General features: G+C 45.2%; 1 protein-coding gene across 1 annotated transcript; it reads right to left on the bottom strand.

The window, feature by feature from the left end:
* Nucleotides 1–43,123: 43,123 nt before the first annotated feature.
* Nucleotides 43,124–70,896, bottom strand: bcl11ba (BCL11 transcription factor B a). Its single transcript, XM_061743351.1, has 2 exons — nt 70,386–70,896; nt 43,124–47,518 (listed from the first exon to the last, which is right to left on the bottom strand). Exons 1-2 carry the CDS (start codon nt 70,894–70,896, stop codon nt 45,504–45,506), a joined length of 2,526 nt encoding a protein of 841 aa, XP_061599335.1. The 3' UTR covers nt 43,124–45,503.
* Between the last annotated feature and the right edge of the window lie 1,193 nt (nt 70,897–72,089).

Below are 72,089 nucleotides of genomic sequence, written 5' to 3'. Positions count from 1 at the left end.
TAACGGATTTTACGTATCAAAGATCAAAATAATTAGGACGGTTAGCTACGCCATTTCCAGACCATTGCTGACGTCTTTCCCTGTTGGCATCGGTTTAACCTTTAACTTTAGCAGACACTTTAATCTAAAGTGACTTGCTGACGATCAGTTCATCAATGATGGTGATCAGCTCATGGAGCAGTTAGTTACTTAGGAGCCCTCCGACCCTCTGCAGATCCCCCCCCCTCCCAGGAGTTAAAGGAAGGAGCAGGAACTTTTAGGGTTTCTCTCCTCAGGAACGATGATTCCAGTGTAAAACGTCTCACAACGAGGGGGTTAATCCTGTCAGCCCCCCCTCTGGTATCTGAGCCCTCCTGGTGGGGGGGGGCATCTCCATGACGACGCTGACATCCACACGACTTGTTCCCCTTTCACCCGACTTTGTGAGAACCTGCAGTGTGTTGGATAAGATGTTCTTATATCCGGTGGAGAGAAGCCCCGTCATCGGGGGTTTGGGGACCGATACCCCCCACTGTATCTGCCCCCCCCATGCCCGGGGGCCGCCCCTGGTAATCCGGGCTGCCGCACCGCCGGAATCCTGCTAAAGTCAGAATCCTGCTAACCTGATCCTAAAGTGACAGAAACCCCTGGATCGGTTGGGAAAGGTTAAGCCTCATAGCGGCTCCGCGGCTCCGGATAACAGTCCGTCAGCCAGGAGAACCTAAGCCGAGAACGTTAGCAACATCGGCTTCCTCCTCATATCCCAGCAGACTCCAGTTCACCGTCTCTCCTTAGGCGTCTTTACGTCTTGGTGGAAACCTGGACCAGGACCTGGACCAGGACCAGGACCAGGACCAGGACCTGAACCTGGACCAGCACCTGGACCTGGGGGCCGGGGATACCCACCGGCCCCCATCCCTTAATCCCCTGATCTTCTCTCTCTTTCTCCAGGGGGAAACGGTGATGAATTTCTCCCTAAACTTGTCCCTAATTCATTCTGGAACTGCAGTTAATTTGATTTGATATTATTTTAATAAAACTGTAATTTATTCGATTGTTTCAGGCTCAGAATCATTTTCCAATTATTACAGTTACTCAACCAAGTCCAGCTCCGTGTTGGAGTGAATACATTAATGAACACATGAATGAACACATGAACCGCTACGACTCCATCACACTGGCCAGGACATGAACGCATGAACGTGAACGCATGAACATGAATGCATGAACATGAATGCATGAACATGAATGTGAACGCATGAACATGAACGCATGAACGTGAACTCATGAACGTGAACGCATGAACGTGAACGCATGAACACATGAACCGGTACGACTCCATCACACTGGCCAGAACATGAATGTATGAACATGAATGCATGAAAATGAATGCATGAACATGAACGCATGAACATGAACGCATGAACGTGAATGCATGAACATGAACGCATGAACGTGAACGCATGAACATGAACGCATGAACATGAATGCATGAACATGAACGCATGAACGTGAACGCATGAACGTGAATGCATGAATGTACGCGAATGTATGAAAATGAACGCATGAACGTGAACATGAACATGAACGCATGAACGTGAATGCATGAACGTGAACGCATGAACGTGAACGCATGAAAATGAACGCATGAACTTACGTGAATGCATGAAAATGAACGCATGAACATGAACGCATGAACGTGAACTCATGAACGTGAACGCATGAACGTGAACGCATGAACACATGAACCGGTACGACTCCATCACACTGGCAAGAACATGAATGCATGAACATGAACATGAATGTTCATGAACATGAACGCATGAACATGAACGCATGAACATGAATGCATGAACATGAATGCACGAACGTGAACGCATGAACATGAACGCATGAACATGAACGCATGAACATGAATGCATGAACATGAATGCATGAACGTGAATGCATGAACATGAACGCATGAACATGAACGCATGAACATGAACGCATGAACATGAATGCATGAACATGAATGCATGAACGTGAATGCATGAACATGAACGCATGAACATGAATGCATGAACATGAATGCATGAACATGAATGCATGAACGTGAATGCATGAACATGAACGCATGAACATGAATGCATGAACATGAATGCATGAACGTGAACGCATGAACATGAATGCATGAACATGAATGCATGAACATGAATGCATGAACATGAACGCATGAACATGAATGCATGAACATGAACATGAATGTTCATGAACATGAACGCATGAACATGAACGCATGAACATGAATGCATGAACATGAATGCACGAACGTGAACGCATGAACATGAACGCATGAACATGAACGCATGAACATGAATGCATGAACATGAATGCATGAACATGAATGCATGAACGTGAATGCATGAACATGAACGCATGAACATGAATGCATGAACATGAATGCATGAACGTGAATGCATGAACATGAACGCATGAACATGAATGCATGAACATGAATGCATGAATGTGAACGCATGAACATGAACGCATGAACATGAATGCATGAACGTGAACGCATGAACATGAACACATTAACATGAACACATTAATGTGAATGCATGAATGTGAACGCATGAACATGAACGCATGAATGTGAACACATGAATGTGAATGCAGGAACGTGAATGCATGAACATGAACGCATGAACGTGAATGCATGAACATGAATGCATGCACATGAACGCATGAACATGAATGCATGAACATGAACGCATGAACATGAATGCATGAACGTGAATGCATGAACATGAATGCATGAACGTGAACGCATGGACATGAACGCATGAACATGAACGCATGAACATGAATGCATGAACGTGAATGCATGAACATGAATGCACGAACGTGAACGCATGAACATGAACGCATGAACATGAATGCATGAACATGAACGCATGAACATGAACGCATGAACATGAACGCATGAACATGAATGCATGAACATGAACGCATGAACATGAATGCATGAACATGAACGCATGAACATGAACATGAACGCATGAACATGAATGCATGAACATGAACGCAAGAACATGAACGCATGAACATGAACGCATGAACATGAATGCATGAACATGAATGCATGAATGTGAACGCATGAACATGAGCGCATGAACATGAACGCATGAACATGAACGCATGAACATGAATGCATGAAATGAATGCATGAACGTGAACGCAAGAACATGAACGCATGAACATGAAGGCATGAACATGAATGCATGAACATGAATGCATGAACGTGAACGCATGAACATGAACACATGAACATGAACGCATGAACATGAATGCATGAACGTGACCGCATGAACATGAACACATTAACATGAACGCATGAATGTGAATGCATGAATGTGAACGCATGAACATGAACGCATGAACATGAATGCATGAACATGAACGCATGAACATGAATGCATGAACGTGAACACATGAACGTGAACGCATGAACATGAATGCATGAATATGAATGCATGAACATGAACGCATGAACATGAATGCATGAACGTACGTGAACGCAGGAAAATGAACGCATGAATGTGAACACATGAACGTGAACGCATGAACGTGAATGCATGAACATGAACGCATGAACGTGAATGCATGAACATGAACGCATGCACATGAACGCATGAACATGAATGCATGAACATGAACGCATGAACGTGAACGCATGAACATGAACGCATGAACATGAACGCATGAACATGAATGCATGAACATGAATGCATGAATGTGAATGCATGAACATGAATGCATGAACGTGAACGCATGAACATGAACGCATGAACATTAATGCATGAACATGAACGCATGAACATGAATGCATGAACATGAATGCATGAACGTGAACGCATTAACATGAACGCATGAACATTAATGCATGAACATGAACGCATGAACATGAACTCATGAACATGAATGCATGAACATGAATGCATGAACGTGAACGCATGAACATGAACGCATGGACATGAATGCATGAACATGAATGCATGAACATGAACACATGAACACATGAACATTAACACATGAACGTGAATGCATGAATGTGAACGCATGAACATGAATGCATGAACATGAACGCATGAACGTGAACGCAAGAACATGAACACATGGACATGAACGCATGAACGTGAACGCATGAACATGAACGCATGAACATGAATGCATGAACATGAACGCATGAACGTGAACGCATGAACATGAACGCATGAACGCATGAACGTGAACGCATGAACGTGAACACATGAACGTGAACACATGAACATGAACGCATGAACATGAATGCATGAACATGAACGCATGAACGTGAAGTGCCTGTTCCTGGACCGTACATCCTCCATCCATGTTTCCTCCTCAGCTGAAGATCAGATCACGTTTTGTGGTTCACTTACTTTTTCCTTTACTTTTTCCCCTCTTAGTTGTTTCTTCCATACGTTACAGTGAAGTTCACTTTTCCATCGGCCTACTTTCCCTCTCTTATACTTCCCCCCTCTTCTCCTCTTCTCCTCTTTTCCTCCCCAGCCGTGGTATTATCATGATTTATAGAAGAGTCCATTTTGTTTTCAGTTCCAAAGACGCTCAAATCAAAGTATCTTTGCAGTGCTTTATCTTGCTTTATTGGAAGCCGCGGCGCGCTCCCCTCTTGGTCAGTTAAATGTATTTTAGTGTATATTTAGATAAAAAATAGTCCTGGAGAAGCAGATTTCATTGTTTTCTGTGTCAGTGATGAATCTCTCTTTTTTTTGATCGTTGCTCAGGGAGAGGAAGGAGTGCAGACTGGAGTCGCTGCAATTTCCTCCAGAGGAACCCAGAGCGGAGAAGAGAGGCTACTTGTGGTTAAAGTGAGTAATCTGATTACCTATTAGTGACGATCCGGGCTCTGCAGAGAAAACCCGCCGCTGTGTTTGATATTATTTTACATGTCAGAAGGAATTCTGGTCATTCTTTTTTAATATTCCTCCCTGGGAATCTGCAGAGAAACCAGGAATATTTCTTTCTGAGGTTTGGAGGACGAAGCTGCACCTGGGAGGGAATTTAAGGGTTGGAGAGCTGAAATTAAAGTATTAAAGTCCACAAACACAAACACAACCCAACACAGGGAAGAACTTAACCATTCTGGTTTCCATTATCGATTCTCAGTAGCATATTAGTTAGCATATAGATTAGTATATCAGTTAGTTTTAGTTTATAGTTTTAGTTTTAGTTTATTGGTCCTTTCAATTTCCACAACACAAATATACATATAATATATATATATATATATATATATATATATATATATATATATATATATATATATATATATATATATATATACCTACTTTTGTCAGTTTCTCGTGTTCCTTCTTTAAATGGGAATTCAAAATGAGTCCAAACGTCTGATCTGAAAGATTTTCCGCTCACCACCGTCCACAAAACGCCAATCATAAGAAAATATTGCGCACAGCGCCCCCACTGGCCAGGAGGGGAATCATTCAGAGGCTTTGATTAATCCGTATTGAATTAGGGCGGGGAGAATTGCGATGTATCAATTTTTAAATATTTTTACCCCCCCCCCTCCTTCAGAACATGTCTGTTGACCGCCTGCACCGTGAGCTTTAAAACCTTCCCTCTCATGTCGGCAGGGATTGAAAGTGTCCAGCGTATTATTCAAATGACGCGCCGCCCATCACCCCCCACACCCCCCATCACCCCCCCAGCATTATTTTTGAAGACAACTGCAGGGAGGATAAGGATCCCCCGTTAGCCGCCGCCACGTCCTGCTCAGCCCTGATTTGAATAAAGAGCTTTGAAATTAAGAGGAAGGAACTGTAAGAGCGGCTGCCGCCTCCGAGCCGTGACTGAGGGTACCAGGACCAGCCGGGGGGGCAGATTCAGGGCTGGTACCGGCCCGTTTGATCCGGTCCAGCCCAGGGCCGGCACCGGCCCGTTTGGCCACTCTGAAACTCTCCACCTCCTCTGAAGTGAAGAGGAGCCGGACGGCGGCCTGAAGTGTGGAAATGGATTCTGAGTTGATTGATGTGAAAGTCTTTAGTGTCGGATTCTGGTTGATGGAGAGAAGAGAGGGAGAGAAGAAAGAGAGGGAACAGAGAGAAGGAGAGAAGGAAAGAAGAGAGAGAGGGAAGAGAGAGAAGGGAGAGAAGAGAGGGACAGAGGGAGGTGGAGGTGAAGATAGAGGAGGGAGAGCAAAGGCAGAGAGGAGAGGTGCTTCCAAACAGGAGGATTAGGGGGGGGGGGGGGGGGGGTAATATGGGGGGATAATATGGGGGGGTAATAGAGGGGGGTTACGGGGGGGGTAATAATGAGAAAACCCTCCGACAGCCGTCACCAGGACGAGGCCGAGACTCTCAAGCTGACGGGAGTCAGACGATAGAGATAGAGACGCCGCCGACAGGAAGTTCCCCCAAACACCTGAGAGGAGAGTCCAGTGTTGTGCATGAACGCGTTCAAATAAACACGTTCATTTCTGTGAGAACGTTGAACTGAACGCAACATATTTACACATAAAGAACTTGAACGTGAACTTGTTCATTCTGCAGATCATGAACTGGAATTTGAACCGTTCAGATTATGTGAGTTGCAGCTTCACTGTTTAGGTCCAATCATTAAGGAATAATCCTTCTTATTTCACCAGCGGGCGGCGCACACATTTAAAATTACGAATGTAGGCTGATTTATGGTTCCGCGTTACACCAACGCGGAACCTACGGCGTAGGGTACGCAGCGTGCGGACCGTATGGTTCGCGTCGCCGCGTACCTTACGCCGTAGTCTTCGCCGTCGATTTAACGCGGAACCATAAATCAGCCTTGACGGGTGAAGAGAGACGTTGCAGACGCAGCGTGAGCGCCGTCAGATGATGATCCTTATCATTATCTGTGGGAATTTTACACATCGTCTCCCAAAGAGTCTGACGGTAGAAATCTAACCTTTCTGTGCAAATTATGTCCACCTGCGCTGAGAAAACAAGTCCGAGCGTCTGCCTCGTCAACTTCAAATTTGAAACGTCATGTGGAGTTAAAGCATCCGTCCAGTGTGAGGAAATATCTGCAAGTCCTTAACAATCAAAAAAGTTCCCAGAAAGACCAAGAGGTCTGATTTCCCAGTAACAGGTAGACAAATTGATAATGCACTACAATGTTGGAGATTTACAGCCTCTGAATAAAGTTGAAACGCCACAAGGAAGTATCTGCTAACATTACGGTGGTGTGTTGTATATGAATGCATCAGTGTCTGCACTTGCTTCACACTCTGGTGGCTAACCTCACTCCTGTAGTCTGGTCCACATGGTGGCTAACCTCACTCCTGTAGTCTGGTCCACATGGTGGCTAACCTCACTCCTGTAGTCTGGTCCACATGGTGGCTAACCTCACTCCTGTAGTCCGTCTGGTCCACATGGTGGCTAACCTCACTCCTGTAGTCTGGTCCACATGGTGGCTAACCTCACTCCTGTAGTCTGGTCCACATGGTGGATAACCTCACTCCTGTAGTCTGGTCCACATGGTGGCTAACCTCACTCCTGTAGTCTGGTCCACATGGTGGCTAACCTCACTCCTGTAGTCTGGTCCACATGGTGGCTAACCTCACTCCTGTAGTCTGGTCCACATGGTGGCTAACCTCACTCCTGTAGTCCGTCTGGTCCACATGGTGGCTAACCTCACTCCTGTAGTCTGGTCCACATGGTGGCTAACCTCACTCCTGTAGTCTGGTCCACATGGTGGCTACAGATAAATCCATCTATCCATCCATCCATCCATCCATCCATCATCCATCCATCATCCATCATCCATCCATAATCCATCCATCCTTCCATCCATCCTTCCATCCATCCATCCATCCTTCCATCCAACCATCCATCATCATCCATCCATCCATCCATCCATCCATCCATCCATCCATCCATCATCCATCCATCATCCATCATCCATCCATAATCCATCCATCCTTCCATCCATCCTTCCATCCATCCATCCATCCTTCCATCCAACCATCCATCATCATCCATCCATCATCCATCCATCATCCATCCATCCTTCCATCCAACCATCCATCCATCCATCCATCCATCCATCCATCATTCATCCATCCATCCATCCATCCATCCATCATCCATCCAACCATCCATCCATCCATCCATCCATCATCCATCCATCCTTCCATCCTTCCATCCAACCATCCATCCATCATCCATCCATCATCCATCCATCATCCATCCATCCTTCCATCCATCCTTCCATCCATCCCTCCTTCCATCCAACCATCCATCCATCCATCCATCCATCCATCCATCCATCCATCCATCCATCATCCATCCATCCATCCATCCTTCCATCCAACCATCCATCCATCCATCCATCCATCCATCCATCCATCATCCATCCTTCCATCCATCCATCCCTCCATCTCTCCTCCACCTGATTCTCTCGTTTTATCTCTCCTCTCTGCTGTAAATTATCCTGTTTATCTATTTTTTTTTAGTTTTTTCCCGAAGATTCTCCTGCTGGATGTTTTAGTTTTTTCCCGATGATTCTCCTGCTGGATGTTTTAGTTTTTTCCCAATGATTCTCCTGCTGGAGTTTCTGCTGTTTCTGAGAGGGAGAGATTTCAGATTGAGATGGAGATTTATGCGTCGTCTTTAAAATTCCTCGCACTTGTAAACGGCTTTATTTGCTTTGGAAATCCCTCCTTTCCCCGTGTGAAGTGCAGTCTCTGCCGCTTCTAAATCGGAGCAGCTTCGTTTAATTGACTCTGAACAAAGAGGCCGCGCTAAACAAGGTAATAATGTCAAGCTGGACGTGTAAACTTTGCATAAGGAAATCAAGAGAAGGCTACAGATAAATCACAGAGAAGAGGAATTACTGCTCAACTGTTAGTGGAATCTGTTAGACGGTTTATTTGATGGAACCAGGAACTTTAGAGGAATCTTAAGGTTTTTCTGTTCAGCTGGAACGTGAGGACGGACCATCATCTAAATCCCTGCCAGCCGATTCCTGCCTGAGATGATTTTTACCACAGACCTGCTTTGTTTAGTTTCTTCAATAAGTCAATAATCTTTCCTCCTCTCCGGTTCCCAGATTTAGTAAATCTGTCTCGTTACAAATTAACATTTTCCCCCACAGAAACAGGGATTTCCAAGTCGGGGCTCCTGCGGTGCTGAATCAGCCGTTAGTTACTCAGAAACTTCAGAGGAGCCAGAAATAAAGACACGATAGTGTTAGGAATGGTTGTAGTGAGGACCCAGATGCAGGAGAGCAGGAGTTCCAAAAAACTGAGATTTATTCTCTTAAATTTAACCAAGAACGGGTACAAAACAGAACGTGAACATGAATGCAAGTCCGGACCAGCAGGGAAAGACAAGACCAGAAATACTCCCGGTAGAAGAACTAAAAGAAGAAGAAACGCCCCTGGAAGGAGTTAAACATCCAAACGTTGAGTTCTTTTTAGATGAACTTAAAACATCCCACAGATGTGGAAGTGACATCCAGGAATGAGACGTGATGCTAATGTGATGGAGAACTCCTCCATAGTATGTTTTAAAAACTAAATAAAAAGTTATATAACATCTATAAAGGTACTTTCAAAAGAAAATCAGTCTATAAATGATTTATGTGAAACCATGTTAGAGTGTTTTGCTCTTTAAGATACAATCTTACTACGCTTAAACACTTTTGTTGAAATGTCAACCCCTGTGATTATTTTATTTTGATTATTTTAATGTATTTAATTTATTTTCTTTTTATTTAATTTTAGAAGTTTATCTTGGAAAAAATGTATAGTTACATATCCGCTTGTGTGTTGTGAACTTATGTTTCAGTTGCAAACTAATGTTTCCTCAAAGGAATTTTGTAATTTTGAAATGTTGAATAAAATTAAAAAAAAATAAAATAAAAAATAATTTGATGGGGAACTCCCAGCATGCATTGCCCTCCCTGTGGCCCCCCGACCAGAGTGGAGAACTCCCAGCATGCCTTGCTCTGCCCCCCCACCAGAGTGTAGAACTCCCAGCATGCCTTGCTCTGCCCCCCACCAGAGCGAGGGCAGCCGGGCAGGAAATAAACAGATTTGAGAAAGCAATCAGCGCCTCCTCGGCCTCCCGGAGCTGATCTGCATCTGATCCCACATCATGTTTTATTTATCAGGAATCACAACCAATCAGGGGAGAAATTAATCAATGAAGGCGCGAGGCGGGAGTGGGACCCCCCAGGCCAACGACCCCCCAGGCCAACGACCCCCCAGGCAGGAGTGTTAACCACCATCTGGGGGCCGTTGATCCTCCAACCCCGACGAGGACGAGGAACCAGGAACCGACACACACCGACTAATGAATGCCTTTACATGGGAAGTTTAATTCCTCTTTAATTCAGAATTAAAGTTAAATCTGATTTAAAAAGAGTAAAAAATGACCAAGTAAACACCTAAATCCAAATGAAAATGGCCATTCAGAATTAAACTTAATTCCGAAGTAAGTGGCTGGTTTATTAGTATTAGTATTTATTAGAAGTATTAGGGCCAGGCAGGAGAAAAATAAAAATAATATTTTAGACGAGGAAGATTTTTTTTCATTATGCACTTCGCGAAAAAAGTTGAAATTTCGACTTTATTCTTGAAATTGTATTTCAACATTAATCTTGACATTTTGACTTTTTTCTCGACATTTTGACTTTTTTCTCGATGTGCATAATGAGAGAAAAATCTTCCCCTCCCAAATACTTTTCTCCTGCCTGGCCCTGATACCTAATTTTCTCTAAACGCATTCCATTGTATTTTTTTCTTTTCTTCTGTGCAAATAAATCCAAATGTGGGTGTGTGTATATGTCTGTATGGCTATGTGTGGCCAACGACCCCCACCCGGTCCGGGCCGGACATGTGGCCAGGAGGCCCCCAGCCTTGAGGCCAACGACCCCCACCCAGCGAGGGGCCAGCCTGCCCGGAGAGACAGAGCCGCCCCAGCCGCCGACGCGGGCAGGCGCACCCGCCCCCACGACAGTGCCCCCCCAGGACCACAGGAGAAATAAATCTAAATCTAAATCTAAATCTAAATCACACATTCACACAGACATGGCAGCCTCCACACACCCCCCCCCCCCCCCCCCCCCCCTCCCACCGACAGGTCCCCCGGCCTGTCACGGCCCTGCATTGAGGTGACTGATGCCCCCCCCCCCAGGGGTCCATACTCCCGGATCAAAGGTGTTTCCTGCTTCCTCTTCAGCGCCAGCCGCTGCTGTTAATTAGAAACGAGATCACAGGAAGAATTAAAACCCAATTAAACTGATATGAACAGATTGTTAGCGATGTTCGCTAATGTATAATTGAGCGCCATGCTAATGCTAATGTCTCCTGCCACCTTTTGTTCTTCGGCTCCTCCGTCTCTCTGGCCGCCCAGAGACGGAAACTTCCTGTTCCTGTCGTCACCAGCAGGACTAGTAACTAGAGGACTAGTAACTGAAACCAGGACTAGTAACTGAAACCAGGACTAGTTACTGAAACCAGGACTAGTAACTGAAACCAGGACTAGTAACTGAAACCAGGACTAGTAACTGAAACCAGGACTAGTAACTGAAACCAGGACTAGTAGAACTGAAACCAGGACTAGTAAAACTGAAACCAGGACTAGTAGACCTGAAACCAGGACTAGTAACTGAAACCAGGACTAGTAACTGAAACCAGGACTAGTAACTAAAACCAGGACTAGTAACTGAAACCAGGACTAGTAACTGAAACCAGGACTAGTAACTGAAACCAGGACTAGTAGAAAGCAGATAATTTCACGGCTAATGGTCTTAATTTCAGGAAATAATTCCCAGATTTCCAGTTTCTGCGTTTGATTTCTGGGAGAAAACACAGAAACGTTCCAGGATGAGAGAAAGAAGATGAAAATAAGTTCCAGCTAGTCCTAACTGATCCTAACGGCGCGGTTCCCCGCCGGCCCGTTAGCGGTTAGCGCCGTTAGCGGCGGGACTAGCCGTCGTTCCCTCGGCTTTGATTCCTCAGAGACAGAACAAAGTTATCGCCCCCAAAAAAAGGATGAAAGAACCAAAAAACAACAGATACAAACAAGCAGAAGAATATGATTGCCAACAAAGGAGCGATTAAGCCGCATAAAAAAGTCCTCAGTTGTTAAATAAATAAAGGCAGTGGCGTAATGAAATAATGAAGCGTTAGCGGCCGCGAGGCGGTGATTGATGTCCAGGAACGGCCGTCTCTCTGGCTGACAGTGATTGTGAGGAAACGGTTAGCAGCTGATGTTTTGTTGTGATTGGACACGTCAGTCTTTTCTCTGATTAAAAGAGAGTGGGGGGGTAAAAAGAGGGGGGGGGGGGGTAAAAAGAGGGGGGGCACCCCTGGGTGGGGGGGCCCGTGGGTGGGGGGGGCCACGTCCTCGCCGCCGCTGGGCTTTTATTTCCCTCCGCCGGTGCAGAGCCAGGGGGGATATTATTTTGTCAATCCGCTGGAAACGGGTGACGTGTCGTGGTCCAGCTGAGCGGTGCAAGGCCTTCTGGGTAATGGCTAGTCCTGGAACCAGACCTGGAACCAGGACTAGTCAGTCGTGGTGCTGCCCGTGTTCCCATCTTGGCTCTTTAAGCCCCAGATAAACTTTACGTCCAGTTCAGAAGTCCGCTGTGGTGTAGAGAGTTTTAGTCTGTGGTGTAGAGAGTTTTAGTCTGTGGTGTAGAGAGTTTTAGTCTGTGGTGTAGAGAGTTTTAGTCTGTGGTGTAGAGAGTTTTATTCAGTAGCCGGCGGTGAGCAGACCTACACAGCGTGTCTGGGTTGGTGTGCTGACCCAGAGTGGTTGGAATCATGACTTTTATACAGTAAGTTCAAAGCACAAAAGGCAGGAATAAACAAGCCAAGTGAGACAAAAACAATTTACAGTCAGATGTGATCTGTGGCCAAATGCCGTAATCGGGCATTCGGCATGAATATCATTCAGTTGTAAACTACGCCATATGGCATTCCTGTGGTTCAAGTGTTTGTTGAAACCAGTTCAAAGGTGTCGGCCCTGCAGGGGGAGGAAGCTGGAGTTTCAGGTCAGCCACGGTGTCACAATGCCTCATCACATGACTTTATCTTCTCGTTACACTGCCCCCTGCAGGTTTGGCTTGCTGTTGGAGCTTCCGTTCTCGTCCGTTCTCATCCGCCACCAACCGCAACGTCGCTCCCGTCGTACGTGAGGAGAGCGTAGTACCGGTGGTGACCGATAGGGGGCAGTAAGCAGAGCAACAGTTGGAAAAGTGATTAAATATTTAGTAGTAGCAGTAGTAGCAGTAGTAGCAGCAGTATTAGCAGTAGTAGCAGCAGTATTAGCAGTAGTAGCAGTATTAGCGGTAATAGCAGCAGTATTAGCAGTATTACTAGCAGTATTAGCAGTATTAGCGGTAGTAGCAGTAGTATTAGCAGTAGTAGCAGTAGTATTAGCAGTATTACTAGCAGTATTAGCAGTATTACTAGCAGTATTAGCAGTATTAGCGGTAGTAGCAGTAGTATTAGCAGTAGTAGCAGTAGTATTAGCAGTATTACTAGCAGTATTAGCAGTATTAGCAGTATTAGCAGAATTAGCAATATTAGCGGTAGTAGCAGCAGTATTAGCAGTAGTAGCAGCAGTATTAACGGTAGTAGCAGCAGTATTAGCAGTAGTAGCAGCAGTATTAGCAGTAGTAGCGGCAGTATTAGCAGTATTAGCAGTAGTAGCGGCAGTATTAGCAGTTGTAGTAGCAATATTAGCAGTAGTAGCAGTAGTATTAGCAGTATTACTAGCATTATTAGCAGTATTAGCAGTAGTAGCAGCAGTATTACTAGCATTATTAGCAGTATTAGCAGTAGTAGCAGCAGTATTAGCAGTAGTAGCAGCAGTATTAGCAGTAGTAGCAGCAGTATTAGCAGTAGTAGCAGCTGTATTAGCAGTATTAGCATTAGTAGCGGCAGTATTAGCAGTAGTAGTAGCAGTATTAGCAGTAGTAGCAGTATTAGCAGTAGTAGCAGCAGTACTAGCAGTATTAGCAGTAGTAGCGGCAGTATTAGCAGTAGTAATAGCAGTATTAGCAGTAGTAGCAGTAGTATTAGCAGTATTACTAGCAGTATTAGCAGTATTAGCAGTAGTAGCAGCAGTATTAGCAGTAGTAGCAGCAGTATTCACAGTTGTAGCAGCAGTATTAGCAGTATTACTGGCAGTATTAGCAGTATTAGCAGTATTAGCAGTAGCAGCAGCAGTATTAGCAGTAGTAGCAGCAGTATTAGCAGTAGTAGCAGCAGTATCAGCAGTATTAGCAGTATTAGCGGTAGTAGCAGCAGTATTAGCAGTATTAATAGCAGTATTAGCAGTAGTACTAGCAGTATTAGCAGTAGTAGCAGCAGTATTAGCAGTATTAGCAGTAGTAGCAGCTGTATTAGCAGTATTAGCATTAGTAGCGGCAGTATTAGCAGTAGTAGTAGCAGTATTAGCAGTAGTAGCAGTATTAGCAGTAGTAGCAGCAGTATTAGCAGTAGTAGCAGCAGTATTAGCAGTAGTAGCAGCAGTACTAGCAGTATTAGCAGTAGTAGCGGCAGTATTAGCAGTAGTAATAGCAGTATTAGCAGTAGTAGCAGTAGTATTAGCAGTATTACTAGCAGTATTAGCAGTATTAGCAGTAGTAGCAGCAGTATTAGCAGTAGTAGCAGCAGTATTCACAGTTGTAGCAGCAGTATTAGCAGTAGTAGCAGCAGTATTAGCAGTATTAGCAGTAGTAGCAGCAGTATTAGCAGTATTAGCGGTAGTAGCAGCAGTATTAGCAGTATTAATAGTAGTATTAGCAGTAGTACTAGCAGTATTAGCAGTAGTAGCAGTAGTATTAGCAGTATTACTAGCAGTATTAGCAGTATTAGCAGTAGTAGCAGCAGTATTAGCAGTAGTAGCGGCAGTATTAGCAGTAGAAGTAGCAGTATTAGCAGTAGTAGCAGTAGTAGCAGCAGTATTAGCAGTAGTAGCAACAGTATTAGCAGTATTAGCAGTAGTAGCGGCAGTATTAGCAGTAGTAGTAGCAGTATTAGCAGTAGTAGCAGTAGTAGCAGCAGTATTAGCAGTAGTAGTGGCAGTATTAGCAGTAGTAGCGGCATTATTAGCAGTAGTAGTAGCAGTATTAGCAGTATTAGCAGTAGTAGCAGCAGTATTAGCAGTATTAGCAGTAGTAGTAGAGGTATTAGCAGTAGTAGCAGCAGTATTAGCAGTAGTAGCAGTATTAGCAGTATTAGCAGTAGTAGCAACAGTATTAGCAGTATTAGCAGTAGTAGCGGCAGTATTAGCAGTAGTATTAGCAGTATTAGCAGTAGTAGCAGTAGTAGCAGCAGTATTCGCAGTAGTAGCAGCAGTATTAGCAGTATTACTAGCAGTATTAGCAGTATTAGCAGTAGTAGCAGCAGTATTAGCAGTATTAGCAGTATTAGCAGTAGTAGCAGTAGTATTAGCAGTATTACTAGCAGTATTAGCAGTATTAGCAGTAGTAGCAGCAGTATTAGCAGTAGTAGCAGCAGTATTCACAGTTGTAGCAGCAGTATTAGCAGTAGTAGCAGCAGTATTAGCAGTATTAGCAGTAGTAGCAGCAGTATTAGCAGTATTAGCGGTAGTAGCAGCAGTATTAGCAGTATTAATAGCAGTATTAGCAGTAGTACTAGCAGTATTAGCAGTAGTAGCAGTAGTATTAGCAGTATTACTAGCAGTATTAGCAGTATTAGCAGTAGTAGCAGCAGTATTAGCAGTAGTAGCGGCAGTATTAGCAGTAGAAGTAGCAGTATTAGCAGTAGTAGCAGTAGTAGCAGCAGTATTAGCAGTAGTAGCAACAGTATTAGCAGTATTAGCAGTAGTAGCGGCAGTATTAGCAGTAGTAGTAGCAGTATTAGCAGTAGTAGCAGTAGTAGCAGCAGTATTCGCAGTAGTAGCAGCAGTATTAGCAGTAGTAGTGGCAGTATTAGCAGTAGTAGCGGCATTATTAGCAGTAGTAGTAGCAGTATTAGCAGTATTAGCAGTAGTAGCAGCAGTATTAGCAGTATTAGCAGTAGTAGTAGCAGCATTAGCAGTAGTAGCAGCAGTATTAGCAGTAGTAGCAGTATTAGCAGTATTAGCAGTAGTAGCAACAGTATTAGCAGTATTAGCAGTAGTAGCGGCAGTATTAGCAGTAGTATTAGCAGTATTAGCAGTAGTAGCAGTAGTAGCAGCAGTATTCGCAGTAGTAGCAGCAGTATTAGCAGTATTACTAGCAGTATTAGCAGTATTAGCAGTAGTAGCAGCAGTATTAGCAGTATTAGCAGTATTAGCGGTAGTAGCAGCAGTAGCAGATTAGAACAACAAACATTTACATGACAACATTGGACGATGTAGGAGATTATAACGTTGCTTTGGTTCGATCTCGGCAAAGGAAACGGCGGCAGCGACCTGTCGGAACTGCAGGTCGCTGCGCGTTCAGTGTCTTTTTAAGAACGTCGACGCGTCAAATGAACGCATGATACGCGTGGCGGCCGTGATGCGTACGCGGACTGAACTGCACGTTTATCCCAGGTTTAGACCACAGTTGAGTTTACAACCAGTGAGGACGAGCTGGTCCGGGGGCCGTAATGTGCGTCTCAACGAGGGCGCGCTAACGTAAGCTAACGTAAGCTCCTCAGCCGCCGCCGCTACATTCCCCTCCATGTCTCAGGGATTTGCTCAGATCCAGTAAAGCCGCCACCGAGCCCTTCGTCCCGCTTCTTATTCCCTCTTTCATCGTTCTCCACAGCTCGTCCCCCGTCCCCCGTCTGGGGGGTCAGGGGTCATAAGGACGGCTTTGATAGCTAATTAATGATGTTAGAACCCCCATTTTAGGCAAAGCAAGTTTATCTGTACAGCATAATCCAACACAAGCTCATTCAAAGTGCTTTACATCAACATTAAAAGCGGCAAGACACAATTAAAACACAAATAACATATAAAATGAAATAAAATGATAAGAAAAGAAGTAAAATAATTCAAAAAATCACCATTTGTTAGTCAGTAAGGGCAGTAGATCCAGCAGGTTCATCTCATTCTGACAATGGTAATAATTACGTTTCTATAAGAAAGGCCGGGTCAATACAGTATTAGAAAAGTAATCTGTAAAAAAAATAAATAAATAAATAAAAAATATAGAAAAAATATTTAAAAAAAATTAAATTAAATTAAATTAAATAAAAAAATAAAAAAATAAAAAAAAAACAGGACAATTCTATGTCACAATGCCTGTTTCCAGGTCTTATTTTACACAACTGGCAAGAATTACGTTTCTACACGGTCAAAACGTACAAAGGCCGGGTCAAATACAGGATTACAAAAGTAATCTGTGCCGATTCGTGCGGTGAATTAAAACTATTTGACAATTCCACGTCACAACGCTGCATTCAGGGCTGATCCATCACTCTGCGCGGTTTTCAAAAATAATTTAATTTAAGAGTACGCTAAGACCCCGTCCACACGTAGCCGGATATCTGCTAAACCGGAGATATTTTCCTACGTTTGGACCTGTCATCCACATGAAAACGCAAATAAACGAAGGTTTAAAAAAACTCCGGGCAAAGTGAAGATTTTTGAAAACTCTGTTTATGTAGATGCGTGTAGACACACACAACCGGAGATTTGTGTTTTCGAACGTCACATTATGCGCCAAAACAACAACAAATCTGCTCTGACGTGCGCCTTTTGTTTACTATAGAACTACAGATGATCCAGCATCTGTTCTCTATTTATTAAATAAATGCTCTCTGGTCTTGATCACCACTTACTGCTACACCGACACAGAGCCTACGCCGTAGGGTACGCGGCGACGCACAGCCCTACGGCGTACCCTACGGCGTAGGGCTGCGTCGATAACGCGGCAGCTCCGTGATGGGACACGGGGGGGAGAAGGAGACGCGGAGGCGCAGCTTCCCCGGGAGCTGCAGATGATCTACAGGTTTGAATGCTTATGAATGTGGTCGAAAACGCAGATCTTCGGTTATGTGTGGAAGGGGTTTTTTTTTAAAACGATGTAATGTGGATGCACATTTTTTTATAAACGGAGGGGGGAAATATTCGGTTTTAAAAATACCCGGCTACGTGTGGACGGGGTCTAAAATAACAAAGAAAATGAAATAAAATGATGAGAAAAAAGAGGTAAAATAATAAAAAGCACAAGTTGTTAAAAAATAAGGGCAGTAGAGTTTTTTCCACCAGTATCCCGTTAGGGGGGGGGCGTCTTTGTGACGGTTAATTCAGCAGGTTTCTGGAGATTCCTGGTAGATTTAAGTTACCGGTAACCATGACAACGGCACCGGGAAGCCGTTAACGGGGCTCTGCGTCGGCGGCCCGGCAGTCTATCGGCCCCCAAACCCGGATAAGCTCCTCATCAGCGGAGCGGCGGCGGCTCGTGCTGCTAAACTCTCTCGGAGCGCCGAGGATTTCCGTCGCCGCGGCTCATTTTCATACATATTGTTCCCGGGGGTTTGGGGACAGGAGCAGCACGACGCTGATGCAGAATAGGAAAAAGCAAGAGCCGCTTTTCTACAGCTCAGGAACATCCGGCACTCAAATGTCTCCAGGAAAACCAAAATCTTCAACGGCAATGTCAAATGGATTCTGCTACACGGAGCCGAGACGTTGGAGAAACCACCGACACCAACGAGATCCAGACGTTCATCAACTTGTGTTGGTGTTACTGAAGACCTGTGGCAATAAACCAACTAGAAGCAGCTAGGACAGAAATCCTCCAGAGGAAATGGAGATGGAGAGGACCATGGATCTATAATATTAACTGGATGGGACATCGAACATGGCCGCCCATTCATTTCAATGGAAGTTGTTCACCAGCGCATACGCTGAAATGAGTTCCTGACTTCTGGGTTTACTTCCGTGTTAACGGGCCCATAGAGCATGTGCATTTGAGTCACCTCCCATGATGCTCTGGGGCCTCCCATCATGCCCCGGGGCAACCTCAATGGCACCGACACGGCTGTGACGTCACGCCCAGAAAGAGACTTTTCTTTGACTTTTCTGGCCGTTATAAAACATTTTTGACGGATATAAAGTCCATGACTTAAAAATATAGAATACAAAGATTAGTAATTGCCGGTGATTACAGCTGGAGGTTCCTGTGAACAGTTTTAGAGGACGATCTTTTACTATTGCGGTCTATGGGAAAAAAGCTTTCTGGGCCCTATGGGATTTTCTGTTGCAGTACCGCGGCTGGACACTGGGGGAAACCGGCGCTGCTGAGAGCGAGATTCGGGGGCTGGTCCAAACCAAAGACTCTGGTTCATCTTGGAAGTAACTGGAAGTTACTGGTGTCATTTGTTGATGTTTTTTTTCCAGGATTCCAGGAAAGTCAAAATTTTGAGAAAAAAGTCGAAATGTTGAGAAGTAACTCCACTTCTCTGTCACTCCAAACCAAAGACTCTGGTTCATCTTGGAAGTAACTGGAAGTTACTCGTGTCATTTGTTGATGTTTTTTTCCAGGATTCTGATTGGCTAGCATGACGTCGTTGTTGGTTTGGACGTCCGGTGACAACCAGCTGATTCTTCTTCAGGTGTCGTCTCTCCGTCTCCGACAGACACCTGTTGACGTTTTCACATCTTCCTCTTCCTGAGCTCTTGTCCTCTCTTCACACCCTCCTCTTCCTCCTCTTCCTCTTCCTCCTCCTCTGGCCATCGCCGTGGAAACCAGTGACTGCTGTTGGGAGGCGTCAGCCTCCCCGCGGTGAGGGGGCGGGGTCAGAGGGCGGGGTCAGACCGCCGCTCCGTTTCCTTGGTGGCCTGACGGCGAGCAGCCGGCGGCAGATGTCAGGCTTTAGAAACGGCTGCTAAACTCGACCCGGAGGGTCAAGGTTCCCGCCGGCCGAGGCAGCTGCTCGACGCCAGGCTGTCGGGGCGACGACGCCCGGCTGTCGGGGCCACGACGGCGCCGGCGGACGCTCGTACGTGCCGGCGGACGAAGCCAGAGCTCCAGGAGCCGAGGGTTCGGGGTCGCCGTCTCTGACAAGCTTTTACCCGCCGACTTTCTGCTGCTAAACACACAGATCCTCCACCGCTTCAGACTCAGAAGTTTCTGTTTGTCTGTTACGATCACAAGTTGGACACTCAACTCAACTCTGTAACCAGAACAGATCTAAAGGAACACCACACTCCAGGTCAAGTTGCGTATATATGCGCACGCATGAAAAAACGCACGAAAAAACGCACGAAAAAAAGCACGTATGCACGAAAGAACGTACGCACGCACGCAGGGAAAAACGCATGCACGTACGCACGCACCCACCCACGCACACACACACGCATGCACGCACGAAAAAACGCATGCACGTACGCACGCACCCACGCACGCACACATGCATGCACGCACGAAAAAACTCACGCACGTATGCACGCTCGCACGCGCGCACGCAAGCACGCACCGACGCACACACACACGCATGCACGCACGAAAAACTCACGCACGTATGCACGCTCGCACGAAAAAACGCACGCACGTACCCACGAACGCACGCTCGCACGCATGCACGAACGCACGCACGCACGCATGCACGAACGCACGCACGCACGCATGCACGAACGCACGCACGCACGCATGCACGCATGCACGAAAAAAACGCACGCACGAACCCTAACGCAGCAGGCGGAGGAGCTCATCAACTTCCTGTCCAGCTCTCGTCCCAACGTCGTCCTGACAGGACGGAGTCGGGCCGCCTCTTTTCTCTGAGCAGGTTGTTACGGCCGAGGAACGAGGCCGAGGGCAGATGTTCACGCCTGCAGGAGGACGAGAGCCGGTCCGAGAGCTGAGCTACAACACTCCGGTCAGATAAAGACGTGATGATGAATCCCTCACCCTCTCTTGCTGTTCCAGCAGCGGAGCCCGGTCCGCCTCATAAAACCCCATGCTGGGTCTGGATCCTGGACTGGACCCGTCCAGAACTATTCCCAGAACTGTTCCCAGTATCTGGAGGGTTCCCGGTACTCACTACGGTCCGGTGTTCCCCCCTCCGTGGTTCTCTCATCAGTGGGGGAATCATCGGTACATGAGTGATTAGTATCTGTGATTAACCTGGACCCCCTGGATCGTTACAGGGCCGTAAAAACCCCCCCCTCTTGATCCTGGAGGGTCTGAGGGCCCGTTAACACATGGGGGACCCCCGGGAACCCCCCGTAAACCACCCGGGAACCCCTGGAACAGTTCCCTCCACCGGCCTCGACACACCAGCTCTTGGCAGCAGCAGCAGACTTGGCAGCTCCGGCCCTGATGAGTGCCCCCCTCCAAACCCCCACCAAACCTCCCCCTGAATCCCCCCACCCCTGGACGGGCCAAGTGCATTGTGGGATTGGCAGCGTCTGTTCCGTGTTGGCAGCCGAGGCTCGGAGACCCTGAAGTGGTTCTGGAAGAAGAAGAACCAGCGCGGCCTCTGGACGGACCATTAATTAAAATCCACTTGTTCCCTGACAAAGTGATTTCTGCTTCTGTCCCATTTGATTCTGATTCTGATTCTGTTCCCACAGGGTCAACGCCAGAAGGAAATAACATCAGCAGTGTCTTAGAGAAGCCTCTTCCTGCACATTCATCTGGAAACATTTATTAAACCATCTCCAATCTGTTTGAGTTTTTACTCTGAAGTTCTGAATCCAATCCCCTCTCAGTCTCCAGTTTTGGTTACCGGTACGAGGATTCATATCACCTGTAATCCGTGATGTCGGGCTCACCTGCCGCCGTCTTAGCGCCGCCGCCGCCGCGTAAGCTAGTCCTAAAAAAGCAGCCAGATTTCCCAGCAGGCCTCAAACTCCAAAATTACACCTTTATCCCCCCCGACCCCCAAACTTTGACTTCATTCCTCCAAATCTCTTTTTATGAGCTTCGTGGAGGCTTTAGTCGCCCTCCGTTTCCGATGTCTCCGCCGGCGGCATTAGCATCTCATTACTGGGCTTTTCTCTGCCCCCCTAACCCGCCCCCGACGGAGGACCAGCCGCGGAGTAGATTCCTGCGCGGGACTGGTTTTATCAGCCCGCTGCATTTCTGACCATTACCGCCCTCGTCTCTGTTCAGCTCCCGCTAAACTCTGAGAATTCATGCTGCACAATTTATTTATTATTTTTATTTAATAGAATAGAATAGAATAGAATAGAATAGAATAGAAGACTTTATTGATCTCCCAGAGGAGAAATTCAGTCGTGCAGCCAAAACACACACACGCTCAACGGTTTATACAAAAAATGTAAAATAAAAATAACCAATAAATAGTTAAATAATAAAAAGAGCAATATAAAAAGTAGAAAAAGACTATGTACAAGAGAGAAAAAAACAGTAAACACCAAAAAAAAATTGATAATATTTACAAAACATTTACAAATATTTTCAAAGGTTTAGTTATCAGGGACAATGCACATTAATAACACATTTAAACCAATGTAAAATGTGCCAGAATTAGCCAAAAAGGCTATTTTGCATCCGCTGTCCCTGGACTGGTGTAAAATAGTCAACCTAAAAGAAAAAATTATTGGATACAATCAATAAAACATTTCCGAATAAAAAGGCTATATCAGAACAGAGATTAAGAGGTAAAAAACTAAGCTAAAATACATAAACACACAGGTTAACATAAGCTCAACAACAGACAATTGCTACAAATGAAAACAGAAACAACATGAAGCAGCAACAGTAACATCAGCATTACCGTAATAACACATCTCCTTCACACAATAACACACAATAATAGAGATGAAGAGAAACGTCCTGGACAAATCTATGATTTAATGTTAACATGATAATTTTGGAGCTTGATGGATGATTGACAGTTCATAGGAAACCTGACTGAAAGTTAGATGTAAATCTCTCTCTCTATAATAAGCAACTGTAGCCACCGTGGCCGTTTTTTGGTGTTTACTATTTTTCCTTCTTTTTTCTCTCGTACATACTCTTTTTCTACTTTTTATATTGCTCTTTTTTATTATTTAACTATTTATTGGTTATTTCTATTTTACATTTTTTGTATAAAGCGTGTGTGTGTTTTGGCTGCTGCACGATTGAATTTCTCCTCTTGGAGATAAATAAAGTCTTCTATTCTATTCTATTCTATTCTATTCTATTCTAAATCCATCATTGTCGTCATCGTACTCCTTTTCGCCTTTCACGCACGCGTGGATTATGTGATGGAGGTTTTAGCAACGAGAGAATGTGAGCGGCTCAAACACTAATGTATACTTTTATTTTGGAAGAACGATTCCCCTCCATCTTATAAGACTTTCATAGACCAAATCACAGCATTTCTACCGTTAGAAAAGCTAACATTGGAAAAATATAACCAAGGCCATCTTTTTCAAGAATTTTGGTTCCTATTATTCTCTGGTTTAGAGAACTTCATTGTAGCTGATTGCTGTTTTACTGCTGTCAATTACTTTATGTATCATATGTATCTGTAGGTATTCAGGTTTTGATGCCCCTACTGTTACTTACTGATGTTATTTTCCATATTTTTTTATTTTTTCCCCAGTTTATTTATTAGTAGGCGAGATTTGGCATATGTGCACAAAAGAAAATTGTAAGACCTACTGTCATTAAGGATGTTTTGGATTGCCTTTCTTTTGTGAAATAAAAAGATATTGAGAAAAAAAAAAAACACTAATAAATAATGAACGAAACAAATTAATTTAACCAATTAATCTCCTGGCCATTATTTTGAGAGAATGTTTCTGACCGACTGCTGGTTCCAATCCCTCGTTTCTCTCCAAGAGGCTCTCACAGACACTAAAGACAGTTTCTACAAATATCTGACTTGCTTTGTCTTTGTTTAGTAAAGACCTTGTTTGAGGTTTATTTTCCGCCTCATTGATTTCCACCGTCGCTAGACGACATCCCGATACATCCCGCAGGCAGGTGGAAGCAGCGACGGGATGATCAGGGATGGAGACCGCAGTTAGGTGGAAGCAGAAGTTTGAATGACAGTTCTACGTGCATTCTGCCCCATTCACTTACATGGGAAAATCTCCCCATTAGTTTGGAAATGTGGAAATTTGTGCCATCGCTCTGAAAATCCACAGGACTGTAGTTAAATTCAGGACCTACAACTTTCTAAATCGGTTCAGAATTTTTCGAGTACCTGTGTGTGAGTGGTGAGGCCCCAAAGTTCTCCCAATGCGTTCCAGATGGCACCAAAAGCGCACGTTTGTGCACGTTGCGCAAAAACGTGCACGCCAATCGCTAATAAAAGTCATACCACTCGACTCCCACTTAAGGCGCACGTTTCTACGTTTTTACTTTTTGCGTTTTCTCAAAGCTGCGGGACTAGTTATGCGCCGAAGTTTATACCGAAGAATAAATAAAGAAGCCTGAGCAATAATAAGAGTGCCTCGTGCTGCGCACGAGGCACTCCTCCTTTGCTATCCTCCTCCTCCCTCCATTGCTATTGCATAGCTATGGAGGAGGAGTGCCACGTGGCGCAGCCGTGGCACTAACTAGACAATTTCCTTGAAGAAATTTCGAGAGTGCCACGGCGGGCTGCTGCCCATTTGTGTACATTGCTTCATTTTGTAAGCAATAGAGGTGAAGGACTCAAAACTAAGTCCGATGACCCCACACAAGATTCTCTATGTCAAACCATTCAAAAGTTATAGCAGAAAATAGGGACAACCAATCAGAAGAAGGGGCCGGGCTAATTTGCACCAATGAAGGTCAAGGACTCAATACAGAGTCCAATGACACCACCCATGACTCTGTATGCCAAACCATTCAAAAGTTATTGGACTATAACTTATCAACCAATCAGAAGAAGGGGCGGAGCTAAGTAACGGCAGTGCGAAAACAAAGTGAGATTTTTTTGAAGAAAAGTTTGATTACATTAAATTTTGTGCATACGCCGCAGGCAGGTGGAAGCAGCAACGGGATGACCGGGGGTGGGGACCGCAGGCAGGTGGAAGCAGCAACGAGATGACCGGGGGTGGAGAACACAGACCAGCATGCAGCTCCCGAAGCTCCGGCCCAATCATCAAGTCCCAGGTTGGGGTGCAGGGTCGGGGAAAGGTTGAGAAGGGGCAGGGCCAGGGAGAAGAGTCATGACGGACAAATCTCTCCCGCGCCTGCCCGGGCCGTTACCCTGACCGGGCCGTCACCCTGCCCGGGCCGTTACCCTGACCGGGGCGTTACCCTGCCCCTCTCACTCCCACGCTGCAGGATCCGGTGTTGTGCATTCAGAGATGCTCTTCGCCACTGGCAGAGGATGCTGCAACATGGACAAAAGAGAAAAAAGAGAAGAAAAGGGGGGGCCAGCACAAGAAACTACAGGAGCGATGTTCTACTAGTCTACTAGTATTCTACTAGTCCTGGTTTCAGTTCTACTAGTCCTGGTTTCAGTTACTAGTCCTGGTTTCAGTTCTACTAGTCCTGGTTTAAGTTACTAGTCCTGGTTTCAGTTACTAGTCCTGGTTTCAGTTACTAGTCCTGGTTTCAGTTCCACTAGTCCTGGTTTCAGTTCTACTAGTCCTGGTTTCAGTTCCACTAGTCCTGGTTTCAGTTCCACTAGTCCTGGTTTCAGTTCTACTAGTCCTGGTTTCAGTTCCACTAGTCCTGGTTTCAGTTCTACTAGTCCTGGTTTCAGTTACTAGTCCTGGTTTCAGTTACTAGTCCTGGTTTCAGTTACTAGTCCTGGTTTCAGTTACTAGTCCTGGTTTCAGTTCTACTAGTCCTGGTTTCAGTAACTAGTCCTGGTTTCAGTTACTAGTCCTGGTTTCAGTTACTAGTCCTGGTTTCAGTTACTAGTCCTGGTTTCAGTTCTACTAGTCCTGGTTTCAGTTACTAGTCCTGGTTTCAGTTCTACTAGTCCTGGTTTCAGTTACTAGTCCTGGTTTCAGTTACTAGTCCTGGTTTCAGTTCCACTAGTCCTGGTTTCAGTTACTAGTCCTGGTTTCAGTAACTAGTCCTGGTTTCAGTTACTAGTCCTGGTTTCAGTAACTAGTCCTGGTTTCAGTTACTAGTCCTGGTTTCAGTTACTAGTCCTGGTTTCAGCTACTAGTCCTGGTTTCAGTAACTAGTCCTGGTTTCAGTTACTAGTCCTGGTTTCAGCTACTAGTCCTGGTTTCAGTAACTAGTCCTGTTTCAGCTGCAGCTTCACCAGAAGTGTTTTTTCCGTGTTTTCTCCCAGAAATCATATGCAGAGCAGCAAACTGTGGAAATCTGGGGAATTATTTCCTGAAATTAAGCCCATTAGCCATGAAATTATCTGTTTTCATTTGAGCAAGTGTGGAATCCAATTATCGGCGGTGAAACGTCTCTCTCTCCCACTCTCTGATCCGAGGAACGGAGGAACGGAGACGCTGCTGGAACACCGGAGTTTAGAGAGGAAGATGGAGAAGATTAGACCTGGACCTGGTCCTGGTCCTGGTCCTGGTCCTGAATCCTGGACCAGAATCCTGGACCAGCATCCTGGACCAGAATCCTGGACCACTTCCTGTCTCTGGTCCACTTCCTGGCCGTTTTACGAATTTGCATACTGTACTACAAGTATACACTGATTTGGCCAAAGTGTAGTAAGTAGTATGCTGTATGTGAACAGAAGGAAATCTGCAGTGTGCGAAAAATACCCGGATATTTTAGGGGAAGTGGACCGGAGACAGGAAGTGGACGGGAGACGGGAAGTGGACCGGAGACAGGAGGCGTTTCCGAATTCGGACACTACCGGCTTCTACGATAAAGTGAATGCACGAAAAAAAGCGTGCGGAATAAGAAGAAGAAGAAAAGGGAAACCTTTTCTAGATACTATTATATCGCCTTCATTTTCATGTTTTTCCTCGTTTTTCCGGGCGTGTTTTATCTTTTGGGGATTTTCTTTTCCACATCAGAGCAGGTCATGCTGTTCCCCCGCTGGTGCAGGGGGACTTTAGCTTGTTAGCAAAACGCTAGCAACATTGCCCTTAGGGCCGTTTTGGACGATTGTAATTCTGGTCATGCCGATACTTGGCATCGCCTTCATTTTCATGTTTTTCCTGAACTGGAACTGATTCCTTCACCTGCATTTAAGTTAATTTGATCAAATTAAAAGACATGGAAGACTAAAGGGGGTTGGGGGGCTAATTACCCCCTAATTACCCCCTCAGACCGTCGGGGCATCTGGACCAACGAGCCAATTATCCTCCTGATTCAGCCCAGGGAGGAGCAGGGCATGATGGGAGGGAGCAGGGCATCATGGGAGATTATTTGGGGTCAGCAGAGGTGTTGGAGCCCGTCGGGCCCCGGGGGATTCTGGGAGTCCGGTCTAAACTTTCACCAGCTCCGTCTCTTCAGTTCAGGGAGACGCCGAGCTGAAGTGATAAAATCACCAGAAACTGTTGGTTATTCCAGTTTATCAGTCCGAGGTTCAGCTGCATCAGCTCCGTGGAACTTTAACGAATTTATATCTCGTTAAACGAGGCTCCTCCCCCCCGGGGCATCGGGCGCCGTCGGATTATCTGATGCTACGTGATGAGAAGGGTTTCATCCAGACGGGTCTGATCATGGGGGGGACGGGGACCAGACCAGACCGGGATGGTCCCCGTCCCGGCCCTGGAGACCCCGACGATCCTCCGTCACCGGTGCCGGGTTCACCCGTCCTCCAGGTCGTCCCGGGCATCCCGGAGAAAACCAGGGGAAGCTCCGTCTCCCTGAATCAGATAACCGTCCCGGCTGATTAGCATCTAGCAGCTAGCGTATAGCCCCCCCGCGGGGAACGACTGCCTGCTGATCTCAGCACTAAAATAAACCTCTGACGGTCGTCACGGCGATGAGAATCGGACCCGTCTAGCGGGAGATAGCGCTGATAAGCTGATAGCGCTGATAGCGCCGCGGCGCTACGACCGGCCCTTTCCAGGGAAACTCAAGAAAGGACGGAGAGCTGGAGAAGAGATTCTCTCAGCCGATACGCTGTAGGCCTCTGCTGCAGGGAGGACATGATCCGCTGGGCGGTGCCTCTCACCCTTCTTCTCCTCTCCTCTTCCCTTCCTCTCTTCTCCATTTCCATTTTTATTTATTATAAATATCTCATAGCTATTGTTTTTGTCCATCGTTCCTGTAGTTTCTTGTGCCGGCCCCACTTTTTTCTCTTTTGTGCATGTTTGCAGGCCGGAGCCTCGGGAGCTGCGTTCTGGCCTGCAAATGATCCCAAATGTTCTCAAATGTTCCCAAATGTTCCCAAATGTTCTCAAATGATCCCAAATGTTCCCAAATGTTCCCAAATGTTCCCAAATGCTCTCAAATGATCCCAAATGTTCCCAAATGTTCCCAAATGTTCCCAAATGTTCTCAAATGATCCCAAATGTTCCCAAATGTTCCCAAATGTTCCCAAATGTTCCCAAATGCTCTCAAATGATCCCAAATGTTCCCAAATGTTCCCAAATGTTCCCAAATGTTCCCAAATGCTCTCAAATGATCCCAAATGTTCCCAAATGTCCCCAAATGTTCCCAAATGTTCTCAAATGTTCCCAAATGTTCTCAAATGATCCCAAATGTTCCCAAATGTTCCCAAATGCTCTCAAATGTTCCCAAATGTTCCCAAATGTTCCCAAATGTTCTCAAATGCTCTCAAATGTTCCCAAATAATCTCAAATGTTCCCAAATGTTCTCAAATGATCCCAAATGTTCCCAAATGTCCCCAAATGTTCCCAAATGTTCTCAAATGATCCCAAATGTTCGCAAATGTTCCCAAATGTTCGCAAATGTTCCCAAATGTTCCCAAATGTCCCCAAATGTTCCCAAATGTTCTCAAATGTTCCCAAATGTTCCCAAATGTTATCAAATGTTCCCAAATGTTCCCAAATGTTCGCAAATGTTCCCAAATGTTCCCAAATGTTCCCAAATGTTCCCAAATGTTCCCAAATGTTCCCAAATGCTCTCAAATGATCCCAAATGTTCCCAAATGTTCCCAAATGCTCTCAAATGATCCCAAATGTTCCCAAATGTTCCCAAATGTTCCCAAATGCTCTCAAATGATCCCAAATGTTCCCAAATGTTCCCAAATGTTCCCAAATGTTCCCAAATGCTCTCAAATGATCCCAAATGTTCCCAAATGTCCCCAAATGTTCCCAAATGTTCTCAAATGTTCCCAAATGTTCTCAAATGATCCCAAATGTTCCCAAATGTTCCCAAATGCTCTCAAATGTTCCCAAATGTTCCCAAATGTTCCCAAATGTTCTCAAATGCTCTCAAATGTTCCCAAATAATCTCAAATGTTCCCAAATGTTCTCAAATGATCCCAAATGTTCCCAAATGTCCCCAAATGTTCCCAAATGTTCTCAAATGATCCCAAATGTTCGCAAATGTTCCCAAATGTTCGCAAATGTTCCCAAATGTTCTCAAATGTTCCCAAATGTTCCCAAATGTTCCCAAATGTTATCAAATGTTCCCAAATGTTCCCAAATGTTCGCAAATGTTCCCAAATGTTCCCAAATGTTCCCAAATGTTCTCAAATGTTCGCAAATGTTCCCAAATGTTCGCAAATGTTCCCAAATGTTCCCAAATGTTCCCAAATGTTCTCAAATGTTCCCAAATGTTCCCAAATGTTCTCAAATGTTCCCAAATGTTCTCAAATGTTCTCAAATGTTCCCAAATGTTCCCAAATGATCCCAAATGTTCCCAAATGTTCTCAAATGTTCTCAAATGTTCCCAAATGTTCCCAAATGTTCTCAAATGTTCCGTTACCCTGACCGGGCCGTTACCCTGACCGGGCCGTCACCCTGACTAGGCCGTTACCCTGACCCGTTGCCCTGACCGGGCCGTTACCCTGACCGGGCCGTTACCCTGACCGGGCCGTTATCCTGACCGTTACCCTGACCGGGCCGTTACCCTGACCGGGCCGTTACCCTGACCGGGCCGTTACTCTGCCCCTCTCACTTCCACGCTGCAGGAGCCGGTGTTGTGCATTCATTCCTCTGACAGCGGTTCCTAGGACCACGTCCAGGAAACGCTGCACCAGCTCTTTCCCATCAGGCCGAGCGTTGAACCTCCAGCCCTGATCCTGCTAATTACAGCAGCCGCACAAATAAACCACAGATTAACCAACACAGAGAGACTGAACCTCCTAATTCAGGACATTTACGTCTGCATCCCCGACCGTAAATCCCGCCGTGATCCTGGTGCCGTTTATTCTTCTTCCTCTCTGACCTCAATTTGTGGACTCGGTTCTGAGGTGGAGGATTTCTGCCCCTGCTGGTCCAGGAGGTAATTACTACCGCCCCCCCCCCCGTCCTCCGGGAGTTGGGGGTACGACGCCGCCGCCTCCGCCGCTGAGCCTCCGCTAACTCTCCGGTTTGGAGCCCGGCCAGTTATTTCCTGTGAAATCAGCCGACATTAACCTCCTGGACACTGATCCGTTCGGCTGTAAATTAGCAGCTAATTACAAGACGCTCGTCACGCAGCAGAAACACACACCGGCGGATTAACGAGCAGGAGGAGGAGGAGGAGGAGGAGGAAACATTAACATCAGGGTCTCAGTTGCTCTTTATTTCACATAAACGGAGCCAAACAGAGAGATCTAAGTGCTAGCACGAGCTAACGGCTTGGGTTAATCCGGCCGTTCAAAACGCTCGATTTGTCCGAAATAGTGATGTTTTTATCCTCCTGTTTTAGTTCTAGTTTTAGTCTCGTCTTTGGGTACAGCTATCATTGTAGTTTTTATTAGTTTTAGTCTTGTTCATTCTGCTTTTACAGGACAGGACTCAGATAGGGTCGCCACCTGTCCCGTAAAATACGGAATTGTCCTTTATTTGAGAAAGAAATGTTGCGTCCCGTATTGAACTAATATGGGACACAATTTGTGGCAGAGTGGAGGAGCTGCAGCCACTCAGGCTGACGGGACACAGGTGTGGCCCGTCAACCTCTCCACCCTGCCAGCCTTATAAGAGGAGAAGCTGCTGCTGAGACTGGTGGTCTGCTGATGGTGGAAGGAGTCTGCTGTGAAGGAGCTGTTGGTGAGACTGAAGCTGGATCTGCTGACCTGTGTGGTGCTTGTGCACGTGTGGCGTGAATAAAAGGTTTTTTTTTTTTTTTTTTTTTTTTTTTGTGCAGAACCCTTTTAAGATTTAAGATTTTGAGTTTTTGCAGTGTATAATAACTGGTGAAATCGATCATGTTGTTCTGATTTTCATTTGTAGTTATTCTATATGTATTAAGTAATAGAATAATCAATACAAATAGACACAGACTAATTCCATAAATGTATTTAAAAAACAAACATTTACATTTCCCCCTGAAGCCGCGGTGCCGGGTGCCGGACCTTCATACCCGACTGACGGCCCTGCTGCAGATTTCTACAGATCCAACCTGCAGAAATAGATATTTATGAACCAATAAAAGGAGTTTGAGCAGGAAAACAGGACAGATATCGGTGCGTCCGTCCGTCCTGATCGGTGTTTGTTCTGCCACATGAAAGCCGGCGGAGCGTCACTTCTAACCTCCCGGCTGCTTTCTACTTCAAGGTTTCCTGCCGTAATCGTGGCCAGAGTGAAATAAAGGCTGTGGAACAAGGCTGGAGCGCGGCGATAACTGCCCCGATAGCGTGGATCACATCCTCACCTCTCCCTCCCCTCTCCTCACCTCTCCCTCCCCGTCTCCTCACCTCTCCCTCCCCGTCTCCTGGCCTATAATCTCTGTTTTCCCCCGTTAACCTCCTCTGATTTCAAAGACGGGGGAGAGAACTGCCTTCAGTGGTCAGATCTTCCTGATCTTATCAGCGCCGGCTTTTAATGCAAAAAGATTCTCAATCAGCCGCGATGAATCCAATCAAGGCGAAGGAGAGACGCAACAATCTGGGGCAACTTTTCCCAACGACTGCTGGAGGCCAGAAGATTAGAGGATGGAGAGAGAAGGAGAGGAGGAGAGAAGGAGAGAAGGAGAGAAGGAGGGGGAGGAAGAGGAGGAGGGAGTTTCCATGAGAGGGAGGTTCGATGGTGGAGAAGAAATGAAACACACCTCAACTTCTAGCCCCATAATACGGTTTGACGTACATGAACGAAAATTGGTACACACCTGTATCATGTCGCAACTTAAAGAAAAGTCTCTTGGAGCCATGGCCCAAACCCAACAAAAAGTTGGCCATTTTGAACATTTTGAATTAATTGCGTAATTTTGGCGCAATTTATGCCATTTCTTCAACAGTTAATTCAGCCCGAACCGTAACGTGCACCCAGGTGTGTTATACATCAAAATGTGTGTCTCCATCCTGCGACGATGGGCATTACTTTTCTCAGTCAAAAGCGTTACCGTGGCGACGCTAGACGCCTAAATCATCTGATTGGTCCATATTTGATAGTTCCTATTTTCTGCCATAACTTTTGAATGGTTTGACATAAAGAGTCATGGTGGTGTCATCGGACTTAGTTTTTAGTCCTTGACTTTTATTGGTGAAAATTGCATGCGCGAGGGCCCGTTCATCGCTGCTTGCAGCTTTAATTTTACATTTGATTGCACCTTTATTCAAATACTGCGTTCCTGAGATGTGCTGGTTTTAAATTAGCGGTGTTATTTCTGAGCAGAAACTCTGCGTTGAGTCCTCGTTAGGAAGGGCTGCTTTAATTCCAGCAGCGACGCTAAGCACAATCTGACTAGCGGTTGATTTATCCTGAAAGTTTCTCCTCATCCTCGCGCCACCGACGCTCCGCTGACGGCTCTCCTTCCTCTTTCCTCTCCTTCCTCTCCTTCCTCTCCTTCCTCTCCTTCCTCTCCTCTCTTTCCGAAGCTTAGCTTCATTGTCTCAAGGCCTCTCCGCTTTCATCTTAAGACAAAGATTTATGTAAATCTCCGGGCCGGCGTTAATGCGGATGCGCCGTGTGAGAAATAGCATCCCCTTAAATCGCCGCATTGTTGTTGAAAATGACAAGGCGGGCCGTTAATCCGACAATGCGATCATCCAAATGTGTCATAATGCCGCGTGTAGGCAGCGAATCTGAATATGAAAGAGCCGGCGAAGCGACTCTTCAGGAAGAAGAAGGAGAAGAAGAAGAAGTGGCCGTCACTCTGCCGGCTCCAGGGGAAACGAGGGGAGGCCTCGTCCCCGTCGCCGTGGAAACGCTCCTCCCGCTTCCTCCCGCTTCCTCCCGCTTCCTCCCGCTTCCTGTCAAACACCAGGAGAGCTTTGGTTTTCCTGGAGAGTTGAAGACGCTCGGAGATTCATCACCACAACGAGAGCTGGGGGAACGATTCAAATGTCAAGAATTGATTCAATTCCGATTTTTAAGATCCAGAATCGATGTACTACATACAGACCAGGGGTGTCAAACTCATTTTGCTTGTCGGGCCGGATTTGACCAATTCTTTTCTCGCGGCCGCACGCTCAAAATAACAAAAACGATGCGGAAAATTTTTTCTCTAATTCTGTTGTTGTCTAATCCAATATCAGTTTAGTTAATTTTAAAGGAAATATGCATTTTGTTTACACTCTAATTATGTAAAATATATTTCTTCAGGATCTTTTCTTGAAATATCACGTTTTTTTCAAATTATGTAAGATACTTTTAATATCATTTTACATGTATGTTTTTTTTTATATTTTGCTTTTTTATAGGAAATTTAATTAAAAACTAAATCTTTCTTATTACATCCGAGAGTGTTTCTTTGTGATTTAAAGATTTTTCCAGTACAATTAAGTGTATTTATTTTTATAAATTGGCGCGGATATTTACGCCAGTGTGCCGAAAAAGTCAGCACTTCTTTTTTAACTGTTTTACTTTGTCACTATCCTCGTATTCAAAACTGAAATTCTCAGAATGAATATCTTCTATCATCTTTTTTAGCAGTGATATTTTTCCTGCGAAAATATATAATAGTCAGTTAATAAAAATAAACGGCCGTCTACAAAGAAATAAAATCGACAAATGCATTCTAGAAAACTAAAAAAATGTCAAACTGCTGCATCTGCTGCACATCTGCTTTGTGGGATAACGATGGATTTGTAAAAGAAATATATTATGGGATATGCTGCGATTCATGGCAATTATTTATGCCTTCCTTTTTAGTAAATTAACATTTCGTTTTTTTGCGTTGGAAACTTCTCGCGGGCCGCACATTTGACACCCCTGATGTAGACACTTCCTTTTAAATCTTGGGTTGCCAGTCCTAACTTAAAAATGTCGGAATGTAGGTTATGTTTTGTAGTTCATTACAACTGAAACTGTATTATTTATGCAATGCCGGCATGTTCAATGTTTATATCTGGTTTGACAATAATTGTACAATTTGCCGTCGTCACGAGGTCAGGGATCAGTGAAATCTCAAGTTTACTCTGTTTGGTGAATTAAAAACACTAATATGCAAATGTAGGTGGAAATCCCAAAACTCAATCATGCACAATAATCGCTCCTCACTTAAATACAAACATGTTTTCTCCCTAATCAACTTAATTGATCAGGTCTTTCTGTGATTGTAGTCTTCACAATCGATTATCAGGATTCGATTCCGATATCGATTAGTGTTATTAAAACAGATTTTTGAGCTGACGCCGCATATTAATACTGGTATTATAGTGAGTATGGAGAGTTCTATGGAATCATGAGTTCTTTTAAATATGGAGGACGGTGAAAATAAACACATTTAAAAAGGAACTGAATCCAGTTCAATGAATCAAACATAAAACAATGATGTGTTTCTGAAAGGACAACGTTACGGTGGCCGAGACATTGCTGAAAATTAAAGAAACGCTGCAAATAAAATAAACGCTTTGCAAATAAAATAAACATAAAATAAACGCTTTGGAAATAAAACCAAAACTCCGCTGCAAATAAAATAAACGCCGCAAATAAAAGAAACGCTGCAAATAAAAGAAATGCTGCAAATAAAAGAAACGCCGCAAATAAAAGAAATGCTGCAAATAAAAGAAACGTATTGAGTCATTGACCATAATTAGCCCCGCCCCTTCATCTGATTGGTCCATATTTGACAGTTCCTACTTTCTGCCATAACTATTGAATGGTTTGATAAAGAGTCGTGGGTGTTTCATCCACTAAATGTCCAGTTCTGAAGAATCTACATCAAGTCACACGAGCTTCCACTGCAGCCTGAACGTGCACCAGGGTGGAGGCCGTTCATCTGTTCATCCGTTCATCCGTTCATCCGTTCATACGTTCATCCGTTCATCGCTGCTGCAGCTTTAATGTTCACATGAGTCTGTTCTTACGGACGATGATGATAATTAGCAGCCTCCTCTTCTAAGCCCCTCCCCTCCGTTGGGAGGACGGTGATCCGGCAGCTTAAGACCCCCCTGTACCTGTCAGTGTCAGCGTTAGTGTTAGCGGCGGCGGCGGTGACGACCGGCAGCTTAACTCCCGTCCCTTTCCCCCCGGTTCCCGGGACGAGGTGACAGCCCGTCAGGATCTGCAGTAATTCCTTCCCCATGAATAAGCAGGAGGTTTCTGTCTGACTTAATCACCTCAAACCCTCCACTCTCAACGGGGATGTCGCTTCATTATGAGCCGGGAGGATGATAGCAGAGACACGGACCGGTTCTGTCCCGTTAACGCCGGGGTTTATGGGAGTTCTGTTCGGTCTGGCTGATGAATAATAATAATAATAATTAAAGCTGCAAGCAGCGACGAACGGGCCTCCACCCTGGTGCAGGTTCAGGCTGCAGTGGAAACTTGTAGGACTTCATGTAGATTCTTCAGGACTGGACATTTAGCAGATGACACCACCACGACTCTCTGTATCAAACCATTCAAAACTTATGGCAGAAAGTAGGAACTATCAAATATGGACCAATCAGATGAAGGGGGGGTGCGCTTTTTGGCGTCTAGCGTCGCCACGGTAACACTTTTGAAAGAGAAAAGTAATGCGTGTAGTTGCATGATAGAGACGCACATTTTGATGTATAACACACCTGGGTGCACGTTACGGTTCGGGCCGTATTAACTGCCGAAGGAATGGCATAAATTGCACCAAAATGACACGATTAATTCAGAATGTTCAAAATGGCCGACTTCCTGTTGGGTTTCGGCCATGGCGCCAAGAGACTTTTCTTTAAGTTGCGACATGATACAGGTGTGTACCGATTTTCGTGCATGTACGTCACACCGTATTGTGGGGCTGGAGGCACAAAGTGGACGGAGTTTTCAGAAATTATGTTTTTGGAGACTTTGAGCTTCGTTTTTGTGTAAATGAACGAACAAAACGCAGGAAAACACCAGCGTTTTTGCTATGTGGAACCGGGGCGTCAGTATGAATCCATGGTTAAAACCTTCAGGTACGAGTTCAGGGTTGAGGGCGGGAAATGTTCTGAATATTCTGATGATGATGATGATGAAGTCGTTTCCATTTATAAATACATTGCATTTAATTTCCTTTTGTAGGAAAGAAATAATAAAAAAAGAAGTAAGGAAAAAACCGACCAAAAGGTTTAAGCTTATTGTGCCTTCCCTTTTTAACTTTGTTTGGTTTTGTTTCTGAATCTTAAGAATCGGAATCAAATGGATTCTTGACATTTGAACGGATCCCCAGCCCTAATAACGCAGGACTTTTCTCTTCTACGTGTCGTGTTTCAGTAAAAACGTGAAGACCTGGCGGGAGATCCGACCGAAACGCTGCAAACGGCAGAAACAACAGGAAGTGGTTTGAGCTCGTGTTATGGGAGTCCCCGTCGTCCTCCGGCAGGTGCTCGTCTCATGGTGGTGTCTGTGGTTTCTGTGGTCCGGTTTCTGCACCTCCGTCGCTGGAACCAGGTTCTCTCTGCGCTCACAGAGTCAGAAGACGGAGGATGGTTGACGCCTCGCCGTTACGGGTTAACCCAGAAAACCCCGCCCGCCCAAAACCCCGTCTCCCCAAACGAGGGGAGTTTCCAGTCGCCAACGGCGGTTAAAATCACAAAAACAAGATAAAAGCAGTCGGAGAAAAGTCAAACGTCTAATTGAAGAACCCAAAACTTTGGATTATGGGGGAGACGAGGTCTGTTAACGTGGACGATTATAATCCGTGAAATGCCCACGACCTCTCACCACTATTTTCCGTGGCACCAACACTATGCGAACTCAATGGGATCTGTTGTCGTGATATATACACGGATTATTACATTATTATTATTATGTATATATTATTCTTTATTATAGTGGCTAAGTTATGGGTTTTTGACGCGCAAGTTACTGTTTGTTACTGTCAGTTTTTTTTTTTTTTTTTTTTTTTTTTTTTTTTTACCTTGTCTGCACACATATTATTGATTGATACCATGACGGTAGAAACCAAAAGTGTATATATGTGCATTATTACTATATGTAATATATACATATATATACGCACACATATGCGTACACATACATAAATATACACATACAAACCCAGTGTTTTGTTTTTTGTTTTTTTTTTGGGGGGGGAGGGGGTGGGGGTGGGGGGTGACGACATCCACTGCCAATCCAGGAAGCAGGAACACACGGAGACACACGTCAAGCACTGGAAATCTGCAACAAAAAAAACACAAACAAAGCACGAAACCGGCACGGAGCCAACCAAAACACGAACAGCAATCGACCTAAATCTTGAGATCTGATCGCAGTCTGAGCTAAGCTATCGCTACCGCTACCTAAACCCAAAAACTAGAGAGCCAGCATGCAGGTGAACAAGCCAGTGTGTATGTCTATGTGTGTGTGTGTGTATGTATATGATCATGCATGTGTGTGTGTGTGTGTGTGTGTGTGTGTGTGTGTGTGTGTATGCATGTGACTAAATGACTATATGTGTGTGTGTGTGTGTGTGTGTGTGTGTGTGTGTGTGTGTGTGTGTGTGTGTGTGTGTGTGTGTGTGTGTAATAAACCAAACAAAGCTCCACCTGAAGTGTATCTATAGTGGGGGAGGGGGGGGAGCAACCCCGCCACCCGCGAGACCAGAGGCCGACAAGGAAGAGCCCGGAACCCAGGCCACCGGCAACCCCACAGAGGGGAGAAGTAGGAGGGAGGCAACCCACCGCCTGCGAGGCCCCCCCCCCCCACCCGGCGGCGGCCGAGGGGGCCCGCGGGCGGGGCCCCCACGGCGCGGAAAGAAGCAGCCAGGGATCCCGCGGCGGCGGACCGCGACCCAGGCAATCCCCGGCCACCCGGTCCGGGCCGGACACGCGGCCAGGAGGCCCTCACCCTTCAGGCCAACGACCCCCACCCGGCAGGGGGCCAGCCTGCCCGGAGAGACAGAGCCGCCCCGGCCGCCGACGCGGGCAGGCGCACCCGTCCCCCACGAAAGTGGCCCTCCAAGACCAGAGGGGCGCCCCGCCGTAGAGGCAGCGGGGGGGACCGGAGACGGGCCCGGAGAGAGGGAACCCCCCAACAAGGCGACACCCGCGCAGGCCCGACAACGGAGGGCCCCAGACCCAGGCATCCCATTCATTCATCCATTCACCTATCCGATACCTATACTAATAATAATATGATATACTATACATAATAATAATACTAATAATACTAATAATAATAATAATAATAATAACCATCTTTGTATAATATAATATTGATAAATTATTAAGTTTTTGATGTCCTGCCAATGGAGGCTCAAATCCTCCATGGCAGGACCCTTCCATACCGCATTCTCACCGACACAGACATACAATCACGCACCGTTTCCCCCTCCCTGGGGGGGTCCAGCACCGCCAGAAGGCACCCCAGGCTGCACGGCGGGCCCCGCCAGGCCCGGGTAACCCGACCCACCCGTCCCAGGCCCAGGCCGGTGAGGGAACGCTGTCAGTTTGTAAAAGCATGTTTTTAACGCAAACACGGTTAAATACTCGCCGTCAAAATACCTGTTAAAAATCATCAAAACACCCTTAAAACAATGTTAAAACAGCGTTAAAAACATGCTTTTACAAATTGACAGTAACAAACAGTAACTTGCGCATCCAAAACTCATAACTTAAAGAATAATATATAGATAATAATAATGTCATAATCCGTGTATATATCACGACAACGGATCCAGTTGACTTCACATAGTACAATATCCGTGGTCCCAACACGGAATTATACCATTTCCGCGTTGGTGCCACGGAAAATAGTGGTGAGAGGTCGTGGGCATTTCACGGATTTTTGTGAGATCAGGTTGCCTAACCCTAACCACGGCAGTGAAGAAATGCAGCCTAAGTCTCTGGAAATCTGAAGCTCGTCCATCGCTGAGGATCTGGATTAGTTACTAGTGTCTTACTGGAAAGATATTATACCTGAAAAGAGATTATTACAATGGAAGAAAGAAACCTGGAACCTTCCAGAACATTTGGGGAACCTTTATGGATATTCTGCCTTCTCTAGACTTAGGGCCAGTCCCAATCCCAATCCCAGTTCCAGTTCCATTCCCAGTCCCAGTCCCAGTCCCAGTCCCAGTCCCAATCCCAATCCCAGTTCCAGTTCCATTCCCAGTCCCAGTCCCAGTCCCAATCCAAATCCCAGTCCCAGTCCCAGTCCCAATCCCAATCCCAGTTCCAGTTCCATTCCCAGTCCCAGTCCCAGTCCCAATCCAAATCCCAGTCCCAGTCCCAGTCCCAGTTCCATTCCCAGTCCCAGTCCCAGTCCCAGTCCCAATCCAAATCCCAGTCCCAGTCCCAGTCCCAGTTCCAATCCCCCCCTAGTCCTACTTTTCAGCCCTAACCCTAAATGTTGTGCGTTCCCGTGAGGGTAGTGGTGTCCCAATTCCTCTTTTCATGTAGGTAGGGACGGGAATTGATAAGATTTTTATGATTCCAATTCCGGTTTCGATTCTGCTTAACGATTCGGTTATTTATCGATTCCCTTATCGATTCTCATTTGTAAAAAAGGACAGCAATGAAGCAAATGGCACTAATATGATAGGCAGTGTGCGTTAGTTAATTAGTTACATGCTGTTTTATTAGCCAGGGACATGCACATTTTTTTGCATGTTGGTAGTATTTCCTCCCTTTGACAAAATATTTACTTGGCAAGTATTGCAAGTTACCCTGTTACATTGCAAAACTTGCAAACGATTCCAAGGAATTGAAACACTGGGAACCAGTTCTGAACAAGAACCGATTCTCGATTCCCATCCCTACATGTAGGGCTAGTGTGTATGAATCTAGCCTTTCGCAGCTAGGCTTTTCAGACGCTGACTCACCGACCAAGGGCCTGAGAAAATTTCCCAGAATGCTTTACGTCATCATTTGCAGAATGAATCAAACAAAAAAACATGGCGGACATTTCTCATATATATAAATAAAATCAATATTTTGTCTCCAAAAACCATCATTTCTGAAAACTCCGGCCAAAGTGTAGATTTTTCAAACCTCCGTCTTCACGTTTGCTTGTAAACGGAGAGAAACGGACATTTAGGCTTCAGAACGTCACATTATGAGACAGAAACGTCACCAGCGTCATGAGTGACACCTGTGGTTACAATTAGTTTGTAACCGTCAATATTTTCTTGTATTTTACCTGTTTTATATTCTAACGTCACACTTAAAAGTAACTCCACTTCTCTGTCACTCCAAACCAAAGACTCTGGTTCATCTTGGAAGTAACTGGAAGTTACTCGTGTCATTTGTTGATGTTTTTTTCCAGGATTCTGATTGGCTAGCATGACTTTATCTTCTCGTTACACTGCCCCCTGTAGGTTTGGCTGCTCATAGCACCTTAACAGATATTTATGCAGGTTCCTGGAAATGATGGCATTTTTATAAACGTAGAGGGGGAAATATCTGTTTTTGAGAAATTTTGAGAAAAAAGTCGAGAAAAAGTCAATATTTTGAGAAAAAAGTCGAAATTTAAAGAAGATGTCAGAATTTTGAGAAATTTTGTGAAAAAAGTCAAAATTTTGAGAAAAAAGTCAAGAAAAACTCAAAATGTTGAGAAAAAGTCGAAATTTTTAGAAAAAAGTCGAAATTTAAAGAAAAAAGTCAGAATTTTGAGAAATTTTGTGAAAAAAGTCAAAATTTTGAGAAAAAAGTCGTATTATTTTGTTTTACCTTTTTATTTTTTCCTTTTTCTGTCTGTTTGTTGGTTTTTTATCTTTTTGTTTCTGTTTTCCTTATTTTTAATTATTTGTTTTCATCGAATGCTTAAGTCCGACGGGTGGAAATATGTGTATAATGTTTGTTTGACATAATTTTTCATAAAAAAGAATATATATATATATATATATATATATATATATATATATATATATATATATATATATATATATATATATATATATATATATATATATATATATATACTGTATATAAAAGAAATATAAATAAAAACATTTGATCAGAAAAACATAAGAAAAGTCGAGCGATTTGTTGTTTTTGTCACTAAAAGGCCGTTGAACGGCCTGAATTTATTCCATTCTGTACAACATGATTCATGGCGACAAAGTGATCAGAACGTCCTGATTCACCAGATGTACAAGTTTAAAAAATCAACTCAAAGAACAGAAAACAAGCTCTTTAAAAGACAGCGAGTGTCTGCACGCGTATTTAAACCATCCATGAAGAATAATCCACTCAAGAAGAAGAAAAACAGGTACAAGTCAGGATTCTCAGTGTTTCTCCTGGACCGGGCCGGAAAAACCGGAAAAACCGGAACAACCGGAACCATCCGGTTAATCCGGTTTGTTCCGGTTTGTTCCGGTCCCACCAGGTCTAAACCGGTCTGATCCGGTTCAATCTTTGTTAGCGCTTTTTTTTTGTTATTTTTTTCCAACTCATTTATTTTTATTTCTTTACACCCAAGGCAGAAGAAAAACGTACTAAAACTGAAAACTTTACAGTTACGAAGACAAAAAAAAACAGTTTCCAGAGACCCACGATTTAAAACGTACGGAAGAGTATTAGAAGAATAAAAATAATATTTTAGAGGAAGATTTTTTATTTCATTACGCACTTCGAGAAAAAAGTCGAAATGTCGAGAAAAATGTTGAAATCCAATTTCAAGAATAAAGTTTACGTTTTGTGAATAAAGTTGAAATTTTGATAATAAAGTTGATATAAAATTTCGAGAAAAAAGTCGAAATGTTGAGAAAAAAGTGGAAACGTATTTCAACTTTATTATTGAAATTTCAACTTTATTATTGAAATTTCAACTTTATTCACAAAATTTTAACTTTATTCTCAAAATTGTATTTCAACTTTAATCTCAACATTTCGACTTTTTTCTCAAAGTGCACAATAAAAACAAACTCCCCTCTCAAATATTCTTTCTCCTGGACCTGATACTCTTCCGTAAAAATGGACTGTAAGATCAAAATAAAATTGAAAAAAACTGCATTTCTTTTATCATATTTTTCGTCAAATGCCCAGGCATCGTCCAATATTACAAATACTGCGATACTTTACAGTAAAGAAGAAAAATGTAATATATATTCATATATATTTATATATATACTAAAAGAACGTTAACTCAACCCGGGAGCAGGATCCGTATTCACATATTCAGAAAGTTCAGAAGCAAAACCTGACAAAGAAAAGTTAAAACACACTTTGTAAATGCACAAATATTATTTTTGCTCTTGTACTCGTATCAATACTGTAAACGATTTAAGACGGAGTGCACTAAGTTCTGGTGGACTTTCTACGGTTTTCCTGATTTTTGGTCCAGAATCTTCTTCGTTTGACGTTTTTGTGGCTTTTTTTTCTGCAGTTTTTCTGTAATTTTTGGACCTCATGAAGTGAGCAAATTTCATATAAATCTATATATACGTTTGTGCCTTTTATATGTACATATGCACACATATACACACAACAGACACGCTAGTATTGTGCTGGCTAATGCTAAACCTAAACTCAGCAGTTTCCGTTTTAAATTCAGTTATTCTGTTGAGTTTTCAAATTACACTTTAAAAGTGAACACACGGTTTTTTTTTAAAGTTTTTTTTATTCTCGTTCAATTTGACGCTTGGTAAAAAGTGTTGCGTTTGTCTGAGACAGAAGGAAGATCGTTGTTAAAGGCACACTCATGTCAAATTGAATGGCAGTACAAAAACTGTCCCAAAAACTGTTTTAGTCGTTGGTTTTTATAGTGCCGGCGTTCGGAAAGCTACGCCTCGCTAACCTGGCACTCCCGCGTCCGCCGATCCCAAGCCCCGCCCCCTTTTGCATGTCCGCCGATCCCAAGCCCCGCCCCTTTTCCGATCCCAAGCCCCGCCCCCTTCCGCCTGTCCGTCAATCTCAAGCCCCGCCCCTTTCACGGCCCCAAGCCCCGCCCCTTCCGCCTGTTAGCCGTACGAGTTTTGGACGAAAGAACCATAAAGTGCCGTAAAGATCTTTTTAAATGTTGTCAGCGCATTAATTAAATATGATTTCCAAATGAAAGTGCAGCTAGGAAGAAAAGAAAAGATTACCGTGTTGAGACTTTAACGTAAAACTGAGCTAATCGGTTTTTTTTTCAGAACCGTTTTGGAGAGAAAAGAAAACAGAAACTCAGGTTTTTTGTTTGTAAAAGAAACTACAGTTTTTCTGAAAAACAAGGAAGCGCCTGGGAAAATGATGTTAGCACTCGCTAGTCAGTCCATTAATTCGTACGATGCGCCCTCTAGTGTTCAAAACACGGAACTACAGAACCAGGATCTGAAAAACGAGAGGTTTTTGATTGTTTGTCTGTTGGAAAGAAAAACACGAAAATGCTGGTTTTTCTGCTGGTTTTCTGATCTCAAAAGAAAACTGAGCTAGCAGCTAAACTTTGTCCAGTTTTGTTTCCAGACGTCATTAATTAAGCGAATAAACTACCGATACAATTTCAATTAGTTGTATCTTATAAATAAGGAGATAAATAATGGTGGATAAGGAATCTGGAGACCTGGACGTGCTAACGGCGACCGCTAACGGCGACCGCTAACGGCGACCGCTAGCGGCGACCGCTAATGGCGACCGCGGGACGGGCGGGTTGATAAAGGGCCGCGGTAAAAGTTCACCCTGAGATGTGACTGTGCTTTCCATCTCGCTTTAAAACAAAACTAAACTACGCACGCAGATTTATGCTAGTGTTGCTGGAGCTCGGCGGCGTAGCGCTAACGAGGAGGCGGGGCCAGGAACCTTTCCCATCGCTAACGACACTCAGTGCTACATATCCAATCACATCGACATGTTTTAGAGTCAGTTCGTGCTACAACGCCAAAGGATTGTTGTTCGCGTATCGTCATCACACAAAATAAACTAATTCTAGCATTCTCAGTTAATAACTCTGCTCTCAAATTGAAGATTGAATTAAGCATCTTTTCAAGACATTACTTAATTAGATGTATATATAATTCCCTACAAGCAGCGGCAAAAAAAACACAGAAGAAGAAAAAGCCTTAACGCCGCTCCGGGCAGCAATACCAGGTCTGACCACCAGGGGGCGTTTAGCTCCATTATTATTAATTATTAAAGCACCGTTAAGTCCCAGTAGGTGCAGGAGTGTTAGCTAGGAACCTTGTTGAGAGGTGCTGCCCCCCCGTGGTCGGGAGTGGTGTTGCAACGGAGACGGTTTCTCAGGATGTGGGTTTTAAAAGTACGGAAGAGTTTTAGGGAAAAATACAAATAATATTTTAGAGGAGGAAGATTTTTTTTTTTTGATTATGCACTTTTAGAAAAAAGTCAAAATGTTGAGAAAAAAGTCAAAATGTTGAGAAAAAAGTCGAAATGTCGAGAATAAAGTCAACCTTCTGAGACAATAACAAATAAATTCGTTCTCTTTTAGCTCATAAAGACATTTCAACTTTATTCACGAAATTGTACTTCAACTTCATTATTGAAATTTCGACTTTATTCACGAAATTTCGACTTTTTTCTCGACATTTCGACTTTTTTCTCGAAATTGTATTTCGACTTTATTCTCAAAATTTCTACTTTATTCACGAAATTTCACCTTTATTCATGAAATATCGACTTTATTCACGAAATTTCGACTTTATTCTCGAAATTTCGACTTTATTCATGAAATTTCGACTTTATTCTCGAAATTTCTACTTTATTCACGAAATTTCACCTTTATTCATGAAATTTCGACTTTATTCACGAAATTTCGAATTTATTCTCGAAATTTCGACTTTATTCATGAAATTTCGACTTTTTTAGTTGAAATTGTATTTCAACTTTATTCTCGAAATTTCGACTTTATTCACGAAATTTCGACTTTTTTCATGAAATTTCGACTTTATTCTTGAAATTGTATTTCAACATTAATGTCAGCATTTCTACTTTTTTCTCAAAATTTCGACTTTTGTTGCACAATAAAAAAAAATCTTCCCCTCTCAAATATTATTTCTCCCTGATACTCTTCCGTATAAAAGTACAAAACCAAAAGTAAACAGAAAAAACAGCCAGATAAAAATATACCTGCACATGCCGAAATACAAAAAATCCAATAAATACAGAAATTATTGCACAGTTAAAAAGGCTCCACACGTTTTTATAACTTAACTGATTGTTACGAAATGAAAGCCAAATGAGGCAGTTTAGCTAGCTCTGTTGTCGCTCTTTTGTTCTCAGTTGGCAGTTTTTTTTTTTTAATCAAAAAACACAAAAATTGAACCAAAATGAATATAAAAGTATCCAGCTAGCCTTGTTTCTAGTCCCGGCTAGGCTAGGCTAGGCTAGCTCGGCCTTACGCCCGTTCGGCCTGTTCGATTTTGACCTCGCTGGTCATCAAGTGTTCGCCGTGCCACTTCTTCATGTGCTTCTCCAGCGTGCTGTAGACGCTGAAGGGCATCTGGCAGATGTCGCAGCGGTAAACCTCCTTCCCCATCTGGCCGTGCGTCTTCATGTGGCGCGTTAGCTTGGAGCTCTGCGCGCAGGCGTAGTTGCACAGCTCGCACTTGTACGGCCGCTCGCCGGTGTGGCTGCGCCGGTGCACCGTCAGGTTGCTGCAGTTCTTGAACACCTTGCCGCAGTACTCGCAGGTGTCGCAGCGCCGCGAGCCGTCCTTGGATCCCGGCCGGGTGCCGGCGCCGCCGCCGGGGCGCGGCGTGCTGCCCCCGCTGGCCGTGCAGCCGTCCAGCAGGTCCCCGTCCGGCGGCGTGGAGAAGCGCAGGCTGCCGTTCTCCGACGAGTGCTCGTCGGACGAGCAGGCGAAGGGCGATTGTCGGGAGTCGCTGAAGCCCAGGAACGGGTCCTTGATGAAGTGGCGCGAGGCGGCATAGCCCACTAGCCACTGCGAGTAAACGTTCTCCGAGGGGATGTGGGGCGGCGGCGGTAGCGGCGGCGGTGCGACGTCCAGGTCCCGCTCGATCTTGATCCTCTTGCTGGAGGCGGTGGACAGCGCCGGGCTAGCGATGGGCGTGGGCTTGCGCGGGAACAGGCCTGAGAAGGAGTCGCCGGAGCCGCAGTTGCGTCCGTTGATGGGCGTCCGCTCCAACGCCGAGTCCTCGTCCCCGGAAACCCGTTTGGGGAAGGACATCCTCTTGCGATTGTCGACGATCAGGTTGTTGTAGCCGCCGATGACGCCAATGCCGCCGTTGTCCACCATCTTCTCCATCTTGTTCTCCTCCGACGGCGTTGGCGGCGGCGGCGGTAGCTTGGCACCGTTCTCCCGGTGGTTCCGGTAAAACTCCGACTCCATGCTGAAGTTGGACTCCGGCCGACTCTCGTTCTCCATCTCCTCTTCCTCCTCCTCCTCCTCCTCCTCCTCCTCCTCGCCGTGGAAGTCGGCGTCGCGGTTCTTGACGCCATCCTCGCCGGTGACGTCGCTGGTTCCGGGTTCGGGGGAGCTGCCGTCGTCGGATCGGCCCGTCAGCGACCCACCGCCGCCGCCAATGCCGCCGCCGACCTTGTGCATGTGCGTCTTCATGTGGCGCTTGAGCTTGCTAGCCTGCGAGCAGGCGTGGTCGCACAGCTGGCACTTGTACGGCTTCTCGCCGGTGTGGCTGCGCCGGTGAACCACCAGGTTGCTCTGGAACTTGAAGGTCTTGCCGCAGAACTCGCAGGACTTGACCTTGTTCGGGTTCTGCGGCGGCGTGGTGCTAGCGGGCGGTAGCGCCGGCAGCGGCGGCGGCGGCGTGCTCAGAAAGGGCGACTTGTGTCCCGTTTGGAAGGGGTTGGGGTTCAGCAATCGGTGCATAGGCCGGATCCCGGGGGGCGATAGCGACAGCGGCGGCGGCGTGGTGGTGGCGTTGTTGCCCGCTAGCTCCCTTAGCCGCCGCGAGAAGTCCATGGACTGGGACTCCAGCGCCATCGGCGTGAGCCGCATCACGCGCTCGAAGGCACTGGGGTGCTGCGCGATGAGGCCCATCTCCTCGGCGCTAAGGCGCTCCAGGTGGTGGTGGTGGCGGGGGGGCGGGCTGAGGAAGGGCGGCGTGTTGGGGGGGAGGCGGTTCTCCGCGAAGCCCGGCGGCGGCGGCTCGCGCAGCGGCTCCCGCAGCAGCGGCGCCGCCGCCATCCGCAGCAGGTGGAAGGGGTTGCTGCCGTCGCCCAGGAAGTTGGCTAGCGGCGACGGCGCGATGGAGTCGTGGCCCATCGGCGGCGGCGGCGGCAGAGTGAGGCGCGGCGTCAGCGCGGCGCACGACGACCCGGACTCCAGGTAGATCCGGATCCCGTGCGTGTTCTGGGCGTGTTGCAGCAGGAACCAGGCGCTGGAGAACGGCTGCTTGCAGCTGGTGCAGATGTAGTTGGACGGCTCGCCTCCTGAAAACACAAAAACACACCGTCAGGATTCATTTACACAGAGTCCAATCTCAGTAATACTCCCTAACCCCTATCCCTAACTCCCTAACCCCTATCCCTAACTCCCTAACCCCTATCCCTAACTCCCTAACCCCTATCCCTAACTCCCTAACTCCCTAACCCCCTAACCCTAATCCTATATACATTTTGCCAATAACTGTCCCTTTTACTCATAAATAAAACTTATCATTAAACATAAAATCATTACGTTTGAGATTGACTTCCAAAAGTTGTCAAAGTTGTGTTTGGTGGACAATCGATTCAAATAAAAATCCAACAATCGTCTGAAACAATCGTCCTCCCTGGAGGTGTTTCCTACGGACTCGTCCCCTTGTCTGGATCTTGGACACATGATTGTAACAGTGAACATGTTTAGGATCGGGGGGCGTTTCATTCCGACTTCTCACCTAAAAATATTGAAATGAACTGAATTTGAACTGGTTCAAAGTGAAAATGGTGAACGATGAACGTGAACAATTCATTTATAAACTACTGAACTTTTGAACATCGTCCCTGCTGAACGACGTCACACGGAACAACGGGAGGGCAATAGTTGGATTAATAATGATTAATATATATAAAATTAATTAATAGTACTATGATTCTGACACACACACACACGCACGCACGCACGCACGCACGCACGCACGCACGCACGCACGCACACACACACACACACACACGTTTCCTCTCCTTCTTTAATGGATGTTCTTATTCTTGACCCGGGACTCTCGGAGTGAGAGATTACGGGAGAATAATTAATCTGCTCTAATTGTTTCCCTCATTGAAGGGTGTGTGTGTGTGTGTGTGTGTGTGTGTGTGTGTGTGTGTGTGTGTGTGTGTGTGTGTGTGTGTGTGTGTGTGTGTGTGTGTGTGTGTCAGAATCATAGTACTAGTAATTCATTTTATTGTGTCTCAGACACAGACAGATGTTCTGAGCGTTGTTGTTCTGGACTATTGGTATTTTATATTACTTAGTCGGGGTTCAGCGGTTACAAATATAAATATATATACATACAGTATATATATATATATATATATATATATATATATATATATATATATATATATATATATATATATATATATATATATATATATATATATATATATATATATATACTGTATGTATATGTGTGTGTGTGTGTGTGTGTGTGTCACTGAGTGGATGCTTAAACACCAGGATGTTAACGCGTTAATTCCTTGTGAAGCTCAGCAGTAAAAGTGTTTCCTTCTGAATCCACTAATGAACGTATTAATGAACATGAATAATGAATGAGTGAGTAAAGAGGAGCAGCTGCTCACCTCCGTCCTGCAGCCTTTGACTTAATTACAGCCCACACTTATTTACTTAACGACAGCGGACAGCACTTCCTCACCACGCTGGCGCGCACGCTCACGCGCACACTAACCCGCACGCTAACGCGCACGCTAACACCTCGCTGCTCCAATAAAACAAATATTCCCTCCCTCCGTTCGTCCTTTTCATGTGCTGAGGTGTGTGTGTGTGTGTGTGTGTGTGTGTGTGTGTGTGTGTGTGTGTGTGTGTGTGTGTGTGTGTGTGTGTGTGTGTGTGTGTGTGTGTGTGTGTTAGCGAGCTAGCGCCCTCCCGGGGGACGGGAGTCTAACGCAGATGGCAAATAAAGTATGCAGCCCGAGGCGAGAGCACATTATGCTAATTCTAATGTCAGCTGTACTTTAATATACGACTCTATTTAATCACCCCGTTATTTCCTGCTTCATGAAGAAGCTGCTCGCCGCCGCCGCCGCTAGCGGACGAGGGGACGGGGGACGCCCCCTTCGCTGCGTCTCCCAGGGTCCGGGGTACCAGGACCACGGGAGGATTTACAGCAGAGGTGACGGCCGTTAGAAACCTGCAGGAACCGGAGGAACCAGGGGGGTCCGGCTCCCAGGAAGCATCACTTCCTTTAATAATAATAATAATTAAAGCTGCAAGCAGCGATGGACGGGCCCTCACACTCATGCCCACCCCCCGGGTTCCCCCCACATTCCTAGGTCAATAATACTATAAAAAGTGCCTTTAGTGTTCACATAAAACTCAACTTATCATCATAAGCAAATCAGAAATGACACCACCCATGACTCTTTATGTCAAACCATTAGAAGTTATGTGAACTATCAAATATGGACCAATCAGATGAAGGGGGGCTGAATTTTTGGCGTCTAGCGTCGCCACGGTAACACTTTTGAAAGAGAAAAGTAATGCGTGTTGTCGCAGGATGGAGACGCACATTTTGATGTATAACACACCTGGGTGCACGTTACGGTTCGGGCGAAGAAACGGCCAGAAGAAATGGCATAAATTGCGGCAAAATGACACGATTAATTCAAAATGGGTGACATCCTGTTCGGTTTCGGGCATGACCCCAAGAGACTTTTCTTTAAGTTGCGACATGATACAGGTGTGTAGCGATTTTCCTGCATGTACATCAAACCGTATTGTGGGGCTTGAGGCACAAAGTTTTCTAGGTGGCGCAAACCGGTGGATTTACGCAGATTCCTTGTTGTGCTTTGCTGTCGACTAGTCAGAGTACTAGTACTAGTTAAAGTACCAGTCAGAGTACTAATCAGAGTACTAATCAGAGTACTAATCAGAGTACTAGTCAGATTAATAGATAAATGCTGGTTATTTGTTACTCTACCAAACCTGCCAGGACTAGAGGTTCCTACGGGAACTAGCTGAACTAGCTGAAGTAGCTGAACTAGCTACTCGTGACCCGCCGGGTCGGCTGGACCTGTAGAGGAAATAGAGAGACTTTCAAAACAAAAGCATGAAGGAGGAGACAACCAAACCCCTGAGGTCATTTGTCTCCGTCAACGACGTAAACGGATCCCTGCAGGAGTGTTTATGACACCGTTCCTGCGTACGGCGGGCCGTGGCTTTAGCTGTGGTTGAGGAATTCATCAAAACCAGTTGAGAAGTCAGCTGTGGTGTAGTGAGTTTTATTCAGTAGCCGGCGCTGAACATGACCAGCACAGATCGTGTCTGGGTTGGTGTGCCGACCCAGAGTGGCTCAACGACAAGACTTTTATACAGTACATTCAAAGCACAAAAGGCAGGAATCAACAACGTGACAGACGAAAAGCAATTCACAGTTGGATGTGATCTGTGGCCAAATGTCCCCATCGATTTGGCATGACTGTCACTAAGTTCCAAATCACCCCATAGGGTGATCTAGGGATTCAAGTCTGTTTGAGGCAACTTCCAAGGTGTCGTCTTGTGCAGGGGGGGTAGGAAGCTGACATTCAGGTCGACCACGGTGCTGTCACAATGCCTCATCACTGTCCAAACACACGCCGAGGCATTTACGTTAGCGTCCAGCAGCCGAGCGCAGCGGCTCTCCTCTCGTAGCCGCGGCGCGGCTCTCCTCTCGTAGCCGCGGCGCGGCTCTCCTCTCGTAGCCGCGGCGCTGCTCTCCTCTCTCCTCCCTCGGCAGAAGCGTCTCATTACCGCTGATTCCACTTTTCACCATGATTCAATTTGCCGTAATTACTGAGCTAATCAGAGGGAAACGGGAGAGAGGCTGGAAAAGCAGAGGTGCAGAGGTCAAGCGGCAGTTAGCGGCGGTTAGCGGCGGTTAGCGGCAGTCAGCGGTCTCATTTCCACCTCTGTTCTCATCTGGGGCGGCTAATGGCCCAATATTCTCCCCCGGCCCAATAAATATGGCTGGAATTACGGGTTAAATAGCTAAATTAAATTAAACAGCGATCACAGGAGAGGCGGGGAGAGCTAGCAGCGCAGCAGCACTAGGTCCGATCCCTCGGATCACGCTAGGAGCCAGAACCAGAACCATCGAGACCTGTGACGGCTCTGGTACCCTCCTGTCCCCCGGTACATAACGTACCGACCCAATCACAGCACTGAGGCTGTACGTGACCCGAGATAACGCATCGGATAACGCATCGGATAGCGCATCGGAAAATAATTATTCTTGGCATTATCATGATAAATTGTTTTATAGTGTATTATTATATTATGTTATGAGATCTCATGGGAGGTTAAACTATAGTGTTATTATATTGTTATATATTATAGTATGGTGATATCCTTTTGTTATATGTTATAATATTATAAAAAATATTATGTTATGTTAGGATATTAATATATTATTATATGCTATTATAGTATTACATATATTACTTTATATTATATTGTGCTATATTATATCATTCTATATGATATTCTATTCTATATTTATTTTTCAATTTAATATTCTTAATATATTTATTTGACGTTCATTATATTATTTACACACACACACACACACACACACACACACACACACACACACACACACACACACACACACACACACACACACACACACACACACACACACTCCAGACTCGTCTCTCCTGCGTTTCCAGGATCATGAACGAGTCACGCCGGCGGTGGGAGCTAAACGAGAGCTGAATGCTCAGCTGATTAACAGCAGCAATCTCATCTAACGGCGCAGCGCTAGCCGCCGCGGCGCAGGAGACGCAGGAGTCTCTACGGGTCCGTTAGCGTTAGCGGCGGATGAAGGTTGGAGCTCCAACGTCACCGACACTCGTCTCATGTGGATCCATTTGATCACGACTAACGTCGTTAACAACGTTAACAACGTTAACGTCGTTACAGGAGGGTGAATCAGACGACGGGAGTCACAACGCTAATGTTGCTGCTGCTGCAAACACGGAAACGTGAGTCATCAGGGAGCCGAGGAAACCCGGGACAGACACCGGGAAAAACCCCAATAAAAATCCAATAAAAACCATGGGACAAACCCTGAGACAGATCCAGGGACAAACCCAAAAATGAAGCCGCGACAAACTCTGAGACAGACCGCGGGACAGACTCTGGGACAAACCGTCTTCTACGACTACACCTTTAGCGTGTTTGTTAACAGTGTTTGCTAACGGAGAGCTAAATGTAGACGTAACATCTGGACACTGTCAAACCAGACGGCAGAAAGATCTGCCCGACTTTAGTTATTATTATTATTACTATTATTGGTAGCTCATGGTTACCCCCCCCCCCCCCCCCGACTTTTTCAAGGTCCTGTTCTCATGTATTTTTCAACAACACACGCAATAAATCAGTCTGTTTTATAATAAACAATGTCATATTTATTTCAAACACAGATTACAACAATAAAGAAAACAAATCTGTGTCTTTACCTCTTTAACACGTCTACTCACGTCTGTACACGAATGTTATGGGTCGTTCTCTCTGAACCCAATCACACGACACCAAACCGGGTTAAACTTTAGCCAAAACGAGGCGTAGTTTAAAAGAAAAACACAAAAAAATCCCACAGGGAACAAAAAACCTTCCTCACAGGGAACTCAGAACTTCTTGACAAATAACTCAAAAATCACAGAGAGAAAAAAACCCACCAGCAAACTAACAAACAAACCAACAAAGATCAGAGTTAACAAAACGAATCAGCAATGAACAACTCGCAGCCGCTCTTTAACTTCTCCTCCTGATGAGCTGACGGGCTGCAGGTGGTTTAAGGCAGATTTATGGTTCTGCGTTACACCAACGCAGAGCCTACGCCGTGGTTACGCGGCGACGCACACCGTACAGCGCGCGTCGCCGCGTGACCAACGGCGTAAGCTCTGCATCGATTTAACGTGGACCCATAAATCTGGCTTAACAGCGCGACTCCACTGTCCCGGCTCGTGCTCGTCGCCACGCCGACTCCGCGCTCATATATTTAATACATTTATAAAGCCCATATATTTATAAAGCCCATATATTTATAAAGCCCCGCCTGGCCGAGCCCTAACACTGAGGCCATGGTAGATACAGTAGGTTAAAGGCGGACACGCGGCACTATTGACTTTTTTTCCCTGCCTGCAACGTGACCAGATCAAATCGCAGCCTTTGTGGTTAGAAAAATCTTGTTTTATCACATCGCGATATTATCGCAAATGCAATTAATCGTTCAGCCTTACTGACGAGCTGCAACCACACCAGATCTACGAACAGAGGTGTCTTCAGTATTCCCATTCATTACTCAGGTAAAAGTATAGATACTAGAGTTTAAAAATACTCCTGTAGAAGTTGAAGTATCAACTCAAGTTTTTTACTCAAGTAAAAGTATAAAAGTACTGGTTTCAAAACTACTTAAAGTATAAAAGTAAAAGTAATGTAAGGGGGAAAAAAGCCATTAAGGACAAAAGCCATTGAAAATGAAGCATCTTAGTATAATGCAAATATATTAAAGAAGCATATATGTGTACTATTGAGCATTACAACACAGTCTCACTCCCAGCGCGTCAAAAACCGACGCTTGGTCAGGGCCCTTAGGCGTCAGTTTCTGACGCACAAGGTCGACCTCAGCGTCATGCACCGACGCAGCGGGCTCTCAACAGATTCTAATGTAACCCGGCGGCGTCGCTTCAAGCCGCTCACAGCATCAATCCCATTGGATAAGTGAGGACCGGCCGCGTCGCTTCCAGCCGCTGGGCGCATCAGTCCCCCATTGGATAACGGAGGATCGGACACACGGAAGTATTCTAATTACTGTCCGTTTTGACGTTAACGGCGATTTTCACAATGATATCTGTAACATTTCTTAAGGCAGAAACACAACATTAGTGGGTTAATTTCCTGCACATCAATGTTCATGTTTTTCCCTTCATTCTGAGAAATAAAGAGTTGTTTTACGCTGAGAGCATCATGACAGCCAATCAGAATCCTGTAAAAAACATCAACAAATGACACGTGTAACTTCCAGGCTGATTTATGGTTCCGCGTTACACCAACGCAGAGCCTACGGCGTAGGGTACGCTCTGCGTCGATTTAACGCGGACCATAATTCAGGCTTTATTCTAAAGGATGCAGCGGCAAAATGTTGCAAGGATGTCTTTGTGGTTTCCATTCGGAGCTATAAATCTGTTTTTTCCTAATCTGCAGGTCAACATATGAGACGTAAAATGGTTTTACTGACACCGGTACTGTCGCTGCTGCTCTCCTGGGCTGCGGCGGAGACGTGCCGGGGGACGCGCTGCTTCGGCGGGGGCTCCGGAGACCCGAGCCCGGGCAGCAGAGCCTCCAGACCCCCGAGCACCATGGGCAGCACCCCGGGGCAGCACCCAGGGGAGATGGGCGCACCCCGCCGGGGCGCAGCAACAGGACGCGCAGCCGCGGATTGCGAGCGCCTCCAGCGCTGCCGGCGCAGCGCTGGAGAGCGCGCCGGAGAGCGCGCCCCCGGACCCGGTGCGTGTGTCCGACAGAGCCGCGCAGTTCCTGGCCGACTCATCATCATTATCATTGTTCCGGTTTTTTCAAATCCCCCCGGACAGGGTGTAGGGAGAGTGGACGAGGAATAACTCAGCTTTTCTCTTTTCTTTGTTTTTATTTCCTTGAAATTAATGTACTGCTTCTGTGGCAACAAGACGTACATTTGGGTTGTAGCAGGTTATAAACCTGTGAAAAAGAAATGAAACCCAAGTACAACGTAGTTAATTGCCTCAAACATAATCATATAATCAATAACAACAAAAGCAATAACCATCGTCATCATCATTGTCATCATCCGTCATAATTAAATACAATTAAATGGGGATTTACAAATACAAAATAAATTGCTTTGCACTTTTGCAAGTAAACACAAAAAGTTAATCTTATGTCATATGTTTATTTCATCTTAAGTTTTGAGCCGCGATGTTCATTCATAACTTAAACGGCGTGCTCCGCCACACCCACAAACACACACATTCCCAGGTGCCGACAGCGCGACAGCGCAGCGGCGCATCATCAGCACAGCAACCATGTCACACACAAGTGATCGCAGCCGCGAGATGCGGATCCAGCACAGCAAGTATAAACAAAACCCGTCACATTAATAAACGGAGCTCTTACCAGTACCGCATCACTCTCCCGACAATTTTACGTCACCGCACGGATCGCTTCCGCTTATGGCGTAACCGGCGGCACACAGCTGATTAATAAGGACATCACACCCGGACACGTGGACCACCCACCTTACACCCCGCTCCTCCCACTGTGATTTATTGGAAGTGATTTATAACTTAACAATCATCATCATCATCATCATCATCATGATCATCTTCATCTTCATCATGATCATCTTCATCTTCATCATCATCATGATCATCTTCATCTTCATCTTCATCATGATCATCTTCATCATCATCATGATCATCTTCATCTTCATGATCATCTTCATCTTCATCATCATCATCATCATCTTCATCTTCATCATCATCATCATGATCATCTTCATCTTCATGATCATCTTCATCATCATCATCATCATCATCTTCATCTTCATCATCATCATCATGATCATCTTCATCTTCATCATCATCATGATCATCTTCATCTTCATCATCATGATCATCTTCATGATCATCTTCATCATCATCATGATCATCTTCATCTTCATCATCATCTTCATCATCATCATTATGATCATCTTCATCTTCATCATGATCATCTTCATCATCATCATGATCATCTTCATCTTCATCATCATCATCATCATCATGATCATCTTCATCTTCATGATCATCTTCATCTTCATCATCTTCATCTTCATCATCATGATCATCTTCATCATCATCATCATCATGATCATCTTCATCTTCATGATCATCATCATCATCATGATCATCTTCATCTTCATCATCATCATCATCATCATCATGATCATCTTCATCATCATCAATATCATGATCATCTTCATCTTCATCATCATGATCATCTTCATCATCATCATGATCATCTTCATCTTCATCTTCATCATCATCATCATCTTCTTCATCATCATCATTATGATCATCTTCATCATCATCATCATCATCATCATGATCATCTTCATTTTCATCATCATCATCATGATCATCTTCATCATCATCATCTTCATCATCATCATGATCATCTTCATCATCATCATGATCATCTTCATCATCATCATGTGACCTTCGGAAGTGTCAAAGGTCACCGCGTCTGTTGCTTTTCGGCCTGAAAAGACTATTTCGTGTCTTTTTTTGCATAGTTCCCTAACGCTTTGAGCTAAGACACTGAAATTCTAGATTATGTATCAGGAGGTGACTTTCATCCACTGTGCGGATTTTCAGATCTGTGTGACCTTCGGAAGTGTCAGAGGTCACCGTGTCTGTTGCTTTTCGGCCTGAAAACACTATTTCGTGTCTTTTTTTGCATAGTTCCCTAACGCTTTGAGCTACGAGACTGAAATTCTAGACTCTGTATCAGGAGGTGACTCTCATCCCCTGTGCCGAGGTCCAGACCCGTGCGACCTTCGGAAGTGCCAAAGGTCACCGTGTGTGGTGCCTTTTTCGGGCCTTTGAAATGTTTTTTGAATAATTCACTAACGCTTTGAGCTGGGAGACTGATTTTTGACTATGTTGCAATGCAGAAGGCCCTTTGCTAGGATCTTTTTGTCCCGTGGCTGTACGACTTCCACAGAGCTAGTTGGCATTGCAGAGGGTTCACAGAGTTGAGACTTGGCAAGCCCAATCTAAGCCCCATATGGAGGCCACAGATCGAGTTTTACTTGGTTTGGTCAAATATTGTGGCAACGTTGTCCGTTCGAATGTTGGAAAAGGTGACGTTTCAAAGCCCCGCCCATCGAAAAGTACAGGTCTGATCTGCACCAAACTAACGTCTGTCTGATCAGGGGATGCCCTCAAACAACATATACAAAATTCAGATTTCTATGACTTCTGCAACAGTGTTTCCTCTAAAACGTTCTGGCTGGTTAGGAGGGTGTAGAAACCTCTAGCTCTGAGAGCCTCCTGACTAATGGAACAGGGCCTATTTTGTGTCTTTTTTTGCATAGTTCACTAACGCCTTTAGCTAGGAGTCTGAATTTTTATATGTTGTTTGGGGGCATCCCCTGAACAGGCAGACATTAGTTTGGTGCAGATCAGACCTGTACTTTTCGATGGGCGGGGCTTTGAAACGTCACCTTTTCCAACATTCGAACGGACAACGTTGCCACAATATTTGACCAAACCAAGTAAAACTCGACCTGTGGCCTCCATATGGGGCTTAGATTGGGCTTGCCAAGTCTCAACTCTGTGAACCCTCTGCAATGCCAACTAGCTCTGTGGAAGTCGTACAGCCACGGGACAAAAAGATCCTAGCAAAGGGCCTTCTGCATTGCAACATAGTCAAAAATCAGTCTCCCAGCTCAAAGTGTTAGTGAATTATTCAAAAAAACATTTCAAAGGCCCGACAAAGGCACCACACACGGTGACCTTTGGCACTTCCGAAGGTCGCACGGGTCTGGACCTCGGCACAGGGGATGAGAGTCACCTCCTGATACAGAGTCTAGAATTTCAGTCTCGTAGCTCAAAGCGTTAGGGAACTATGCAAAAAAAGACACGAAATAGTGTTTTCAGGCCGAAAAGCAACAGACACGGTGACCTTTGACACTTCCGAAGGTCACACAGATCTGAAAATCCGCACAGTGGATGAAAGTCACCTCCTGATACATAATCTAGAATTTCAGTGTCTTAGCTCAAAGCGTTAGGGAACTATGCAAAAAAAGACACAAAATAGTCTTTTCAGGCCGAAAAGCAACAGACGCGGTGACCTTTGACACTTCCGAAGGTCACATGATGATGATGAAGATGATCATGATGATGATGAAGATGATCATGATGATGATGAAGATGATGATGATGAAAATGAAGATGATCATGATGATGATGATGAAGATGAAGATGATCATAATGATGATGATGAAGATGATGATGATGATGATGATGAAGATGAAGATGATCATGATGATGATGAAGATGATCATGATGATGAAGATGAAGATGAAGATGATCATGATATTGATGATGATGAAGATGATCATGATGATGATGATGATGAAGATGATCATGATGATGATGATGATGATGAAGATGAAGATGATCATGATGATGATGATGAAGATGATCATGATGATGATGATGATGATGAAGATGAAGATGATCATGATGATGATGATGAAGATGATCATGAAGATGATCATGATGATGATGATGATGATGATGATGAAGATGATCATGATGATGATGATGAAGATGAAGATGATGATGATGAAGATGATCATGATGATGATGATGATGAAGATGAAGATGATCATGATGAAGATGATCATAATGATGATGATGAAGATGGTGATGATGAAGATGAAGATGATGATGATGATGAAGATGATCATGATGATGATGAAGATGATCATGATGATGAAGATGAAGATGAAGATGATCATGATATTGATGATGATGAAGATGATCATGATGATGATGATGATGAAGATGAAGATGAAGATGATCATGATGATGAAGATGATCATGAAGATGAAGATGATCATGATGATGATGATGATGAAGATGATCATGATGATGATGATGAAGATGAAGATGATCATGATGATGATGATGATGATGAAGATGAAGATGATCATGATGATGATGATGAAGATGATCATGAAGATGAAGATGATCATGATGATGATGATGATGATGAAGATGATCATGATGATGATGATGAAGATGAAGATGATGATGATGAAGATGATCATGAAGATGAAGATGAAGATGATCATGATGATGATGATGATGATGATGAAGATGAAGATGATCATGATGATGATGAAGATGATCATGATGAAGATGAAGATGATCATAATGATGATGATGAAGATGATGATGAAGATGATGAAGATGAAGATGATCATGATGATGATGAAGATGATCATGAAGATGATCATGATGATGAAGATGAAGATGATCATGATGATGATGAAGATGAAGATGATCATGATGATGATGATGAAGATGATGATGATGATGATGATGATGATGAAGATGATCATGAAGATGAAGATGATCATGATGATGATGATGAAGATGAAGATGATGATGATGATGATGATGATGATGATGATGAAGATGAAGATGATCATGAAGATGATCATGAAGATGATCATGATGATGATGAAGATGAAGATGATCATGATGAAGATGAAGATGAAGATGAAGATGATCATGATGATGATGAAGATGAAGATGATCATGATGAAGATGAAGATGATCATGATGATGATGATGATGATGATGATTGTTAAGTTATAAATCACTTCCAATAAATCACAGTGGGAGGAGCGGGGTGTAAGGTGGGTGGTCCACGTGTCCGGGTGTGATGTCCTTATTAATCAGCTGTGTGCCGCCGGTTACGCCATAAGCGGAAGCGATCCGTGCGGTGACGTAAAATTGTCGGGAGAGTGATGCGGTACTGGTAAGAGCTCCGTTTATTAATGTGACGGGTTTTGTTTATACTTGCTGTGCTGGATCCGCATCTCGCGGCTGCGATCACTTGTGTGTGACATGGTTGCTGTGCTGATGATGCGCCGCTGCGCTGTCGCGCTGTCGGCACCTGGGAATGTGTGTGTTTGTGGGTGTGGCGGAGCACGCCGTTTAAGTTATGAATGAACATCGCGGCTCAAAACTTAAGATGAAATAAACATATGACATAAGATTAACTTTTTGTGTTTACTTGCAAAAGTGCAAAGCAATTTATTTTGTATTTGTAAATCCCCATTTAATTGTATTTAATTATGACGGATGATGACAATGATGATGACGATGGTTATTGCTTTTGTTGTTATTGATTATATGATTATGTTTGAGGCAATTAACTACGTTGTACTTGGGTTTCATTTCTTTTTCACAGGTTTATAACCTGCTACAACCCAAATGTACGTCTTGTTGCCACAGAAGCAGTACATTAATTTCAAGGAAATAAAAACAAAGAAAAGAGAAAAGCTGAGTTATTCCTCGTCCACTCTCCCTACACCCTGTCCGGGGGGATTTGAAAAAACCGGAACAATGATAATGATGATGAGTCGGCCAGGAACTGCGCGGCTCTGTCGGACACACGCACCGGGTCCGGGGGCGCGCTCTCCGGCGCGCTCTCCAGCGCTGCGCCGGCAGCGCTGGAGGCGCTCGCAATCCGCGGCTGCGCGTCCTGCTGCTGCGCCCCGGCGGGGTGCGCCCATCTCCCCTGGGTGCTGCCCCGGGGTGCTGCCCATGGTGCTCGGGGGTCTGGAGGCTCTGCTGCCCGGGCTCGGGTCTCCGGAGCCCCCGCCGAAGCAGCGCGTCCCCCGGCACGTCTCCGCCGCAGCCCAGGAGAGCAGCAGCGACAGTACCGGTGTCAGTAAAACCATTTTACGTCTCATATGTTGACCTGCAGATTAGGAAAAAACCACAAAGACATCCTTGCAACATTTTGCCGCTGCATCCTTTAGAATAAAGCCTGAATTATGGTCCGCGTTAAATCGACGCAGAGCGTACCCTACGCCGTAGGCTCTGCGTTGGTGTAACGCGGAACCATAAATCAGCCTGGAAGTTACACGTGTCATTTGTTGATGTTTTTTACAGGATTCTGATTGGCTGTCATGATGCTCTCAGCGTAAAACAACTCTTTATTTCTCAGAATGAAGGGAAAAACATGAACATTGATGTGCAGGAAATTAACCCACTAATGTTGTGTTTCTGCCTTAAGAAATGTTACAGATATCATTGTGAAAATCGCCGTTAACGTCAAAACGGACAGTAATTAGAATACTTCCGTGTGTCCGATCCTCCGTTATCCAATGGGGGACTGATGCGCCCAGCGGCTGGAAGCAACGCGGCCGGTCCTCACTTATCCAATGGGATTGATGCTGTGAGCGGCTTGAAGCGACGCCGCCGGGTTACATTAGAATCTGTTGAGAGCCCGCTGCGTCGGTGCATGACGCTGAGGTCGACCTTGTGCGTCAGAAACTGACGCCTAAGGGCCCTGACCAAGCGTCGGTTTTTGACGCGCTGGGAGTGAGACTGTGTTGAGCATTAACATGTGTTAATATAAATATATTAAAGAAGCATATATGTGTACTATTGAGCATTAACATGTGTTAATATAAATATATTAAAGAAGCATATATGTGTACTATTGAGCATTAACATGTGTTTCAGAGAGCAGCAGATATGATGACTAGTTGCCTATAAGTATTGTAATGGTGCAAAAAGTCAAACTTCATGTTCATGTTATCATTTATCCTAACCTTTATTGGAATGTACATCCAAGTTTAGTTGCAGGAATCTGAGGGAACGGATGTAAGAACAAAACTGGACAAGAACATCTGAAACAACCACAACCAAATTCACTCTATCCGGATGGAGCAATTTAACTGGATAGTTTTTATTAAAGGATAAATGAAATAGAGTAACAAGGCTGTTTTTAAAATGTAAGGAGTAAAAAGTACAGATAATTGTGTGAAAATGTAAGGAGTAAAAGTAAAAAGTTGTCTGAAAAATAATTACTCCAGTGAAGTATAGATAACCAACATTTCTACTTAAGTAAGGTAATGAAGTATTTGTACTTTGTTACTTGACTCCTCTGTCTACGAATGCTGACGAGCTGCAACCACAGCAGACCTGCAGCTCCAGCGTGAGCAGGACCGTCCGTCTGTCCCGTCGGTCCCGGCCTGGTCCGCAGAGACGTCTGCGTCTCTGCAGACGCTCATTGTGTCGGTCTGGAGGTCGAGTGGTGACGTGTCGTCAGGTGAAGTGTTGGCACGTTGGCACGGCAACAATGGAGGAACCGCTGCCACCGGCTGGACGTTCCAGCACATCCTTCTGTTCTCTGGCCGTCACCGACGGTCCAAACCCCCCAAACCCCCCAAACCTCCAGAACCTCCTCCGGTCCAAACCCCCCAGAACCTCCTCCGGGCCGGACCCGGCCAGGTTGGAGTCTCTTAAATTTAGTTACAGAACCGTTTGGGTTGATTTTATCTTTTTATCCCACTTTTCCACCATTTGTCTCTTAAATCTCTAATTACTCATTACTCAGATGAATAATGATTGCTCAGGGGTTTATGTTCATGTTCTGGTTCTGGAAAGATCCTAGAGACAACTGTTGTATTAGACGCTATATAAATAAAAGTGAATTGAATTGAACTTTAAAGGTAAGAAAATGAAAGTGATTCCTCTCTGAAGTGGAGATGCTGGTTTGTCAGAAATCCGCCAGGTGTTCTAGAACTGGTGGTTTGTCATAAACCTTCAAATTCTCTTCAAATGATTACAGAGGAGGTGAAAAACCGGGTCAGTTTCCACTTCCTGTCCTCGTTTACGACCCAGACCGGTTCCTGTTCAGTCTGTTTTCATTTGCCCCGACAAACCCCCGTGCTCGGCGTTTAGCTCGGCGTTGTGCTAGTGGTGCTGGCGTCTCCGGCTTCGTTCCAGCTGCAAACGGCGGTAAAAATGGCAGTAAAACGGCCGCCGCCTCCTGAACCACCTGTTTATGGAGGAGCGTTAAAGTTACGCACCAAGGAAGAGACGAGCTACAAAAAGAACCAAAGCGACGCACGAAAACACACGACCACGAAAACACACGACCACATCCTGACTGTAAACGGGTCGACTGTAAACGGGTCGCCGCCGCGGCAACGGCACGCTAGTCTGAGGCAACGACACGCTAGTCTGAGGCAACAGAAATGTCCAATAAAACCCCACGACGGCCTCAGTTCCACTAGTAGCACACAAACGGTCTCAGAGAGCCAGAACACCCTGGAAACCCCCCTGAAAGAGGGAAGAGACCTGGACCAGGACCGGGTCCAGGACAAGGATCAGGACCTGGTCCTACAACCCCTAACCCTACAAGACCTAACCCTACAAGACCTAACCCTACAAGACCTAACCCTACAACCCCTAACCCTACAACCCCTAACCCTACAACCCCTAACCCTACAACCCCTAACCCTACAACCCCTAACCCTACAACCCCTAACTCTACAAGACCTAACCCTAAAACCCCTAACCCTACAAGACCTAACCCTACAAGACCTAACCCTACAAGACCTAACCCTACAACCCCTAACCCTACAAGACCTAACCCTACAACCCCTAACCCTACAACCCCTAACCCTATAAGACCTAACCCTACAACCCCTAACCCTACAAGACCTAACCCTACAACCCCTAACCCTACAAGACCTAACCCTACAACCCCTAACCCTACAAGACCTAACCCTACAACCCCTAACCCTACAACCCCTAACCCTACAACCCTAACCCTACAACCCCTAACCCTACAACCCCTAACCCTACAAGACCTAACCCTACAAGACCTAACCCTACAACCCCTAACCCTACAAGACCTAACCCTACAAGACCTAACCCTACAAGACCTAACACTACAACCCCTAACCCTACAAGACCTAACCCTACAAGACCTAACCCTACAACCCCTAACCCTACAAGACCTAACCCTACAAGACCTAACCCTACAAGACTTAACCCTACAACACCTAACCCTACAAGACCTAACCCTACAACCCCTAACCCTACAAGACCTAACCCTACAACCCCTAACCCTACAAGACCTAACCCTACAAGACCTAACCCTACAACCCCTAACCCTACAAGACCTAACCCTACAACCCCTAACCCTAAAAGACCTAACCCTACAACCCCTAACCCTACAACCCCTAACCCTACAAGACCTAACCCTACAAGACCTAACCCTACAAGACCTAACCCTACAAGACCTAACCCTACAACCCCTAACCCTACAACCCCTAACCCTACAATACCTAACCCTACAACCCATAACCCTACAAGACCTAACCCTACAACCCCTAACCCTACAAGACCTAACCCTACAAAACCTAACCCTACAACCCCTAACCCTACAAGACCTAACCCTACAAGACCTAACCCTACAACCCCTAACCCTACAAGACTTAACCCTACAACCCCTAACCCTACAACCCCTAACCCTACAAGACCTAACCCTACAACCCATAACCCTACAAGACCTAACCCTACAACCCCTAACCCTACAAGACCTAACCCTACAAAACCTAACCCTACAACCCCTAACCCTACAAGACCTAACCCTACAAGACCTAACCCTACAACCCCTAACCCTACAAGACCTAACCCTACAAGACCTAACCCTACAAGACCTAACCCTACAACCCCTAACCCTACAACCCCTAACCCTACAAGACCTAACCCTACAGGACCTAACCCTACAAAACCTAACCCTACAACCCCTAACCCTACAAGACCTAACCCTACAAAACCTAACCCTACAACCCCTAACCCTACAAGACCTAACCCTACAAGACCTAACCCTACAACCCCTAACCCTACAAGACCTAACCCTACAACCCCTAACCCTACAAGACTTAACCCTACAAGACCTAACCCTACAAGACCTAACCCTACAAGACCTAACCCTACAAGACCTAACCCTACAACCCCTAACCCTACAAGACCTAACCCTACAAGACCTAACCCTACAAGACCTAACCCTACAAGACCTAACCCTACAACCCTTAACCCTACAACCCCTAACCCTACAAGACCTAACCCTACAAGACCTAACCCTACAACCCCTAACCCTACAAGACCTAACCCTACAACCCCTAACCCTACAAGACCTAACCCTACAACCCCTAACCCTACAAGACTTAACCCTACAAGACCTAACCCTACAAGACCTAACCCTACAAGACCTAACCCTACAACCCCTAACCCTACAACCCCTAACCCTACAAGACTTAACCCTACAAGACCTAACCCTACAAGACCTAACCCTACAAGACCTAACCCTACAACCCCTAACCCTACAAGACCTAACCCTACAAGACCTAACCCTACAAGACCTAACCCTACAAGACCTAACCCTACAAAACCTAACCCTACAACCCCTAACCCTACAAGACCTAACCCTACAAAACCTAACCCTACAACCCCTAACCCTACAAGACCTAACCCTACAAGACCTAACCCTACAAGACCTAACCCTACAACCCCTAACCCTACAAGACCTAACCCTACAAAACACCTAACCCTACAAGACCTAACCCTACAACCCCTAACCCTACAACCCCTAACCCTACAAGACCTAACCCTACAACACCTAACCCTACAAGACCTAACCCTACAACCCCTAACCCTACAACCCCTAACCCTACAAGACCTAACCCTACAACCCCTCACTACAGGAATCTGGTGATTTTTAATGTTTTACCCAGAAAAAAACACCAACAACAGCGTGTGGTGAGAAGAGTTTTGGACACGAGTGTCAACAATGAGCTACAGTGTTGGTAGGAGAGACTTTTATTCTGAAAGTCTCCAGATATCTGTGGGGAGATAAGAAAGGAGGCGACGGAGGAGGAGAGTCTGTCTGTTTGTAATCAGACGGTTCTGCAGCCGCCGGCCAGCATTGTTTCCTGGATCTGGCCCGTAAACGATGGTAAACGATGGCAGACGCCAGAGATTTCAGCCTAAACGACACAAGAACAGGAACAAGAACGTTCCAACACGGACGAGACAAAAGGGACGCCCCGATTCCAGCAGCGCAGGGACGTCCCCAAACTTCTAAACTGCATACAAATGTGTTTATTTTATATGAAAAAACTGGGGTCGCACCCCAGGGGGGGCCCGGACCCCGGGTTGGGACACACTGCTGTACAAACCTGCCTGTCTCGGCTCAGACTGGAAGGAAACACGCGGCTCCTGAGAGAAGCTCCGCTCTCGGTGTGTGAATTCTCTCCCCTTTTTCTGGGTATAAAGGGCGTCATTTATCACACCAGGTGTCTAGAGATTGCCCTTGTTTGAGCAATTTACACCGAAATCAGTAATAACAAGTGTCAGTCGGGGAATCCTCCCCTTGAGTGTTCAATGGTCTCAAGATTGTAAGGAAACACAAGATTCTGGGAGACGACACCTGTTGTTGATAAAAGGTGCAGGTGGATAAAGTTTAAAAAATGAACGGTTGTTTGTTGTTCCTCCGATAAAATATACATGAGGGAAACAGTGGAAGAATATGGGTGTTAATCATGATAATAAATAAAACCCCCGGGCCCTCTGAGAGTAAATAAGGAGGAAGACGCGATGAAAGATTATAGAGTTGTCCATTGGAACGGTTAATTCTCCTGTGGTTGTAATGATTGTTTTTATGCAATAAAAACCTCTGCAGTTTTTGAACGGAACACCAGACGATCTGACTCTTGGCTTATTTTTCTTCAGTCCAATTGGAAACGGTGAAACTTATAGAAACTTGGTTTATGTCGGGGGACCAGGGTTTAAACATTAGAGACTTCACTATAAAACTCTCCTCACTCCTCAAATAAAGTTAGGGCAGAAACGCCTTCATCCTCCATCCTCCTCTCCCTCACCTTCATCCTCCATCCTTCCATCCCTCACCTCCATCCTCCTCTCCCTCACCCCCTCACCCCCACCTGCAGGTCCTGAATCAGCAACAATCACAGTCATTAACAGCTTCATATGCTAATGTTGCTAAAGTCAACGACACAGTCGTTATGCAGATGAGGAGACGCTAACACTGCAGCTAGCGGGGGGGATGACGGATGAGGGAGGGATGGAGGGATGAGGGAGTTATGGATGGATGAGGGATGAGGGAGGGATGGATGGGTGAGGGATGGATGTATAGATGCCGGTTTAGTCTAGTTAGTGGATTAACACTGGTTAGCGCTGCTAGCTAGCTGCCGCATGTGTGTGTGTGTGTGTGTGTGTGTGTGTGCGTGTGTGCGCGTGTGTGTGTGTGTGTGTGTGTGTGTGTGAGTGTGTGTGTGTGTGTGTGTGTGTGTGTGTGTGTGTGTGTGTGTGTGTGTGTGTGTGTGTGTGTGTGTGTGTGTGTGTGTGTGTGAGTGTGTGTGTGTGTGTGTGTGTGTGTATTAATGTGTGTGTGCAGCAGTAATGAACCTGATGGGGGTTTGGGGGTTATGAACACATGAATATTCATGATGCTGCTGCTTTGATGATTAAAGAAATTTTAATATTTAAATGATGTTCATGCAAAGTAATTAAGAGAGAGAGAGAGAGAGAGAGAGAGAGAGAGAGAGAGAGAGGGAGAGAGAGAGAGAGAGAGAGAGAGAGAGAGAGAGAGAGAGAGAGAGAGAGAGAGAGAGAGAGAGAGAGAGAGAGAGAGAGAGAGAGAGAGAGAGGGGGGGGGGGGTTCTGGGACCACAGGGAAGCTAGGAACGGTTCCCAGGAACCCTAACCCTAACCCTGACCTAAATATGTAAAGGGTCGTCTGTTACAACGCAAGTCGTCTCCAGGTGGGAGATTTGGGGCTGGAGGTGAGATGTTTGGATGTTTGGGTTCTTTCCCGTAGCAGCTCCACCAATGGGATTCAGGTACAGAGAACTTCCTTTTTTAGTATAAATTCAGCTGGTATTCATTTCAACTAGACTCATGAAAACGGGTGCATTTCTCTCGTACCTTGTGGTCTGAAAGAACCTATATATAAATGTATGAAAATATATATAAATGTATAAAAATATAAAGATGTATATTAATATATATCAATGCATAGATATATACAAATGTATAAACATAAATGTATAAAAATATATATATGCATTTATAAATATATATATAAATGTATAAAAATATACATAAATATCTAAATGTATAAATATCTAAATGTCTAAATACATAAATATGTAAATGTATAAATATCTAGATGTCTAAATGTATAAATATCTAAATGTATAAATATGTAAATGTGTAAATATCTAAATTTATACATATCTAAATGTATAAATTTGTAAATATCTAAATGTATACATATCTAAATGTATAAATATGTAAATATCTAAATGTATACATATCTAAATGTATAAATATGTAAATATCTAAATGTATACATATCTAAATGTATAAATATGTAAATGTATAAATATCTAGATGTATAAACATCTAAATGTATAAATGTCTAAATGTATAAATGTATAAATATCTAAATGTATAAATATCTAAATGTATAAATATCTAAATGTATAAATATCTAAATGTGTAAATATATTAATGTATTAATATCTAAAAGTATAAATATCTAGATGTATAAATATCTAAATGTCTAAATGTATAAATATCTAAATGTATAAATATCTAAATGTATAAATATCTAAATGTATAAATATCTAAATGTATAAATATCTAGATGTATAAATATGTAAATATCTAAATGTATAAATATCTAAATGTATAAATATCTAAATGTATAAATATGTAAATATCTAAATGTATAAATATCTAGATGTATAAATATCTAAATGTATAAATACTGGGGTGTTATCTGCACATGTAGCGTCAGACTCGGGTGTTAAATCTGAGTCAAACCTGCGAAAAAGAGAAAATGAACTGCAGCAAAACCAAAGAAGTGGGCCGAGTGTGAACACACACGCACGCACGCACGCACGCACGCACGCACGCACGCACGCACGCACGCACGCACGCACGCACGCACGCACGCACGCACGCACGCACGCACGCACGCACGCACGCACGCACGCACGCACGCACGCACGCACGCACGCACGCACGCACGCCGGGACGCACGACAGGAGCCACAACCAGACCACCAACAGAGGACGCTAGGAAGACGCTAGGAAGACGCTAGGAAGACGCCAGGAACCTGCCGGCGTCTCCGCGGCGACGTCCCAACGCAGGGAAAACCCTCCGAACAAACGACCAGGTCACACGTGTCATAACTGCCCGTGAGCGTCCGACTATCGCGTCGCACTGCGTGACATCGGAGTCTCTCTGTCCTGAAACACTGGAACCGTTAATGTGCAGTTCTGTTACGTCACGTAGCAGCTAGCGTAGCTACCAGCTGTGACTCGACAACATCAGACTGGACAACAGTTAAAGAGTAAAGAGACAAGTAAAAGATGGGCGAGTACTTGTTATCTTCCTACGTTTGTACTTTCTAAACAGAAAACACGCTTGATATTGTGATATTTACATGTTTCTTTACTGGAAATGTACAATGTAGCCAACAGCAAGTCGGTTAGTAGCGATGTCAGAAGCGCTACACTGTAACCATGGTAACACTGTAAACATGGTAACCAGGGGCGCGGCTAGAGTGGACTCGCCATCCACCAATCAAATGCTAAACTTCACCCAAAAAGACGATTTACAGTAGACTTTGTCTTTTTTTTTCAAACAGGACCCTCTTCCAGACGGCAGGAGTTGAGGAAAAGGAAAGTGGCTCATCCGTGACCGTTTCCTACAGCGCATTCAACCTGCTTTCAACCGGCTTTCAACCGGCTTTCAACCGGCTTTCAACCGGCTCTCAATCGGCTTTCAACGTGAGCGACAGGAAGAAAATAGAAGCAGGGCGTCCGACAAATGTTCAGCTCAAAACGGCGCGCCGCGTCGCTGTGGCCATTTAGGAAAGTCCAATAGAAAATTAAAGCTACAAGCAGCGATGAACGGGCCCTCGCTCGTGCAATTTTCATCAATAAAAGTCAAGGACTCAGATGACACCACCCACGACTCTCTATATCAAACCATTCAAAAGTTATGGCAGAAAGTAGGAACTATCAAATATGGACCAATCAGATGAAGGGTGGGCGCGCTTTTTGGCGTCTAGCGTCGCCATGGTAACACTTTTGAAAGAGAAAAGTAATGTGCGTTGTCGCAGGATGGAGACGCACATTTTGATGTATAACACACCTGGGTGCACGTTACGGTTCGGGCAAAGAAACGGCCGAAGAAATGGCATAAATTGCGCCAAAATTACACGATTAATTCAAAATGGCCGACTTCCTGTTGGGTTTGGGCCATGGCTCCAAGAGACTTTTCTTTAAGTTGTGACATGATACAGGTGTGTACTGATTTTCGTGCATGTACGTCAAACCGTGTTGTGGGGCTTGAGGCACAAAGTTTTCTAGGGGGCGCTGTTGAGCCGTTAGGCCACGCCCATTAGTGCAAACTATAAAATTTCGGAAGCGGCCACGCCTACCCGTCACGGCGTTCTCCTGCTTGGGGCAGATCCCTCTGGTGGGCGTGTTCTGGTCACGGCGGCGCCGCCCCGCGGCCTCCTCGTCCTCCGGCGTGGCCTGCACTCCGACCTCCACGGGCTCCAGCGCCTTCCGGAGCTCCGCCCCCCGCGGGGCGAAGGGGTGGAGCCCCGGCATCAGGCCGCCGCCCCCCCCGCCGCCGCGGCCGTCGTCCATCTTAGCGTCGTAGCAGCCGCCGGGCGGCGGCGTCTGGCACTGCTTCTTCTTGTGCTCGATGAAGACGAGGATGTCGCCCAGCGGGAACGTGACCTGGCACTGGCCGCACGTCAGCAGGTCGTGGTCGGGGTGGAGGCCCGGCGGCAACGAGTGGCCCGGTGGCAACGAGTGGCCCGGCGGCAACGAGTGGGCGGGGCTAAGGTCCGGGTTCGGGCCCGGCGTGTCGGACAGCACAGCGCCATCGGGATGATCCGCTGGAATACAGAAGAAGAAGAAGAGAAACGTCAACGTTAGCATCATGGTAAACCGCTGCCTCACAGAGACGATGCAGGAATAACGAGGTGCTAATTTGTGAAGCTAACAATACAAACGTGCAGATTTAGCTAAAGTAAACTCAGGATTTCTAACTTCATTGAGCAAAACTTCTCCAAACAAAATGAGTTATTCATAAAACCGGTTTGGAAAACTAGAACAAGAGCAAACTCGCCGCCGGTGGCTACAGGGGCCCAGTTGTGGCTTTGAGGGCCCAGTTGTGGCTTTGAGGGCCCAGTTGCGGCTTTGGGGGCCCAGTTGTGGCTTTGAGGGCCCAGTTGTGGCTTTGGTGGCCTGCTAGTGGCTACCGTAAAACACCAAATAAAGGTCCGGGCGTTTGTTTAAATGGCTCAAATCAACAACTGTGTTTATTAATTGTGTTCAACCCGAATCTTATGGTGCGTCTTCGATCTAGCCAGCTAGCGTAGCCGCGAACGGCTCCTCGTTGTCAGTCGTTGTCTGATACAAGTCTTTCTCCATCACTCGTATAATCTGTGAAGTATCCAAGCTAAGAGAAAAGAGAGGAAATAAAAGGAGGGAAAAGCGGTGAGCGAAGAGCTAGACGCTACGAGCTCATTTCTTTTTCCCTCCTTTTTTCCCTCTCGCTTTTATATACGAGCTGCTCAACCTTTTAACACGTCGTCAGTGAGGTCTAAAATTAAATAAATAGTCACACTTTTCAATTGGTTTAAGGTTATTTGTATTTAGGTTATATTTGTATACAGTAGAATATTTTTTGGGCCACCAGAAAAACAATATTTGGCCTTTATTTGGGACGTTTAATATAAAAAATATTTAGCTACACCCAGCAGATAATTGGGACTCGGCCATTATTTGAAGTTTTACGGTACGAAGGCCCAACTGTGGATTTGGGAGCCTAGTTGTGGCTACAGGGGCCCAGTTGTGGCTTTGGGGGCCCAGTTGTGGCTTTGGGGGCCTGCTAGTGGCTACCGTAAAACACCAAATTAAGGCCCGGGCGTTTATTTGCTCAAATGGCTCACATCAACAGGCGTTTATTTGGGACCTGCGTTTATTAATTGTTTATTAATTGTGTTCAACCCAAATCTTATTGTGCGTCTTTGATCTAGCCAGCTAGCATAGCCACAAACGGCTCCTCATTGCAGCTGTTGTCTGATACAAGTCTTTCTCCATCACTCGTATAATCTGTGAAGTATCCA

Source organism: Cololabis saira, chromosome 16 (genome assembly GCF_033807715.1).
Source record: "Cololabis saira isolate AMF1-May2022 chromosome 16, fColSai1.1, whole genome shotgun sequence".
Classification (NCBI taxonomy): domain Eukaryota; kingdom Metazoa; phylum Chordata; class Actinopteri; order Beloniformes; family Belonidae; genus Cololabis; species Cololabis saira.
Note: the sequence above shows the minus strand (reverse complement) of the source record. Positions and strands in the feature narration are given on the sequence as shown.

Coding starts and splice junctions, on each gene's coding strand:
- bcl11ba (XM_061743351.1), bottom strand. CDS start 70,896: ATGCTAACGTTGACGTTTCTCTTCTTCTTCTTCTGTATTCCAGCGGAT. Junction 47,519..70,385: donor GCAGGAGAACGCCGTGACGG/GTAGGCGTGGCC, acceptor TTGTGTTTTCAG/GAGGCGAGCCGTCCAACTAC.